The 72,089-nt window shown below is 41.5% G+C and overlaps 1 protein-coding gene across 7 annotated transcripts; it reads left to right on the top strand.

The window, feature by feature from the left end:
* Positions 1-24,173: 24,173 nt before the first annotated feature.
* YWHAZ (tyrosine 3-monooxygenase/tryptophan 5-monooxygenase activation protein zeta) lies at positions 24,174-59,268 on the top strand. Of its 7 annotated transcripts, XM_015455086.4 has the most exons (7): positions 24,174-24,287; positions 24,510-24,720; positions 28,654-28,958; positions 52,758-52,881; positions 53,608-53,771; positions 53,856-53,951; positions 57,099-59,268. In XM_015455086.4, the coding sequence occupies exons 3-7, from the start codon at positions 28,665-28,667 to the stop codon at positions 57,156-57,158; spliced, it is 738 nt and encodes a 245-aa protein (XP_015310572.1). In that variant the 5' UTR covers positions 24,174-24,287; positions 24,510-24,720; positions 28,654-28,664; the 3' UTR covers positions 57,159-59,268. The 7 variants fall into 7 exon arrangements, with proteins under 7 accessions (XP_015310572.1, XP_005563875.1, XP_015310571.1 ...); XM_005563818.5 differs by lacking the exon at positions 24,510-24,720; XM_015455085.4 differs by lacking the exons at positions 24,174-24,287; positions 24,510-24,720 and adding an exon at positions 25,497-25,614.
* The last annotated feature ends 12,821 nt before the right edge of the window (positions 59,269-72,089 follow it).

Here is a 72,089-nt window from a genome sequence, read left to right as displayed (position 1 = left end):
CTTTTTATTCTCTTGACAGTGCTTTTCACAGGGCAGAGATTTTTAATAACATCCAGCTTATCAATTTTTTTCTTCCTGGATCATGCCTTTGATGTCATATCTAAAAGGTAATTGCCAAACCCAAGGTCATCTAGATTTCCTCCTTTCTTATATTCTTATATTTTATTATATTATTTTATACTATTTTAGTTTACATTTAGGTGTGTGATTCACTTTGAACTAATTTTTGTAAAAGGTATAAAGTCTGTGTCTAGATTCTTTTTTTTTTTTTTTGCACACGGATGCCCCATTCCAATACTCTTATTGAAAGTACTCTCTTTTCTCAGCTGTATTGTGTTTGCTCCTTTGTTAAAAAGCAGTTGACTTGCTGGGTGCAGTGGCTCAAGCTTATAATCCCAGCACTTTGGGAGGCCACAGCAGGCAATCACTTGAGGTCAGGTTCAAGACAAGCCTGGTCAACATGGCAAAACCTGGTCTCTACTAAAAGTACAAAAATTAGCCTTGCATGGTAGTGCACACCCATAATCCCAGCTACTCAGGAGACTGAGGCAGGAAAATCGCTTGAACCCAGGAGACAGAGGTTGCAGTGAGCCAAGATTGTACCACTGCACTCCAGCCTGGGCGACAGAATGAGACTTCGTCTCAAAAAAAAAAAAAAAAAAAAAAAATCGGGTGACTGCTTTTATGTGGATCTATTTCTTAAAGGGAGACTTTTAACTGCATATTGTATTGTACCTTTTGAATTTTGAATTATGTGAAAATAATAGCTACTTAAAACATTTAAAAATTGGCCAGGTAAACTGGGCGCAGTGGTTCACACCTGTAATCCCAGCACTTTGGGAGGCTGAGGCGGGCGGATCACCTCAGGTCGGGAGTTCAAGATCAGTCTGACCAACATGGAGAAACTCTGTCTCTACTAAAAATACAAAATTAGCTGGGCGTAGTGGCGCATGCCCGTAATCCTAGTTACTCGGGAGGCTGAGGCAGGAGAATCACTTGAACCCCAGAGGCAGAGGTTGTGGTGAGCCGAGATCGCACCATTGCACTCCGTCCTGGGCAACAAGAGGGAAACTCCGTTTCGAAAAATAAATAAATAAATAAATATAAAAATTGGTCAGGTGCGGGGGCTCATGCCAGCACTTTGGAAGGCTGAGGTGGGAGGATTGCTTGGGTCTTGGAGTTTGAGACAAATCTGGACAATGTAGTGAGACCCCATCTCTACAAAAAATAAAAAGTTAGCTGGGCACGGTGACTTCCACTTGTAGTCCCAGTTGCTCGGGAGACTGAGGTGAGAGGATCACTTGAGCCTGGGAGCTTGAGGCTGCAGTGAGCCATGATCTTGACACTACACTCAGCCAGGGGAACAGATTGAGACCCTGAGAAAGAACGAATGAAAGAAAGAAAGAAAGAAAGAAAGAAAGAAAGAAAGAAAGAAAGAAAGAAAGAAAGAAAGAAAGAAAGAGAAAGAAAAGAAAGAGAAAGAAAAGAAAGAAAGAAAGAAAAGAAGGAAGGAAGGAAAGAAAGAAAGAAAGAAAGAAGAAAGAGAAAGAAAGAGAGAGAAAGAAAGAAGGAAAGGGAAGGAAAGGAAGAAAAGAAAGAAAAGAAGAAAGACATGGCCAGTTCCCTCCTTCCCCCAAATGGAGACATATAATGTCTGCTCCACCACTACTTTACATAAGTATCATACTCAAAGTCATGTTCACTACATCTTATTTACCCTTAGTGTAAAATTGAGTTCTGTTGTTATTTGTGCAAAGTAAAGTGACAGATTGTTTTCGATGATCATTCCTTATTTTGAGAGTCTTTTGGCTTCTAAGTTGTACTTCAGTGTTTCATTTTTTTTTCATGTATTTTCAGTCATATTTATGCAAAAAAGTAAAGCTATCATGATGTGTAATCTATAATTATAAATAACAATTATTTCAGGACATATGTCTACTTAACTTGATAGCTAGCTTTTGAGAAAATGAAGTATAAATTTAAGTATTGTAAATCACAGAGTTTAAATGCATCATGGACACATTCTGAGATGACCCTGTGGTGAATAGTTTTAATTTTTATTTTATTTATTTATTTATTTATTTATTTATTTTGAGACAGGGTCTCACTCCATCACCCAGGCTGGAGTGCAGTGGTACAATCATAGCTCACTGCAGCCTCAACCTCGCAGGCTCAGGTGATCTTCCCACCTCAGTGCCCCCAGTAGTTGGGACTATAGGCATGCACCACCACACCTGGATAATTTTTTGTATTTTTCATAGAGATGTTGTTTTATCATGTTGCCCAGGCTGGTCTTGAATTCCTGAGCTCAAACGATCCACCCACCTTGGCCCCCTTAAAGTGCTGGGATTACAGGCATGAGCCATTGAAACTGGCCAATAGTTTTATTTTTAAAAAATTAAAAATTAAAAATATTCCTCTGCAAAGCAAGTAATTATCCCTTATTCTATCCTGTCTTATCCTTACCCTATCCAAGCCACGTCTAAGTGTCACATCTGGTTTCTTGAGTGACATGATTAAAAATACGAAGTTATAATTAACAGTAAAGGGCAGGCTGAATCACAAAGGTCCTAAAGTGCACCTACCTTCTCACTACATTTGAACTGTGTTGGGCAGGATACATGCAACGGCTATGGGAGTGGAGAGGGGGAGGAAACTAGATGAACATATGAATGAATGAGTGAAAGAACAGATAGTAGGACTACTTTATGGCAAAGCAAAAGTAGAAATTCACTTCACGAACCATTCCATCTTTTTGAGTTCAAAGGGAGCAAAATGATGCAGAAACACATATAGACAATAATCACTTCAGGCTACTTTGGGTAGCCTGACAGTTTTTTGGAAGACCATGAAAGTGAAGCAGACAGATCAGCCTGGAATTCAAAAATGAGAGATGTGGTTGGGTGCAGTGGCTTACGCCCAGCAATTTGGGAGGCCGAGGCGGGCGAATCACCTGAGATCAGGAGTTTGAGACCAGCTTGGCCAACATGGTAAAACTCCATCTCTACTAAAAATACAAAGATTACTCAGGTGTGGTGGCGGGTGGCTGTAATCCCAGCTACTCAGGAGGCTGAGGCACCAGAATCGCTTGAACCCGGGAGGCAGAGGTTACAGTGAGCTGAGATCAGGCCATTGCACTCCAGCCTGGGAAACATGAGTGAGTCTCCATCTCAAAAAAAAAAAAAAAAAAAAAAAAAAAAAAAAGAGAGAGAGATGTGACAGCTCCTGCTGTGGGAAAAATAATCACAGAGGTGCAGAGGCAAGCTGGACATGTTCAAGGTTTATACAAGTTGGCCAAAACTGAGACTCAAGGGACAGTTCTTAGAGGTTCAGGGTCAATTCTCATCTTTTACCCACTTTTGTTATACGAAGAAACAATAATCATCAGCATTATCAGTTTCAAATTCAGAGGATACTCTCCTTAAGGAAGCAATATGCCCGATCACCTATGATTACTGGGGTTTGCCGCAAGGATATATCAGGCAGCAAAGGATATGTTGCCTCTTCAAGCAACAACAGGGCTTCTAGGTCTCAGTGCTGTCTAGACAGCTCAGTGCAGCAGGAGAGAATGAGAACAACAGCTCCGTGTTCTTGAGGACACAGCCTGGGCACATGCTTCAATCTCTCCTTGTTCACTTACCACTTGAGTCTCCCAAAAAGAGTATTGAGTTGGTTTGTCCCCATTCAAAATGGGACAGTTTCTCATCAAGCCACCTCCAGCCTCTTTGCTGCCTTTGCCTGCAGATCAATCCCCTGGCCAGCACTATCAATTGCAGGTAAGGAGTGTGGTTGGTCATTCAACACAGATGGCACAAGCCATGGCAACCTATGTAATAAATAAGCAGGCTGCTTTCAGTAAAAGGCAGCTGTAGGCATGGTGTGAAGAGGTTATAATCCAGCCAAACCACATTTGTTGAAGTTAATGCTATCCTAGTCATCAGGGTTATCTTTGACCTCTCCCTCTATACATCTGACCAATCACCAACACTTGTCAAGGCTTCTCTAAAATATCTCTCAGATTCTTTCCTTCCTGCCCTTTTAGGGAAGACACAGACATGCATGTTGCTCACAGCCATCTTCAAGAAATAACTCGCAGCCAGGCACAGTAGCACACACCTGTAATCCCAGCATTTAGGAGGCCAAGGTCAGAGGATTGCTTGAGGCTAGGAATTTGAGACCAGCTTGGGCAACATAGTGAGATCTCATCTCTACCAAAAAAGAAATGACTCTCTGCCCAGCTACACAGAGTGTGGTTTCCCAACAGCCTTCAGCTGTCAACTCCTTTAGAATCTGCATCAGCTTTTAGGCCAAGAGCTTGCTCGACTTGGGGGACCCCCAGCCAATGACTGAACAGGATGGTGCAAACGCCCAGCCATTTCTGCTTAGTGCCAGACTCCTGTAACAGGCAATCTCTGCACTGGGGCTCCTCATGGGAATGGCGGACTCTGTCAGGTCTGCAGCACTTTCTGATGGCTTCATTTGCCCAATTCTTCTCCTTCCCTTTCCCTTTAAAGGATTTACTCCCCAATAAACCTTTTGTTTTCCCAGCTCCTTCTCAGCACCTGCTGCTGGGAGAACCTAACCTGTAACTGGGGCTCCCTTGCCCTAACTCTGAGGGTATGTCAGCTTCCACTGTTCGAGAGAGCTGTGTAGTTTGAAAAAGTCTCCCAAGACCCTGCACCTATCCCACTGATGCTGGCATGTTCCCCAGTGCTTGAGGAACAGTGGAAAGTACCCTGACTTTTCACCTGGAGAGGAGAGGTCTGAAGGGAAACCCAAATTAGGTGTTCAGAACTTCCATAACCATTATGTGAATAAAATGAAAAACGTGTGCAAATTACCAGATTTGGGTTAAAATTTGTAATTTTTTTCTTTTCTTTCTTCTGTCCTTTCTTTCATTCATTAAAAAAAAAAAAAAACAATTAGAAGAATTCAACAGTAGAAATAGTTGCCGTCTGCATTGGGAACTCTTGTCACTGGGCTATTTGAAATGCCAAATGGGAGCACATGAATGGTAAAGTCCAGGTTCTATGATTCTATTGAGAATTCCAGGCCGGGCGCAGTGGCTCATGCCTGTAATCCCAGCACTTTGGGAGGCCGAGGCAGGCGGATCACAAGGTCAGGAGTTGGAGAACAGCCTGGCCAATATGGTGAAACCTCATCTCTACTAAAAATACAAAAATTAGCCGGGTGTGGTGGCAGGCACCTGTAATCCCAGTTACTCGGGAGGCTGAGGCAGGAGAATTACTTGAACCCAGGAGGCAGAGGTTGCAGTGAGCCTAGATAGTGCCACTGCACTCCAGACTCCAGCCTGGGTGACAGATGGAGACTCCATCTCAAAAAAAAAAAAAAAAAAAAAAAAAAAAGAGAATTCCATTCTTTACTTGCTGTGGGTAACACAAATAAGAAAACTGTCTTTCATTTTAATAGTTCACAATCTAGTTAGCAAGACCTTGTCTCAAACAGATCTGATTTAAAGTTGTATTATATAAATAAAACTATCTCAATACTTTACCAATGTCAAATGTCTATGTACTTTCTCAATGTGTGAATTATTTAAAACAAACTTAAAAACTAGAATTGAGCTGGCTGGGCACGATGGCTCATGCCTGTAGTCCGAGCACTTTGGCAGGCTGAGGCAGGCAGATCATGAGGTCAGGAGATCCAGACCATCCTGGCTAACATGGTGAAACCCCATCTCTACTAAAAATACAAAAAATTGGCCAGGCGTGGTTGTGGGCGCCTGTAGTCCCAGCTACTTGGGAGGCTAAGGCAGGAGAATGGTGTGAACCCGGGAGGCGGAGCTTGCAGTGAGCCGAGATCGCACCACTGCACTCTAGCCTGGCTGACAGAGTGAGACTCTGTCTCAAAAAAAAAAAAAAAAAGAATTTTTTTTCTTTGACCATGGCTAATACACCATCCTTGGGAATTTTTTGATATTTTTAAATTAAAATAAATAGAATGGGCCAGGCGCAGTGGCTCATGCCTGTAATCCAAGGACTTTGGGAGGCCGAAGCAGGAAGATCACCTGAGGTTGGGAGTTCAAGACCAGCCTGGCCAGCATGGTGAAACTAGTAAAAATACAAAAATTTGCCAGGTGTGGTGGCAGGCGCCTGTAATCCCAGCTACTCAGGAAGCTGAGGCAGGATAATCGCTTGAACCCAGGAGGCAGAGGTTGCAGTGAGCCGAGATTGTGCCACTGCACTCCAACCTAGGCAACAGAGTGAGACTCCGCCTCAAAAAAATAAATAAATAGAATGAAATGGAATGGAATTTGATGAAGTCAACTTCTAAATCTTAGGTCCTGTAGGAGAGAAAACCTGGATGTGCTAAACAGATCACATATTGTTCAAGTTTATACACATAACAATTCCAGTAATGTAGATGGATAACATCTGCAACGATACATGCAAACATAGACGAGGCTAGATTTAAAGTAACATGACTTTTAGATTAGGTAAAGCTTGGAATGCAAATAAAAACAAAAGTGGGAAGCAGGAAACCATAGTGGCTAAAATGCCAGGGTCAGAATCTGGCTTCAGTTCGAATTCAAACTCTGCCTCTTCCTGAAAAATCCTGAGCAAGTTATTTCATCCTTGTGTGTCTCTGTTGTCTGTAAAATAAGAATAAGGGAACCTACCTGCCTTGTGAGATTTCAAATATAAAGCACTTGGCACAAGTAAATGTCCAATTATAGCCTGGCACATAGTAAATGTCCAATTACAGAAAATGATCTATAACAAAATATAACTTTAAAGTTAAAATCTTATCACAATTTCTAATTTTTTTTTTTGAGAGGAGTCTCACTCTGTTACCCAGGCTGGAGTGCAGTGGCGCAGTCTCCACTCACTGCAACCTCCACCTCCTGGGTTCAAGCAATTCTCCTGCCTCAGCCTCCCGAATAGCTGGGATTACAGGTGCCCACCATCACGCCTGGCTAATTTTTGTATTTTTAGTAGAAATGGGGTTTCACCATGTTGGCCAGGCTGGTCTGGAACTCCTGACCTCAGGTGATCCATGTGGCCACCTCAGCCTCCCAAAGTGCTGGAATTATAGGCGTGAGCCACTGCGGCTGGCCTCACAATTTCTAATTTTTAACTGGTTAAGTTGTAGACTAGGGGCCGGGCGTGGTGGCTCAAGCCTGTAATCCCAGCACTTTGGGAGGCCGAGACGGGCGGATCACAAGGTCAGGAGATCGAGACCATCCTGGCTAACACGGTGAAACCCCGCCTCTACTAAAACATACAAAAAACTAGCCGGGCAAGGTGGCGGGCGCCTGTAGTCCCAGCTACTCGGGAGGCTGAGAAAGGAGAATGGCGTAAAACCGGGAGGCGGAGCTTGCAGTGAGCTGAGATCCAGCCACTGCACTCCAGCCTGGGCGACAGAGTGAGACTCCGTCTCAAAAAAAAAAAAAAAAAAAAGTTGTAGACTAGGAAGACCAAAACATGAGAATAATAGTTATTATTTATTGAGCCAAACATAGCAGCAAGCAGTTTGTTTACCTAGTCCTAATTTTCATATTACATCTAGTATCATAATCTCTATTTTATAGATGAAGAAACTGAGGATCAAGTCAGAGAGGTTGCAAGTGACTCTAAAACCCAATCCCTGTTCACTATGTTGTACTGCCTCTAAAGAGTTGTGATACAATCACATTCAGCTGTAAATAAAACTGATTTTCGCCCAGGCTGGAGTACAGTGGCACAATGTTGGCTCACTGCAAGCTACGCCTCCCAGGTTTATGCCATTCTTCTGCCTCAGCCTCCCCAGCAGCTGGGACTACAAGCACCCACCACAACGTCTGGCTAATATTTTGTATTTTTTTGTATTTTTAGTAGAGACGTGGTTTCACTCTGTTAGCCAGGATGGTCTCGATCTGCTGACCTCGTGATCTGCCCACCTCGGCCTCCCAAAAGTGCTGGGATTACAGGCGTGAAGTGCTGGGATTACAGGCATGAGCCACTGTGCCCAGTCAAGAACTTACTGCCATTTCTAGAGAAGGCATACCACAAGATACAGAGAGGGTTTTCAAAGGTAGAGAAATGAATTATTACCATTGCAAGGGGTCAGAAAAGTTATTAAGAAGAGTTATTCAATAAATGGTAATATGTGGCTTGAAAGAGTTGTCATTCACATCGGATTAGCAAAATGAATCACCAAAATATTGCGCTCACTTTAATTCACCAAATGATGAATAGTAAGCATTATGCTTTTTATTTTCATTTATTTATTTATTTTTGAGATGGGGTCTTGCCATGTTGCCAATGCTGGTCTTAAACTCCTGCGCTCAAGCAATCCATCCACCTCAGCTTCCCAAAGTGCTGGGATTACAGGTGTGAGCCACCATGTCCAGCCATGTTTTTTAGATACTTTGTCATATATCTTCTTTAAACAACTTAGTGCTATACATGGACATTCAAATAGACACACCAAATGAATTAGGAGATTTATTTTTCTCCTTCTTTTTTAAAAATGAGGAGCAAGTTTTATTTTCTTAAAGACCTAAGATTCCTTGAGGCTGGAAGAAAAACACTTCAGGGTTCCTTTGAGATAATCTTCCTCAAAATACTTACATGGTATTTTAAAAACACACAACTAATAAGAAAAATAACCCAATGAAAAATAAGGAAAAGATGAGAAGATACACAAATGTCAAGTAAGAACATGAAGAAATGCCCAATATATCATTAGTCATTAGGAAAATGCATTTTAAAATCAATATGAGATATTAGATCACACCCACTAGAGTGGCTAGAATTAGAGTCTGACAATAAAAAGTGTTGACAAAGATGTAGAACAACTGGAACTCTTAGTTACTGCTGGTGAGAATGCAAAATGGTTTTTGCATTCTGTAGGGTTCAGCCCTATGGGGCTTTGCAGGTGTTCTCCCCATGTGCAGAGATGAGAGATCATAAGAAATAAAGACACAAGACAAAGAGATAAAGATAAAACAGCTGGGCCTGGGGGACCACTACCACCAAGACACGGAGACCGGTAGTGGCCCGAAATGGCTGGGCGCACTGATATTTATTGTATACAAGACAAGGGGGCAGAGTAAGGAGGGTGAGTCATTCAAGTGATTGATAAGGCCAAGCAAGTCATGTGATCGTAGGACTGAAGCAGAGAGGGAAGGCAGCATATGTCAGTGTTTTCTTCTATGCACTTATCAGAAAAATCACAGACTTTAAGACTTTCACTATTTCTTCTACCATTATCTTCTAAGAATTTCAAAGAGGAACCAGGAGTACGGGAGGAACATGAAAGTGGACAAGGAGCGTGACCACTGAAGCACAACATCACAGGGAGGGGTTTAGGTCTCCGGATGACTGTGGGCAGGCCTGGATAATATCCAGCCTCCCACAAGAAGCTGGTGGAGCAGAGTGTTCTCTGACACCTTCAAGGAAAGGAGACTCCCTTTCGCGGTCTGCTAAGTAACGAGTGCCTTCCCAGGCACTGGTGTTACCACTTGACCAAGGAGCCCTCAAGCAGCTCTTACGCGGGTGTGACAGAGGGCTCACCTCTTGCCTTCTAGGTCACTTTTCACAATGTCCCTTCAGCACCTACCCTATACCCGCCGGTTATTCCTTGGTTTTATTAGTAATACAACATATATTAAAAACTAATGATTAATAATGTTTATACTAATGATTGATCATTGTTCATGATCATCTTTATATCTAACTTGTATTATAACTGTTCTTATTCTAACTATTTTCTTTATTATACTGAAACAGTTTGTGCCTTCGGCCTCTTGCCTCGGCACCTAGGTAATCCTTCGGCCACAGGGTTGTCACCAGCAAACCAGTTTGGCAATTTTTTATCAAGTTTCTTGTAAAGTTAAACATACAGTTACCATATAATCCCTCAATCTCACTCCTAGGTTTTACCCAAAAGAAATAAAAACATGTGTTGGCCAGGTGTGGTGGCTTATGCCTGTAATCCCAGCACTTTGGGAGGCTGAGATGGACAGATCACGAGGTCAGGAGATCGAGACCATCCTGGCTAACATGGTGAAACCCCGTCTCTACTAAAAATACAAAAAATTAGCCAAGCATGAGGGTGGGCACCTGTAGTCCCAGCTGCTCAGGAGGCTGAGGCAGGAGAATGGTGTGAGCCCAGGAGGTGGAGCTTGCAGTGAGCTGAGATTGTGCCACGGCACTCCAGCCTGTGTGACAGAGCAAGACTCCGTCTCAAAAAAGAAAAGAAAAGAAAAGAAAAGAAAAGAAAAGAAAAGAAAAGAAAAGAAAAGAAAAGAAAAGAAAAGAAAAGAAAAGAAAAGAAAGAAAGAAAGAAAGAGAAAGAAAGAGAGAGAGAGAGAAAGAAAGAAAGAAAGAAAGAAAGAAAGAAAGAAAGAAAGAAAGAAAGAAAGAAAGAAAGGAAAGGAAAGAAAGGAAAGAAAGGAAAGAAGGAAAGACATGTGTCCACACAATAGCTGGCATGAATGTTCACAGTAGTTTTATTCACAATAACCCAAAGCTAGAAACAACCAGATGTCCAAGAATGGATGAAGGTATAAACACATTGTGGTATAGTCATATGATGAAATACTACTCAGTAATAAAAAGGAATGAATTAAATAGACTCATACAAATATGCCCCACTGATTTTTTTTTAATTCAACCAGAGCGTTTTCAGAATTTTTTTGTCTTAATTTTTTAGTTTGTTTTATTTTTAGCGATGGGATCTTGCTATATTGCCCAGGCTAGAGTGCAGTGGCTATTCACGGGCAGAATAATAGCACACTACAACCTCAAACTCCTGGGCTTAAGCTATCCTTCCACCTCAGCCTCTTGAGTAGCTGGGACTTAGGTGAGTCCCACCTTGCTCACCATGCCCCACTTATTTCTGACACAGGTGCAAAGGCAATTCAATAAAGGAAGGATTGCTTTTTTAGCAAATGGTGCTGGAGCAACTGGACACCTATAAGCAAAAAAAAAAAAAAACAAAAAAGAAAGAAAACTGAACCTCGACCTAATTCTTATGCCTTACATTAACATTTACTCAAAATGAATTACGAACTTAAATGTAAAACTACAAAACTTAAAAGAAATATCAGGGAAAATCTTTAGGATGTAGGGGCAGACAAAGAGTTCTTAGACTTGATATCAAAAGGACAATTCACAAAAGGAAGGGCTGACAAGCTGGATATAATCAAAATTTAAAACTTTTGCTCCATTGAAGACCCTGTGAAGATGATAAAAAGACAAGCTAGAGACTGGAGGAAAATATTTGCAAAACATATCTGACAAAGGTTTAGTATCTATAATATATAAAGGATTCCCAAAACTCAACAGTAAAAAAATAAATAAATTTTAAAAATTCCAGTTAGAAAAATGGGCAAAAAGATGTAAACAGACATTTCACCAGACAGGATTAACAGATGGTGAATAAGCACTAAAAAGATATTTAACATCATTAACCAGCAGGAGATGCAAATTAAAACCACAATGAGCTATCACTTCACAGCTATCAGATTGGCTAAAATAAAAATAATAACAAAATCTAATGCTGGTGAGGATGCAGAGAAACTGGATCACTCATACGTTGCTGAGGATGTAAAATGATACAGCCACTCTGGAAAACCGTTTGGCAAATTCTTACAAAACTAAATATTGTAGGCCAGGCACAGTGGCTCACGCCTGTAATCCCAGCACTCTGGGTGGCCGAGGCGGGCAGATCACTTGAGGCCAGGAGTTCCAGATCAGTCTGGCCAACATAGTGAAACCTTGTCACTACTAAAAATACAAAAATTAGCCGGTCGTGGAGGCGCATGTCTGTAGTCCCAGCTCCTAGGGAGGCTGAGATGGTAGGATTGCTTGAGAGCCTGGGAGCTTGCAGTGAGCCGAGATTATGATCACTGTACTCCAGCCTGGGCAACAGAGCAAGACTCTGTCTCAAAAAAAAAAAAAAAACCTAAAAACTAAAACCTAAACATCCAATTACCATATGACCCATCAATTTCACTCTTGGACATTTATTCCAAAAAAATAAAACCTATATTCACACAAAAACCTATGTTCACACACCAAAAAAATGTTTATAGCAGCTTTATTTATTTATTTATTTATTTATTTAGAGATGGAGTCTCACTCTGTTGCCAGGCTGGAGTCCAGTGCTGCAATCTCAGCTCACTGCAACTTTCAGCTCCCAAGTTCAAGTGACTCTCCTGCCTCAGCCTCCCGAGTAGCTGAAATTACAGGAGCACGCCACCACACCTGGCTAATTTTTGTATTTTTAATAAAGATGGGGTTTCACCATGTTGGCCAGGCTGGTCTCAAACTCCTATAGCACCTTTGTTTGTAATAGCCCTAAACTGGAAACAACCCCACTGTCCTTCAACCAATGAATGGTTAAATAAACTGAGATATATTCATATCGTGAAATATTATTCAGAATACAAAGGAAACAACTACTGATACTTGCATAAACCTGGATGAATCTCCGGAGAATTATGCAGAGTGAAAAAGCCAACCCCCAAAAGGTTACATACTGTGATTCCATTCACATAACATTCTTAAAATGACAAAATCATAGGAATGGAGAACAGATTAGTGGTTACCATGGATTATAGAGAGGATGGGGTGGAAAGGAAGGGCTGTAGCTTTAAAAGGGCAATATGAGAAATTCCCATGGAAATATTCTGTATCTTAAGTGTTGTCAATGTCAATATACTAGCTGCAATTTTATACTATAGTTCTGTAAGACATTACCGTCAGGGGAAACTGGGAAGAGTGTACATGGGATCTCTCTGTATTATTGTGCTAAGTGAAAAAAGTCAGACGGTGAATACTACGTACTCTATGATTTAATGTGGTGGTTTTTTTTTTTTTTTTTGAGATGGAGACTCAACTCTGTCACTTAGGCTGGAGTGCAGTGGTGCAATCTCAGCTCACTGCAACCTCCACCTCACGGGTTCAACCGATTCTCCTGCCTCAGCCTCCCAAGTAGCTGGAGGAAAATATCAGGAATAAATTTTTTAAAAACTAAAGTACAAAGCAACTCTCAGAAACCTAATTCTTATTTTAACGAATTCAGAAAACAAGACATGGGAATTACTCTACATAGTAGGTATACTCAATAAATATGATAAAATTTGATGACGTATCACTTCAGCAGTTATCCTAGCCAGGCAAAAAGGTAGCATGCTGATATGGTATGGCTCTGTGTTCCCACCCAAATCTCATCTTGAATTGTAATCCCCACATGTAGAGGGAAGGAGGTGATTGGATCATCGGGGCAGTTTCCTTCATGCTGTTCTCGTGATAGTGAGGGAGTTCTCACGAGATCTGATGGTTTTATAAGTGTTTAGAAGTTCCTCCTTAGCACCACTTCTTTCTCTCCTGCTGCCTTGTGAAGAAGGTGCGTGCTTCCCCTTCCCCCATAATTGTAAGTTTCCTGAGGCCTCCCCAGCCATGTGGAACTGTGAGTCAATTAAAACTCTTTCCTTTATAAATTACCCAGTCTTGGGTATTTCTTTATAGCAGTGTGAAAATGGACTAACACAGTGGCCTACTGAAAAAAGATACATTATACCAGATCACTTAGGAGATGCCCTAGAGTCATAGAATCCACAAAAAGTATACAAATTAAGTAACAATTTTAGAGCTACTTAGGTCACTACTAAGATTAGGTTTGACTGCCAAGGACAGAAATCCCAAATAAGCTAGAGCTTAATTACATAAGGTTCTATTCATTAAAAATAACTATGCAGAGGTCAACCGTGTAGGGCTAATCTGGCATTTCCAAGTGGTGAGAGCCCCAGACTCCTTCAACTTTGCTGCTCCCCTCTCCTTCCTGTGCTGCTTTGGCCCCGGTTGGCTGTCCCGGCTCTTTACCATGTTCACATTCTGGCCAGCAGGAAGGGAAAGGGACAAAGCAGGGTGCTTTGCTTCCCTTTGAGGACACTTCTTTGAAGTTTCACATGAAACGTCTCCTTACATCTCTTTGGCCATCACTTAATTGCATGGCACACCTAGCTGTGCAGGAGGCTGAGAAATGTGGTCTTCATTTTAGGTAGCTACGTGCCCAGCTGAGTATTAGACATTCTATTAATAATAATAAGTATATTGGAAAAAAAAAAAAACTTGTAGACTCTTCCACAGGCCATATTTATATTTTCTTCTTCAAATTTTCTCAAACCTCTATCTTCTTGTAACCTCTGAATGAGAAATATGACTTTTCTATAAAAGTCTAAAATACTCAATGCTCACTAATTGATTCATCATTCATGTAATAAACATAAACACTTTATTTTTGCAAGAAACTGTACTAGGTGTCAAATTATTAAGACAAGGATGCTGTGGAGGGAGGAAAAAACCCTTCATTATTAGTAGAAATAAAAAAATACTCCATGCTACAGATACTTCATAGTGGAAAAAAAGAAGAAAAATAAAAATAAAAACCCTTATTATCTGTAATTTTAAACTTCTGTAAAAATGATCTGTGCAGCAAGAGATGAAATTTTGAGGTTAATACTAGGTTTTATTGTTTATACAAACTTTTGGTTATTTGGACATTTTTCAGAAAACCCTTGAGGCCGGGTGCGGTGGCTCATGCCTGTAATGCCAGCACTTTGGGAGGCTGAGGCTGGCGGATCACCTGAGGTCAGGAGTTTGAGACCAGCCTGACTAACATGGAGAAACCCCATCTCTACTAAAAATACAAAATTAGCCAGGCGTGGTGGTGCTTGCCTGTAATCCCAGCTACTCGGAAGGCTGAGGTAGGAGAATCGCTTGAACCTGGGAGGCAGAGGTTGCAGTGAGCCCAGATCATGCCACTGCACTCCAGCCTGGGCAACAAGAGTGAAACTCTGTCTCAAAAAAAAAAAAAAAAAAAGAAATACACTTGAAAGTGATATTTGCATTTTATTTTTTTTTTTTGAGACAGGGTCTCACTCTGTCACCCAGGCTGGAGTACAGTAGTGAGATCATAGCTGACTGCAGCCTTGATCTCCTGAGCTCAAGCAATCCTCCCAATTCAGCCTACCAAGTAGCTAGGACTACAGGCCTGCGCCACCATGCCTGGCTCATTTTTTTTTTTTTTAATTTTTAGTAGAGATGAGGTCTCCCTATGTTGTCCAGGCTGGTCTTGAACTCCTGAGCTCAAGCAGTCTTCCTAACACACCCTCCAAATTGTTGGGTTTACAGGTGTGAACCACCGGGCCTGGTCAATATTTGAATTTTAATAGCCTTTAAAATGTATGTATTGAGTCTGTGCCCTGAATCATGTAAATACTTCAAAAGAAAATCATGTCTCGTTTATTTTCAGTATAAAATAATTGGATTATGCAAGTCTCCTTTTACACCCTATCTTATTTCATTCCTAAGCAAATCTATCCAGGGTCTTTGGTAGAGAAATGAACATAAAGAAAATTTACTGGCACACGCATGCAGTCCCAGCTACCTGGTAGGTTGAGGTGGGAGGATCATCTGAGCTTAGGAGGTCTAGGTTACAGTGAACAGTGATTGCGCCACTGCACTCCAGCCCGGGCAACAAAGTGAGACACTGCCTCAAAAAAAGAAAAAAAAAAGGAAAAGAAAATGTACTGTTTTTCTTAATAAGAAACATTTTCTTGGCTGGTCTGAAGTTAGTGAGTTATCTCAATTGTTCACAGTCAGTGACAGGTCAAACTTCCTTGTTTTACTCTTTCTTCCTTCTCACTACTGCACCTGGTCTTAAAAAAAATTTTTTTAAGAGAAATAAATACTTCTTGGGCTTAAATACTTGGAAATTTCTGGTTTTAAATATTTAGAATGTGTTTATCAGTGAATTTCATTTATTCATGTTATTATCATATGTAGCATTATTAATAATCTCCAAAATGCTGTTTTCTTCTTAAAAAAATACATTTACTTATTCATTATTCTTCCATTTACCCAATCTTCACCAATTACCTATAAAGAGGTGGCTAATACAATTAGCCCTCCATATCCACCAGTTCTGCATCCATGGATTCAACCAACCAAGAATCAAAAATATTCAAAAACAAAATTGCATCTGTACTGAATATGGACAGACTTCTTTCTTGTCATTATTCCCTAAACAATACAGTATAACTACTATTTACATAGTATTTACATTGTATTCATTACTATCAGTAATATCGAGATGATTTCAAGTATATATGGGAACATATGCATAGATTATATACAAATACTACACCATTTTACATAGGGGGCTTGAGCATCCATGGATTTTGGTATCACAGAGGAGTCCTGAAATCAATCCCCATGGATACTGAGGGATGACTGTATACTTGTCCTCTCACTGCAAATGTCACTCTAAGGTAGCCCCGAAGTGTCTTTTTTTTGCTTTCATCTTTTCAAACTCAATACCTGTAACTTCTGGCATTTAAACAGCTATTCAATGAACATCTATTCAATGACCATGTGAATGAAAGCATGCATGTGGTTTTTCCAGAACCCAAATCCAATGATGGTGTTGTTTTTTAAAAGACATAATATTCCAAGGTGTCATCAAACATTTTACTGACATTCTTGCATCCCCTGGTCCTGACATTATTTATTGGTTCTTCTAGAAAGGCCCATGAGATGTTCCAGCAAAGAACAGTAGAATGTCATAACCAAGACCTCATCAGGAAATGTGATCTCTATTCTGTCTCTTTCCAGTAGGTATTATTAGGTGCTTTCCCTGGATTTGGTATTCCCTTTATTCTCAGGTCAAGTCCAACAGCCACTTCTCCCTGACCTCTGACTCTCAAATAACTGCAATAAAACAATCAAACCTTCTTTGTCAGCAGCTTGGGGTTAACTGTTCTTTCTAAAGCTTGATCTTCATACTGTCTCCAATCCCTGCTCTCTCGTATCTACAGATGCTGCCTACCTGATATATGTTAACTTATTTATGCTGTTTGCATGCATAAGCTATTGCTAGGTGCTACTGCTGTGACAGAAAAGTCACAAAAGAAAGGTGACCTCATCTTGTAGATTGCTTAGAACTTTTGACAAATAGTGCTTTGTTTAGAGAAAATTCAGCACGTGTCCTGTTCTTTTCCTGTTAGTTATCAATTAGGATGGTCCTACCATTTTTACTCAATCAGTTTTTTAATTGTCCTAGCCTGAAGCCTACCAAATGTATTAGCCTGACTGAAAAATCCATGTTTAACAAATAAGTGAGGCATTAACTGTGTGAAAAGTAATCATGTCAAAAACATGGATTTGATTTACCCAGAATAACCATCTCATTTCTTACAGAGTGAGTTTGGATTACGTTTCATATCAATCACTGGAATATTGAAATATTTCAGGGATTCCTGACAATTTCATGGCTAAGAAAGTGTGGTGAGTCCTCCTAAAAAAGTTTTAGGCCAGGCAATGTGGCTCATGCCTGTAATCCCAGCACTATGGGAGGCCTAGAGGGGAGGATAAATTAAGCCCAGTAGTTCCAGACCAGTCTGGGTAACATAGCAAGACCCCTTATGATTAAAAAAACAAACAAAAAAAACCAAAAACTAAAAATAGTTTTAAGTTAAAAGCAATTGTCCCAAATAAAGACCAAGGAAGCTAGAATACAGAAATTCTGCTCTTAGGTCCAGGAAAAGTTGTGTATCAGGCCCCAAGAAAACTGCCAGAAATTCACATTGCCTTTATTCCTTTTCCAGATGCCTGTTTTGCTGGGGGTTGGAGGGTGGGGAACAATTTTTTTCTGCCGATATATATGCATCTTTACTGCATTTTAAACCTTTAATGAATTCCAGGGTTCACTGTGCTTATTCTTGAGTATTTGGGACTCAAATACAGGCTAGAAAGGGACAAATTCTTCTGACCTTTTCATGAGGTGTGATGGCTGTTTGAATTGTAAACTGATCACTTTTGAATTGTAAATAAGCACACTTTTGAAACTGTGAGCTCCCCCTGCCTCTACCCACCTCAAGGAGGTGTCATGTGGTGGCAAGCCTCACTGGTTGAACAGACACGTAATACCCGTACCTTTTCTTATTTTTCTTAAAATGTATGAGTACCTCTACAGAAGTGATTTCTGAATTGAAACAGAATTTCTGGTAAGTATATACACGAGCACTGCCGGCACGGTGGCTCACGCCTGTAATCCCAGCACTTTGGGAGGCTGACGTGGGCGGATCACCTGAGGTCAGGAGTTCGAGACCAGCCTGGCCAACATGGTGAAACCCCATCTCTACTAAAAATACAAAAATTAGCTGTGTGTCATGGCACACACCTGTCATCCCAGCTACTTGGGAGGTGGAGGTAGGATAATTCGTTGAATCCAGGAGGCGGAGGTTGCAGTGAGCCCAGACTGCACCACTGCACTCCAGCCTGGGCGACAGAGCAAGACTGTGTCTCAAAAAAAACAAAAAAACCCAGAACCTTTATTTCTGTACCACTAATCTCAACAGTAACTTCCAAAAGCTATTCCTAATGCTTAACATCAAATTATTGACCTGTGCTTACAACATGTAAAAATATAATACAGTACAAAATACAATTGACTGAAGACTTAAGGGTTAAGATGTTAAAACGGTGTCAAGCTAAGGTTCTTGCTATAACCTTTCCCATCTTTCCATTAAAATATCATGAGTTTTTGAAAAATAAGAGTCAACCATTTGCAAGAGTCTGGGTGGAATTTCCATTGACTACAGCATAGAGGAGGCCAAACTCAGAAACTCTACTATGGATACTTTATCCTCTGAAAAAGAAAACAAAGTTGATAGGAAAGAATTTAAGCCTTCAAATTATTATTCAATCAGAATTTACAAATCCCAGAGAACGCACAACAGAAATACAAAGGCCTGGCAGGTGGCTGGTTAAAAACTGTGGTGGGCTGGGCACAGTGGCTCACACCTGTAATCCCAGCACTTTGAGAGGCTGAGGCGGGAGGATCACTTGAGCCCAGGAGTTTGAGACCAGCCTGGGCAACACAGCAAGACCTGCATCTCTACAAAACAATTTAAAAATTAGCCAGGCATTGTAGTGTGCGCCTGTAGTCCCAGCTACTCAGGAGACTAAGACAGGAGTATCACTTGAGCCCAGGAGATCAAGACCACAGTGAGCTATAATAGTGCCGCTGTACTCCAGCTTGGACGATAGAGTGAGACTCTGAAACACACTGACAGCTGACAGTGTTCAAATGTGTAGTTTTTCCATTTATAATCACAGCTGATGAAAGAACCATAGATAGCCTCTGATTCTTGACAACATAAATTCCCCTCACTGCAGACAACTGGACAATTGGGTCAGGGGAAGATCTTGTCATGGCATCCGCTAAACACGCGATGAATGTAAATGTCAGCTGGATTCCAGAATTTGGGCAAGAAAGTACGTACTTGTACCCTCCTACAACTTTAGAACAGTTTTCAAGAGAACAGTAAAGAGAAGCAATGGAAATTTTATCTGTTGGTTGGCCAACTTGGAGACTGGAAATTTCCCTCATTGACATATAACAGAAAAATAATCACCACCACAACGTAACAGCTACCAAAAATTCTGGAGTACAAGGAAATAGGACACCATCTGAAGAGTCTAAGGAAAAGCGGGTATCTGAAAATGATTATAGGAAAATAGGAAAACTTTAGAAAATGTCTGTTTGTGATCTTAATAGGTGTGAGAACATATGGTATCTATCAAAGAGTGACCTATATGGTAAGGATGTAAGGAAACTAAAAATTTAACTGCAAAATTTAACATGCAATGAAGAAAGCAAAATTGCCTCTGGTGATAACCACATCAGTAATCTGTAAGATGAGTGAGTTTTTGTAGGGAACCTTAAACTCTCCATGGATAGTTGGTGCTCATAGCTCAAATTTTTTTTTTTTTTTTGAGGCGGAGTCTTGCTCTGTTGCCCAGGCTGGAGTGCAGTGGCCGGATCTCGGCTCACTGCAAGCTCCGCCTCCTGGGCTCATGCCATTCTCCTGCCTCAGCCTCCTGAGTAGCTGGGACTACAGGCGCCCACCACCATGCCCGCCTAATTTTTTTGTATTTTTGGTAGCAACGGGGTTTCACCGTGTTAGCCTGAATGGTCTGGATCTCCTGACCTCGTGATCCACCCGCCTTGGCCTCCCAAAGTGCTGGGATTACAGGCGTGAGCCACCGTGCCCTGCCAGCTCAGATTTCTTAAAGCATAATTTGCTTACCTCCATTAGCCCTTACCTCACCGTGCTGCACTGTAACTGTATTTAGTGTGTCCCTGCCCCTAGACTGTGAGCTCCTTTAGGGAAGATCCATGACTTATCCAACTTTATCACCAGCGACTAGCATGATCTCCGACCAGTGAGTCCACATTAAGTGCTTCATGACATGTATGAAGTGAGACCTCACAGTCAGCATGGCTTTCTTTTTTTTCTAAAGAGACAAGGTCTCGGCCAGATGTGGTGGCTCACGCCTGTAATTCCAGCACTTTGGGAGGCCGAGGCGGGCGGATCACGAGGTCAGGAGATTGAGATCATCCTGGCTAACACGGTAAAACCCAGTCTCTACTAAAAATACAAAAAATTAGCCAGGTGTGGTGGGACACACCTGTAATCCTAGCTACTCCGGAGGCTGAGACAGGAGAATCGCCTGAACTCGGGAGGTGCAGGTAGCAGTGAGCTGAGAACGCGCCACTGCACTCCAGCCTGGGTGACAGAGCGAGACTCCATTCTGGAAAAAAAAAAAAAAGAGAGAGAGACAGGGTCTCACTGTGTTGCCCAGGCTGGAGTGCAGTGCGGCTATACATAGGCACGATCCCACTAAGAATTAGCACAGGAGTTTGGATCTGTCCCATTTCTGACCTGCAGAAGTTTACTCCTCCTTAGGCAACCTGGGGTTCTTCCACTCCCAGGGGGTCATTATGTTGATGCTAAATGTTGGCATAGCACACTTACAGCCCAGAACTCCTGGGCCCAAGTGATCCTCCAACAGCATGGCCTTCTTGTTTTTTAAAAGCAGGATGCAAAAAAAACCCAGTCTGTCACCAAAGTACCATAGAACATAAGGCTAGAGTCTGCAGTGTAGGAATCGAGTTAATAGGTATGGGTTTAAAATACTTTTTTTTTTTTTTTTAACAAAAACAAGGCTAATATAGTAGAAGATGGTATCAAATAAAGTAAAAAGTAAGTAGTGAGACTATTAAATTGATTTAGAATTAAGTGAGGAAATATTACTTCTCTAGGGTCATCCTAGAGGTCAACAGAATAGTTGAGAATACTTACATTTTTCTTTTTTTTTTTTTTCTTTTTGAGACAGGGTGTCAGTCTGTCACCCAGGCTCAAGTGATCGATCCTCCCGCCTCAGCCCCCCAAGTAGCTGGATTTACAGGCACACACACCCGGCTAATTTTGCATATTTTTTGTATTGACAGGGTTTCACCACGTTGCCCAGGCTGGTCTCCTACCCCTGGGCTCAAGCGATCCATCCGCCTCAGCCTCCCAAAGACCTGGGATTACAAGCGTGAGCCACTGCACTTGCCCTGTATTTCTTTCAACTGCCTTTTATCGAAAGATCAGTTTCCCTTTTCTTACTCTCATTTTTCCTCCCCTTTTCTTTCATTAAAAAAAAAAAACCTTCCCATATTCTAGATTTGCCAATTACTTTCACAGACATTACAGTGCTATTTTAACAGATAAACTCTCAATTGCGGTGGCCTAAAAATAGAAGTTATCCCTCAGTAAACTCCAAAATGATTGGGGAAGGCTTTCATAGGCTTCCAGGGACCCAGGCTGTCTTCATTTTATGACCTCACCCGCCTCTAAGGCCTGGGAATCCTCTCCATTCAGCCAGAAAAACAGGGATGGAATGAACATTCAAACAGGGAGACTTTTATGGGCCAAGCCTGCAATGGAGCACATGCCTGCGGTCATACCCCATTAGCTAGCACTCAGTAACATGGCCACATGTAATTGCAAAGGGGAATGGGCAATGGAGTCTAACTGTGGCTGCAGGAGGAGAAAAATGGGTTTGGTGAATAGCTAGCTTGTCTCTGCCACTAACTGCAGATTATTTCAACAATAGATATGCATGATCTGGTGTACTACATGTAGGTAGCCCTTTCCTTACTTTCTCATGAAATCACTGCAGCAACCTAATGGGATTGGAAATTAGTATGTCCAATTCAGAAACCTAAGGTCACACAGTTCCGAATGACAAACCAAGATTTAGTCCCTGTTCTGCTGCAAAACCTTCTGCATTATGCTGCATTTCTCCAAATGAAACACGGTGAAGTGAAATTATAGTCTGATAGCATTGTGATTACACTTAAAATATCATATAACTGCTACATCATCAATAGTGTCCATCCGTGGAGATGTTTTCCCAATTGGAGTGATGGACTTGTGCTAATTTACTTGAACTCTTGTCCCATTTTAGTATTTTATTTTTGAGATAGGGTCTCACTTTGCTGCCCAGGCTGTAGTGCAGTGGCACAATCACAGCTAACTGCAGCCTCTACCTTCCAGGCTCAAATGATCCTCCCACCTCAGCCTCCCCAGTAGCTGGGACCGCAGGCCCATGCCACCATGCCCAGCTACTTTTTGTAGAGAAGGGGTTTTGCCATGTTGCCCAGACTGGTCTTGAATCCCTGGACTCAAGCCATCTGCCTCCCTCAGCCTCCCAAAGTGCTGAGATAACAAGAGTGAACCACTGTGCCTGGCCTTTTTCTCATTTTAATGTATAGCATTATATATTGATGTATAGCTCTGACGAGATCATTGCAGTCCCCTATAGAGGAATGAATCAATATTTACTCTCATCACTCATGTCTCATTAGCACTGAGAAACACAAATAGGCATTTCTACTTCTAAAAGATACTTTAAAAATGTGGTTTCTTTCTGTTACTGAAGTTCCCTAAAAATCAAAAAGAATAGTTTCATTTTATCTTTACAATCCTTTGAACACTAGAGATATCAATCAGATATATCCATTTACAAATGAATAATAGCTAGGTAACTCTGTGTAAGAAATATACGTATGTGTATATTCGTTTAATCCTCAGCATCACCTAATGAGTTAAGTGTTTTTGTTGCCAGTATTTTATTGCCGTGGCTATCAAAGCACATAGAGGTTAACCAACTTGAGTGAGGTAAGAGTTGCGCATTGAAGAAAATAAAACAGGTCAGGGTATTAGTGAAAGTCTCCAGCAACGTTCCCAGGGTTCATAGGTTCTATTTATTCTGCTCTGTATGCCATAGGTTATTCCTTATTTCTTGAAAGATCTTTTCCTCAGGACTTTCATAACATCCCCTGTTCCTTTCTTGCAGCTTCATTGTATCTTTATTGTGCAGACACGTTGACTTGAGTACGTAAAACCTAACAGTGCCTATTGTTGCGCTAAAAAATGCCTTTCTATTAAAGCATGAGGCAAAAACCTAACTTAGCTCTTTCTTTCCTAAACTCACAATTTATAGAGAAACCCCTTAACCTCCTCTGAAACAAAAGGCATACACGCTACATAGACATATATTTGAGACATTAAAGAAACATGAATTTCCATTTTAAAAAACGTTTAACTTAGTATCCTCTGTCAAATTTCTGGTGCCTACCACAAAACTGGAAAAAACTGTTAAAAAAAATAGCTTTTGAAATATTAGTCATTTTAAGTGAGTCACGCCCTAAAAAGAATTTACTTGAGAGTCAAAGCTAGTTGACCCTAACATCTCAGAAATAAAACTCCAATTTGTTCATCTATTTAACCTACCATGAATTTGTGATTTGGCAGCTTGTGAAAAACAACAACAAAAAACCCACTGAAATGGAACTGGTCACTGGAAACTCTCTTTCTGGTCTGTACTATCTAAATGCCAGCTGTCATGTCAAGCAAAAAGTAATTTGTAGAGCAGCTTTGTGGTCCACTGTATTATGCAAGAAAGACAATGTACTGGAAGAGCGAGGACTCAGTCATTTCGTGTCTACTACTGAGAAACTAAATTCTGTAGAGAACATGGGGCTAAATGAAGCTCAATAAAGATACGTTGGAAGAATCAATGAGGAGTTTACACAAGGGTAAAATAAAGAGTTCCAAGCGCTCTCATTGCTAACCGTACAGTCTCTATGACTGTTGCAAGTGGTTTTGCAGGTCATCCAGGCACTAACCTTTTCTTAGCCCGAACACATTTAAAGAGTGAAGGGGCAGCGCACTGTGAATGTTTCTCTCTGAACTTCCTTAAGTCAACTGGGCGGAGGCCCTACCCGTTCAGGCACCTGCAATTTCCGCCCTTCTCCTTCCCCTTCTTCCGGGCTACTGTCCTCGCTCATCACCCGGCCCGTGGTCCACTCCCACCGCCAGCTGGAACCCTGGGGACTACGACGTCCCTCAAACCTTGCTTCTAGGAGACAAAAAGGTAATGATAGTCATGTGTTAAGTCACTGCAGTATGAGGTCTTCACGTGAAAGCTTTATTTGGGTAGGAAAACCTAGCCTACGAGAAACGGGTCCGTGCGGTCACGCCTGACTGCCTGTCTCCGGGTCAAGGCTGCCAGGACCAGCTCCAGCCCTCCGCCAGAGAAGGTTGTCCTTTCCCCTCGGAACTCTGGCTTCCCTAAAGCGGACGCGCCTCCTTCCAGGCCTCACCTCCCGCCGGCTCCGCCCGGCCCGGCCCGGCCCATCTCGTCCCCACCTCGGCGCCCACCCATTGTCCCCTCGGGCAGTCACCGAGCGCAGATCCCGAGCTCTCGATTGGAACGCCTCCCCATCACTCAGCCACACTCGGGCTGGACGCCTCACTCCCGTTTCCGAGCCATAAAAGGTCTAGGGCCGCTTCCCCCAAGCCAGCAGGTAAAGCCGCGGCGGCGGGAGGGAGACCGGGAGGGGCCGCGCGCCCCTCCGGGCAAGGGGAGCGGCGGGGGGGCGGGGGGAGCGCACCACACACAACCCTCCCTTGCCGTGCGACCGCGCCCGGCCCCCACCCCGCAAGTCCTGATCACAATGCCGGAGCCGCCGAGCCACCCTCGTCATCCTGCCCGGGGACGGCCCCGGGGCAGTTACTACCGCGAAGCACGGAGGGCGGGGCGGGGCGGGCCGGGCCTCGGGGAGAGGTGGGGGGATGTGAAAGGTCCCGGATGTTGCTGAACGGGAGCCCCTTCCAGAGGGAGTGACTGGGGCAAGCGCAGACGGCCTGAGCGAAAGCTAAGGTGGGGGTAGGGAGAGAGCGCCTTCCCACAGGCTGAGAGGAAGAGTGGACCGGCGGAGGCCACAGGGGAGAGGGAGAGAGAGGGCGTCGGGGACCCAAGGGGAAGGCGAGGAGTGGGGGGGTTTGCGGGAAAAGAAAAAAAAAGCTTCCTGCCTAGGTGCACTCGGGACAAGCGTAGAGGAGCTGGGAGCCGAGCGGGGTGGGAGAAGTGGCGGCTGCGGGCGAGGACGCACGCGCCTCCGCTCGCCCTCCAGCGCGGGCGGGCAAGACGCGCGCCGGGGAGCGGCGGTTGCGCGGGGCCCAGATCGCTGTGGGCACCAATCAACGGTTGCCATAGCAGCGTTTGACGTCATCGTGCGTGTGGTGCCCCTGCTGCCGGGGCTGGTGATTGGAGGAAACCCCGTGTCTGCGGAGCGGCTGTAGCCTGTGAGCAGCGAGATCCAGGGACAGAGTCTCAGCCTCGCCGCTGCTGCTGCCGCCGCCGCCCAGAGACTGCTGAGCCCCTGTCTGTCCGCCGCCACCACCCACTCCGGACACAGGTGAGGAACCTGGCCGCCGCCGCGCCCCGCTCCTTCCTGTCCCAGGCCAGCCTTCCGAACGCGTGGGAGCCGTCCTCGCTCCGTCCTCTCATCCCCACTAGCCCCGCGGTGGCGGCGCCGGGCTGAGGCGGAGTCTCCTCAGCGGACACGGGCGGCGGCTCCTCTTCCGCTGAGTTCGGGCGGGCGGCTAGCGGCCGCCTCCGACTCCTTGCTTCCGCATCGACGCCCCGGCGCCGATCGGTGCTCGCTCCCCCGTCCTGCTCCCGGGGGTGGGGAGGGCGCCCACACGCGAGATCCCTGGGGATCCCCCTGTCGCCGGCTCCCAAAGGTGGACGAGGCATGGCCGGGGCGCCGCCGGCCGCGATCCGTCCCCACCCTTGTCTCTGCGGGCTCCCACCCCCTCCCTCGTCGCCCTTCTCGCTTCCGCCCGAGATAATGACTCGGCGGCGGCGGCGGGCATCGCAGTGGCGCAGGTGAGGCCGCCCCCTCTTCTCTCCCTCGGCCGCCCCCTCCTTCCCCTCCCCCGCCCCCCTCCCCCTCGCGCAGCCTCTGCGCTGGGCGCTGCGGCGGCGGGACCCGGCCCTCCCCCACCCCGGGAGGCGGCGGCGCGGCGGGGAGGGGCCGGGGGCCTCGGGGATCCAGGAGCGAGGGAAAGGCCTGGCCGAGAGCGGGCCGGAGCCCAGGCCTGGCACGGCGGCGCCCGCCAGGTAGACCGGGGCGAGGCCGCGCGCCGGCGCGAGGGGGAGCACACTGCGGGGTGAGGTTTTGGGGTGGGGCTCTCCTGCGACCTAGAGCTGAATTTCGTGGGCTCCGCGGTGGGAGGAAGGACTTGAAATTTCCTGGTGGGGGTGGGGGATGGGTCTGACTTTTTTTGCTCCTTTCGAACGGGCGGAGGAGGTGCGGACGGGGGCTGCGAGTCCAGGTGGGGGTAGAGAGCGGGGTGGGGAGCCCGCCGTCGGCTTCCGTGCGTGATGGACTAGAACTGGAGGTTCCCTGCGCTCGGTTTGGGGACGCATATCCTGCTTTGGGGGCGGGTGACCCTGAGCATAGCCGCTGGTGGCCCGCTCTGCTGGGTGTGGCTCTCGTCCCCTCCCCCACCTGCAGCTGTCGGTCCCTTAGAGACGCTGTACACGGGCATCGGCGCTGATCGGTGGCGGGGAAGGCGCTGGGTGGGAGAGCGGGGTGTGTCCGTGGCGGGGCTGGTAGTGGTTCCGCTTCTGCGGGCGGCTGTGGCGTCTCTGCCCCGGGGTCGGGCGGCTTCGCTCCCCCCCACCCGCCGCGCCACGGCTTGGGCGGGGGCGCGGGCTGCTCCTCCCTCTGGCTTCGGTCGGAGGAGGGGGGAATTAACACTCTGCAGTAGGTTGGGCTCCCTGACACAGATCCGCCATGACAAAGGAGAGTCGGGGACTTGAGCGGAGGCTCCGACTTGGGCGGAGCCTGGAGGGGGGTGGTTGCGGATAAGTGGACCGGAGGATTTTCACTTTAAAGTCCGGGTCTGCCGGTTTTCGTTTCGCCGTAGTCGACGTCTCAAGTCAGGTAAGGGTTAAATGGGTGCGGTGAGTCCTGCCCGCAGTGTAGAGGCGAGGCCTTGGAGCACTCATTACTGTGTGAGAAACCTTATCCACTTCCTCTTGTACCGAAGTGATTGGGTAGAGAATCCTTTGTACTGGTTTAAATCATTTTTCATTAGAAGCAGAATTAACCAGAGACTGTTTCTGAGATCCTAAGGGAAAAATTAGTAATTTAGACACCTGAGGAAAATAATGCCGTCATAAAGGTTAAATAGTTTACGTATTGAGCCAGTACCTTGTATCCAAAGTGGCTAAGTAATTTGTTTAAAATGTGGGGACCTGTTCTCATTTAGTTAAAAAAATACTGTGAGATTTCCCTGGGAAGGCAAAAGATGATTAATATTCGAGAGTCAGCTTCCAAGGTGAACTCTTCCGTTCACCTAATTTAAAAGTGCACTTCATTCAGGGTGTATATTTTTCTCTAAAGTCGTTTTTTTTTTTGGTGTGGTATCGCTGTGTGGATTAGTATCTTTGTGCTGTTTGCCAACTTGCCAAAGGATATCTTTCCAGAAAAATGTAGCTGAGGTAAATAGAAAAGGTCTAGGAAACTAAAACGCGAGGGAAAGAGAATTAGGTGGATAGTCATGGTGAAGAACAGCTTGAGTGATAACATCCAATTACAGTATGACAGCTAGACGCAAAATGCAGCACTTCTACATTTCAACTGGAGCAATGACATTGGAAACACTTGTAAATCAAGTACTTCCAACGTGATATATTCTAGTACTCACAGTAAGAGTTGAAGTGCCATGACTTGTGGATATTTTTAAAGCATGTGGACATATAACAAGATAAGGAGTTGAGGCATTAGGGTCAGATATTGATCCTTTGTGGTGGATTTATACTCAAAATATCTGAAAACAAACAGTTTGGTCATTCCTCCCCCCAAATTGTTATGCTATTATTGGCTGGCAAATGTTGCAGAGATCTAGTAGGTTTGGGGTGGGGGTAACACTAAAACTAAAATTTAATCACTCCTGACGAAAGTATTATGAAAGTAAAAAGACATGAGTTAAACTGACAAGAATTATGATTCTGGAAATATGATAGAAATCCAGATGTTCTCTGTAAACAATGCTTTTACTATGGAAGAAAAGCTGCTTAATTTCAGATCACTTAGTGGTATTGGAAATGAGTTGAGATTTTGGTCAAGTAAGATTGGGGTAAGTTTTTGAGGCAGCTTTTGAAAGTAATTTTGACATGTGAAATCTGTATCTAATGGACAAATTTTAGTTTTGCTACACTGATGTGTTAATGGCTGAAAGTTTACCTCTGATGCTGAGTATGCTGAATTTTTTTTCCTTTTCTGACTATCCTTTTGTGAAGCTGCATTTTAATTCTTCATGTGAACAGTCTTCCACAGGCAGTTAGATTTCAGGTTTAAAAAACTCATTTACCACAGGTATAATTTTGAGTCTGTTTATTTTGATGGGAAAAATTTTAAATACTCCTTTTTTCCCCCCTGCAGAACATCCAGTCATGGATAAAAATGAGCTGGTTCAGAAGGCCAAACTGGCCGAGCAGGCTGAGCGATATGATGACATGGCAGCCTGCATGAAGTCTGTAACTGAGCAAGGAGCTGAATTATCCAATGAGGAGAGGAATCTTCTCTCAGTTGCTTATAAAAATGTTGTAGGAGCCCGTAGGTCATCTTGGAGGGTCGTCTCAAGTATTGAACAAAAGACGGAAGGTGCTGAGAAAAAACAGCAGATGGCTCGAGAATACAGAGAGAAAATTGAGACGGAGCTAAGAGATATCTGCAATGATGTACTGGTGAGAATCAATTGAATCTGGCTTCATTATACTGTAAGGTTCCTATGAGTATCAGTTACATTACTCTCAACGTTTTCTTCGGTTTATCTTTTCCTTCTAAACATTGTGTGTTCAGATTTAAAAGTCTTCATGGTGTCATAACTAAAAAGATGTTAAGACAATTATAGATATGTGTATGTAAAGTAATTGTAATAATGATGATGAAACAGTTCAGTTTTAAAAATAACACACTTTAGTATTATTGAAAAGATAAACTAATAGTATTACTGCTTTACTTATGGTTAGAACATTTGTGGTAGCTCTATAGCTGGTTATCTTAAATGTACATCTATGGATAAAGGAATTTTACATATTTTATGTAAGAGAGATGTAATAGGATACTGATTGTAGAAATAGTACTCTTCTCAGGATTAGCCGCTATAATGTTAATGTAATGAGTCAGCCATGCAGAAAACTCTGGCGTCACGACTATGAAACCTCTTTCCTGCATTGAATTCTTGAAAATAAATTTTGAACACTCGCAACCATGATGAAAGGTTATGAATAACTCAAGCTTGATTTTTCCAGTTTGAATCGAGTATTTTAAGTATTCAGTACCTACTGTGTTGAAGCACTGCGCTTAAAATGATTAAACTACATTTTGGTTAATTTTAATCTGTCATACAAAGTAGGGCTTTTTGATCAAGAATAGTTTAAATTTGAGGATAAACTAGTAGAAAATCCAAGCTGGCAGTTTTTCGAATAATATTTAAAGTGATTTTGCTAAATGGTTACACTTAATCAGTATGGCAGGACTCTGATATACAAAGAGGGGCAGCAGCATCGCGATTTTTCTGGACAGGTTACTGAATGTGGGACTCAGTATGGAAATCCAGGTGTGTTACTTACTATATGAACCTTATTTATATGGAAGAAGTACTGTAATGAGCAATAGGATAATGTCTGATGTGGTTGTGGGTTTGGGGTTTTTGTTACAGTTGTGATGATGCTATCATTTCTTTACACTTGTATTTACTAATGGAATAGCATCAGTTCCTAAACTGTATTTTTCTCAAATGATACTTGACACTGTCTTTTAAAATAATAGTGATTTTTTAAAACATGCTTATTTGGGTTCACAATCACAAACTCAATGAGACATCTGTCTTGGGGCTTTTTTTTTGTTGTTCTTATTGAAACCTTTACAATGATAGCTGTTATTTGTATCTAAGTTGAAAAAAGGAATATCTTGCTTTTATTGAGGCCAAGTGACAAATACCTATCTTGTGATTTTGCTAAGGTAGTAAGAATATTTAAATTTTGAAAATGTGATTTTTTTCCTATAATAAAAAATGTATTGGGTTTTTTTTTTTTTTTTTCCTTGCTCTCCTTACTAATATCTGTGTAAGTGTAACTCAGTTTTGTTCAGTCTGGTGTTACACTTGATCAAAAAGTTTTTATTTGGGCTTCAAAGGATATGTTACAAGTTAACATTTCCCTTAAGACAAAAGTCAACTTTAGGAATAAAAAGGAATGTGACATTTACCTTTTAATAACACGCTTATTTGCAATACCAGGTAGGTATGTGCATGTTTTCCATATACAAAGTATAAAAGTTCCTGTCATTGTGAGTCTTCTCCTGGGAAAAGACTTGTAGCAGGTTTGTTTTTTTGTGTTTCTTTTGAGACTGAGTTTTGCTCTTGTTGCCCAGGCTTGAGTGCAATGGCATGATCTTAGCTCACTGCAACCTCAGCCTCCCGTGTTCAAGCAATTCTTCTGCCTTGACCTCCCTAGTAGTTGGAATTACAGGGCGTGCGCCACCACGCCCAGCTAATTTTTGTATTTTTAGTAGAGATAGGGTTTCACCTTGTTGGCCAGGCTGGTAACCAGGTCAGGTCTAACTCCCAACCTCAGGTGATCCACTCACCTCAGCCTCCCAAAGTGCTGGGATTACAGGGGTGAGCCACCATGTCTGGCCCAACTTGTAGCAGTTTTGACTATGCTTCCCTTTGGTTTCCTTATCAAGAAAAATTTTTTGCATAGAACCAGTAGATGAGGATGACAAGATAATCTCTTAATATTAATAGCTTCTTGTTGTTATGATTATTAAGGAGTTTGATTCTGGTCCCTACTCACATCGTTACCCTCTAGAATAGCACTGGCTTCTTAAAAAGTCTATGGTATTTATACTTTGAAAGTTTGGATGAATGAGAGTTTTCTTTACTATACAAGTGGGTTCGAAGAGAATTCTAAACAAGCTTTGGCTTCCAGCCTTAGTCTTTTTAAGAGTAAGACTTAGTGATCTTTGCATACTCAGAACGTGTAGTAGATGCTCAAATATTTGTTAAACAAGCAGAAAGGCTTCTTTTGAGAAAGGATAGAATTAGGTCAGCAGCACTGCAAAATTTCCCTGGCTTTTTCTTTTTCTGCTTGGGAAAATTTGATATTTACAGATAATAGGCTTCTTTTTCCTACCATCTATTTCAAATAGGTCACATCGACTCTGGAAACATTGCATAAAATTCCTTTTCCCCTTTTTAGTGAAATGGAAGAATAAAGTGTAGCAGAACTGGTATTTCTACTAGAGAAAGTTTTTGAATCATTGTTACTTAATGATTATTAAAAATATTTTAAATTATATATTTGAGATCTTACATGATAAAAAAATCAATTATAATTTTTTATTACTCCAGCCTTTTCTGGGCTTTGAGATATATATATGTATATACACATATACATATATATATACACACACTTTAATTTGAGAAAAATAAGCAGGTAATCCCTTTGCAGAATTAATGGTATTGGCTGGTGGCATTAGTGATAACCAGATTTTTTATATTGAGCACCTATTTTATAATAGCTATGAAAATATACTCTTCCTACAAAAAGCAGCTAATCTCCAACGTTCTGAGTTTTTCTGAAGAACTTTTTAGTAACCCATTTTGGTTACATGTATTTATCAATTGTTTAACCATTTAATAAGCAAAGAGCTTGGACCATGTTGCTTATTACAAGAGTTAATAGAGCATTACCGTGGAAAGTGGTCACTGGCACGTTCTTCACAAGGTGGACTTTTCATTATGTAAAAGAACTTCGAGTTCTTCTCTTCCATGTGTTAATTTGAAACTGCAATATGTGAACTAATGCAATCTGCCTTTCCTGCCAGATGCTTAGACAGAAACTCTCTTGGTAGTTGGGGAGGGACTCAACACTAGCACCTCTTTAAACCTGAAAGATGGCAGCCAAAAATTGGGTAGTTTTTATCTTGCACTTGATGAAATGAATACCAAGGAAACACAGTCTAGGAAGACTATTTCAAACTCAAAGAAGTATGTCGAGGTGAATAATGGAGCTCAAGATACTGAATCAAACTAGTTTTACCATTTAATAGATGCATGGCCTGAGGAAATCACTCAGTCCCTCTGAGAAAACTAAGCTCAATTAAATAGGAATAATTCTCATCCCCCAGGGTTGTGGGGAATGAGAGGTAAAGCACCTTGACTACCTTTTGTGTCCTGTTTATCTTAGCTTTTCAGTTCTATTTAAAAGTGTGAGCCTGCCTGTAATAGTGCAGGGGTCTCTTAACTCATAGTCCATGAATGGAATTTAGAAGATGGACGAAGCCTTTAAGATTGTGCATTTTTCTGGGGCAGAAGGTCCATGCCAACCATCAGATTTTCAAAGATTTCATTTTAAAATTTAAAATCCACTGCTATAGGCAAAGAATGACTTTATAGGAAGTCTACGACAGGAAGCAGTATAAAATTGTGTGTCTAACATTCATAACAGTTGGCAACTGCAGTTCAGTAATCTTAATAGTGATTCAGTTAATTCGACTGAGTTCTATTTTATTGCTGCTCTACATTTTTATTTGCTCAGAGCAATTTTAAGTTGTGGTTATGGGGCACCGATTTTTATCTCCAGCCCACAGAACTACCATTAAACAGAAATAAGATAAGAAAGCAAGTAGTTTTTGAGTCCCTTGTAGTCTGAATATATTATTACATGCCTTGGGCTTTAAAAACTGCTGTGTAGTTTTTAAGATGCAAATCACTAGGCAGCTCATTGGAAAATAAGGCCTTCTCCAAAGAACTCTGTAGTGTTATATCTATTGTTACTATTTTATTTTATTAAGATATACTGTATATTTACATGTCTTCGTGGTTTTGGTATGTTTCGAAGTATAAATTCAAGTTCTGTGGTCCCAGGAAGGAAGAAATAGGACAGTGTTTTTTTTTTTTTTTTGAGACAGAGTCTCACTTTGTCGCCCAGTCTGGAGTGTAGTGGCGTGATCTCGGCTCACGGCAAGCTCCGCCTCCTGGGCTCACACCATTCTCCTGCCTCAGCCTCCCGAGTAGCTGGGACTACAGGTGCCTGCCACCACACCTGCTAAGTGTATTGTATTTTTAGTAGAGGCGGGGTTTCACCATGTTAGCCAGGATGGTCTCGATCTCCTGACCCTGTGATCCGCCCACCTCGGGCTCCCAAAGTGCTGGGATTACAGTCGTGAGCGACTGCACCTGGCCTGTACAGTGTCTTTGGTAATAAAGTTCATTTTTTAAAAAATGCGAAGTGCCACACCCAGTGACATATTTGTACAAATACAAAAAGTCTGAGGTATATGAAGTGGAAATGATGAAAATAAAGGGAATGGAAAGGTAGAGAGGCCTTTGTTGTTTGATGGGAAGGGAAACTAGCTCTGCCTTTATAATACTGAATTAAATGTCATTGGACTTATGGATTAATTTCACAAATTTTTGATTCCAAAATAAGTTACTCTTGGCATATTTATATTGAAGTGTGTGTGAGAGAGAATTTTTAAGTCAAAATGACGGATGTTCTGGTATCAAGTAAGTTTTAAAACTTAGCATACAGTTTATTGAAATTCTAATAAGTTTCTTAGAATTTTTTGTAGAATTCTGGTTCCCTATTGTGATTTCATCCTAGTTCCCATAGCTTTTGCTTTACTCTGACAGTTTTACACAGAGAATAAACACTGCTCAAGGTTTTAGGGGCCTTAGAACTGCTGTCAGTTTCTATATACTCAAAGCCAGTGTTCCTCTTCCTTTTGAAACTGCCTGTCCTTTATAACTACCCAATTTTAGCATGTTTTCTAGACTTAATCACATGACATGCTGGACTCAACTTTGACTTAATTTTCAGATTACAAGCTGTTGATGTTTCCCATATCATTGGTTCCCTATCTTTTACATTCATGCTGAATTGTATAGTTCCCAGGGTTATACTTGGAAAAGTGTACATTGCCAAATAGGAAAATGATACTGTAAGGATAAACTTGATGTGCTCTTAATGGACAAAAGCTAAATTATAAACAACTTTTTACTGCTGCTTGTGGTCATTCACTTGGACTTGTTACTCTTACTTTTCCTTTTCAGTTCTCTATTGCATATATTTCTTATTTTCATCTTTCTGAAACGCTGATTTCATTCCATCTATTTGCTTGATCCTTGCCAGAATTCCCTGCAAGAGGCTTTTAGCTTTAGTTTGGTCTTCTCACTGTCCCTGTTACAAACCATTGCTAATTACCATCTTTATGGCCTGAGGGTTTCTGCCATAAAAGAATATCTTTCAGCATCAGAAGATTGGCTCTATTCTCCTTGAAAACATTTGTGTATTTGTAAAGTACATATCGAAGTATATATGCTTTGATATATTTAGATGGCACAAATTTAAATTTTGGTGTGGGAAGAATGGTGTGCTTGGCCACCATATTAGCAGTTCTCTCTTTTTTATTATGTGTATTTCTATGTAACCGATCATTCACTTGTTCTCTAGTCAGTAATTCACTGTAATTATGAAAAGCTTATATCTGTGAAATTTACTGTGCAATAGCAGTTGTTATTGATCTAGTTTTGTTTTCTGGTAAGGTATAATGTGATAGAAGTAGTAGTGTAGTGCAGGATAGAGTTTTACATATTGGCAGATTTCACTAGTTGTTTTTCTATTGCCAGTCTTTTCTAATAACGTGGATCTTCAGGCACCAAAGCCATGTGGATGAATATAGCTGACTTAGTATCAGTAAGATCATTTTGTGTGACACCTGCCCTTTTGTTTACATTGGATAGGTTATTAAAACGTTTCAGCATGTAAACTCTTATGGATTTCTTTTGACAGGATTTGTTGTGAAAGTTCCTTTCTTCCCCAAATAAAAATGCTTACAGTGGTAACAACAGATAAAAGAATGTAAAGATAGTTTCAGCCAAGTATTAATCTATAAAGTTAAGCAGACCAACATAAGATTTGCTTAATGGGTTGGCCTGTATGCATGTGTTGAATTTTAAAATCTAAGAAAGATTACTGCATTAAATTTGCAGGGACTGCCCAATTTTTGTTGTATTAGTATTTTATTTGAATTGTTTAATGAGTTGGGAAGGTTTTTTTTGTTTTTTGTTTTTTGTCATTGTTGTTTTCTGAGACAAGAGTCTCACCCTGTCGCCCAGGCTGGAGTGCAGTGGCATGATCTCGCCTCACTGCAGCCTCCACCTTCCGGGTTCAAGCGATTCTCCCTCAGCCTCCCAGGTACTTGGGACTACAGGCATCCACCATGATGCCCGGCTAATTTTTGTATTTTTAGTAGAGATGGGGTTTCACCATGTTGGCCAGGCTGCTCTTGAACTCCTGACCTCAGGTGATCCACCCACCTCAACTTCCCGAAGTGCTGGGATTACAGGCGTGAGCCACCGTACCCGGCCTAGAAATGTTTTTTAGTGGCAGTTAATTTCTAACTTGCAAACAATTTTAGGGATCTAGAGTTTTTTAGAAATTAGCGTTATATCAAGGAACCCAGTGGTATGCAGAATGTTTCTCATCTAAGTGATTAATTACAAATGCTTTTCTGAGAAAGACCTATTTGTTGATCCAAGGCTTAACGAACACTCAGCTTATAATTTTTTTGCTCCTTAAAACGTAATAAACATTGTCCAGAGTTTAGAATGACATATTTGGACCACATTCAACCAAGAGAAACTTAATGAAAATATTATGCAAAATACCTACTTAAAATGTGATTCTGTGGAATTGGCAGTTGAGGGTAGTGTTATATAGGCAAGCTGTAGTTCTTGCCTAGAACAGGCAAGTTCTCAATTCATCAATTTGATGAGTCCTTTAGCATTGTGTTTGGAAGATGTTTGGAAATAAGACAACTCAAGCAGCCCGCTTTTTGTAAGAGTAACGACTTTTCCTTCACAGTTGCCCTTTGATTGTTGCCATCTAATGGAGGACTATCATCAGGCTCTTTTTTTTTAATTGGAGCAGAGATAAAACTTTAAACATATCCCTGTGTAACATTTCGAAAAATAAAGGATACTAAAGCGTATACTGCCTTACTTAAAGAGAGGTGATAAAAGTTAGCATGGGCCATGCAGACTTTTTGAATTTTTGATTCGTATGATTTGGGGTAAGTTTTACTGCATTTCTCTTACTGTTTCTACGTCTTCAAAATGGGAATAATACTATCTATCTCTAGGATGTTTTGGGGAAATTGTTGAATTAACACACCCCTGTGGTGGTGTTAAATAGCAAATACACTGCTTTACCTTTTGTACCTCTGATATCACTTTATTGTGGTTTGATTTATAAATTTTGGATTAAATTTAAGAGAACTTTAGAAAGCTGAAATTTTTTATTTAGGGATGACAACTTGCTATTTTATAAGCGCTGTGCTATTACAAAAATCAATGTAAAAGCCCTGCTATTCAGTCTGGAGAGGGAAATAGACGTGCACAAATAATACAAATCAAAGAGGGAAAAGTACTGCAAATTCATTGAACATGGAAAAGCTGGTCTTTAGCCGTTTTTAAAAAGGGGCTGATAAAATATAGTCCCCCTATGTAGTTTATCCATAATACATAGTGTGCACATACAAGCTAAAAAGCCCTATGAAAAATGAGGCGTTTTAACTACCACAACCACCACCAACAAAAAGCATTGTGAGGGAAATAATGGTAAATTGGGCCTTGGTTTGTGAGAAACTTCAGCCCAGGCCTAGATCCTGGGGGAGGGGAGAAGAGGAAAGCCTTCAGTGAGAGTGTCAATAATTTTTAAGTTTATACCTAAGTTCTTTTTGATACTTGTTAGTGTTTCACTTTTTTTTTTTTTTTTTTTTGAGACGGAGTCTCACTCTGTTGCTGAGGCTGGAGTGCAGTGGCGTGATCTTGGCTCACTGCAAGCTCCACCTCATCTTGGCTCACTGCAAGCTCCGCCTCCCAGGTTCATGCCATTCTCCTGCCTCAGCTTCCCAAGTAGCTGGAACTACAGGCGCCCGCCACCACACCTGGCTGATTTTTTTGTATTTTTACTAGAGACAGGATTTCACTGTGTTAGCCAGGATGATCTTGATCTCCTCACCTCGTGATGCGCCTACCTTGGCCTCCCAAAGTGCTGGGATTGCAGTCATGAGCCACTGCACCCAGCCTAGTATTTCACTTTGAATCTTTAGGAGCAACATTTCAAAATTTGTTTTCAGATGTTCAGATGTTCTTTTTTTTTTTCTTTTTGAGATGGAGTTTTCACTCTTGTTGCCCAGGCTAGAGTACAATGGCGTGATCTTGGCTCACCACAGCCTCCGCCTCCTGGGTCAAGCGATTCTCCTGCCTCAGCCTCCCAAGTAGCTGGGATTATAGGCATGCACCACCACACCCAGCTAATTTTTATATTTTTAGTAGAGACAGGGTTTCTGCATGTTGGTAAGGCAGGTCTTGAACTCCTGACCTCAGATGATCCACCCACCTCAGCCTTCCAAAGCGGGATTACAGGTGTGAGCCACCACACCCAACCTCAGATGTTCTTAAAACGCTGATTCCTTCTAGGATTATTTTGCTAGCATTCATGATTTGGAGGGAGACCGTTCTCTGAACCTGATTTAATTTAGCAGGGTTTTTTTGTTTGTTTGTTTGTTTTTTTGAGACGGAGTCTTGCTCAGTTGCCCAGACTGGAGTGCAGTGGCACAATCTCGGCTCACTGCAAGCTCCACCTCCCGGGTTCATGCTATTCTCCTGCCTCAGCCTCCCAAGAAGCTGGGACTACAGGCGCCCGCCACCACATCTGGCTAATTTTTTGTATTTTTAGTAGAGACGGGGTTTCACCGTGTTAGCCAGGATGGTCTCGATCTCCTGACCTCGTGATCAGGAGTGATCCCTCGTGCTGGGATTACAGGCGTGAGCCACCGCGCCCGGCTAGTTAAGCAGTTTTTATTCCTGCTTCTTGCTAGCCCTTTCACCCAGTTGATTAAAAAAAAAAAAAAAAAGTTTTAGAACAGTCCGGGCTTTCTATCAGCATTGTTTAGTGCAGGTATCTTTTGTTTTGGGGTAAATATCAGGGAGCAGCTACTCTCTTACAGGAATTACATTGAATAATGAAGTTTTAGGCTGGCTTTAACAGTTCTTAAACATCAGGGATAATATACTTTTGGTTTGCCAGATTTCTTGTTGATTAAAAATGCAGATTTGCCATCTATTAATGGAAAATGCGTTAAGTGCTTGGGCACAAGCCTGCTTATAGATGACCTTATTCATAGAACATAAGTTCACAGTCTAAAATCTTACTCTGTTAGGCCACATTGCATAGAAAGGTAAGAATTTCAAGTCAAAATGTCTACAAAGACTTATTTTATTAACATCTCCTAATCATTAGCATTTTTGGTGGAGCACTTTTCTAATTGGTTGGTTGAAAGCAAGTGAGGAAATTGCAAATCAAAGAATGGAAGCCACTCTAGCCACAAGGGGGAGTAAGAGATTAATTTCCAAATCTCTGGGCCTGTAATGTGTGACAGATTACTGGCTTCTTGCATGATTTCTTTTCAAAATTTTAAGAGATCTAGCAATTATACAAGGCCCAGTGGCTCTACAGAATAAAAATTATAGGAAAATTATCTCTGCACAAGAGAATTGTACAAGATTAGAAATTTGAACTACACTATGCTGAAGAGTTGGAATTAAATTTCCTATTAATGAGGATGTTATTAAAATGACATTTGTGGGGTATTTTTGTGAGTTTTTAAATTGAGTAATACAAACTGGGAGTTTTATATTTATAGATTTGTAGAATGTGTTTAAATATGCAAAAAATTCATAGACTTATTGAATTTAGGGTTTGAAGGGACATCTGATCTAGCCTTTTCATTTTAACAGATCAAGACACTGCAGCTCAGGGGTTCATGAGGTCATACAGTAAGCATTAATATTTGTAGTCCCTTAATATAGTATCACCTTATTGTAGATTGAAACATAACATTTAATCTGCCATCAAGATACTTGGTTTGTAGGGGAGGATGAGGAGTTGTCAGAATAACAAAATTAATGACTTTAATTTCATTGAAAACAGTGGAGTGTTCTTGTTTGAGATGGAGTTTGACTCTTGTTGCGCAGGCTGGAGTGCAATGGCACAATCTTGGCTCACTGCAACCTCTGCCTCCCGGGTTTAAACGATTCTCCTGCCTCAGCTTCCTGGGATTAGAGGCATGCGCCACCACACCCAGCTAATTTTGTATTTTTAGTAGAGATGGGGTTTCTCCATGTTGGTCGGGCTGGTCTCGAACTCTGGACATCAGATCATCTGCCCTCAGATCATCCGCCCGCCTTGGCCTCCCAAAGTGCTGGAATTACCGGTGTGAGTCACTGCACCCGGCCGATTTTTGTTTTAGACTATATTTAGGGTGCTGTACTTACTGAGAATCACTTTTGAGGGCTCTTGTGCCTCAGTTACTTGCTACCTCAACCTTTTAACTTTTGATGTGTGTATGCTTTGTATGAAAGCAGGCATGTCTATGTCCTAATGTTTCTCTCTTCGTTTGTTGTTTTGGAAGACAGCCATGACAGTACAATCTGAAACAGAGGAATGGGTTATGGAGGCTTGATGGATCTTTCTCCCACTCACATATTTGGTGAGATCATGTCAAAGTTAGCCCAGCTGTGTTCGCAAATTTCAGTTCATAAATGTCTCATTAGAGGTTGATTGTTTTGCTTTGATATTCTGGGGGTATTTGCTATTTGCTAATGACACTTAATGTCTAATTACCTTTGTGCAAATTAAATTTAATATTAGGACCAGTAGGTCAAATACTCTTTTAAGACTAGATGAGAACTTTCTCCTCCACCCCACATATTTTTCTTTACAAATGTATCATTGTTTTTGTACTACTACTCTCCTAAATACAAAAGTAGTATCAGCCACATAAGGAAATTTGAAAAAAAAAACGAGCGTAAAAAGGGTATGAAAAAGGATATCTTTCAGAAATAAAGACAATTAAAAGGGACTTCTTTAAAATGTATTAACTTTTCATTTTGAAATAATTTCTGATTTAGAAAGAGGTTGGAAAAATATGAAGAGTTTTTCATATATTTTTCCAGATTGTCCAGATGTTATTAATTACACTATAATTATTAAAATCAGGAAATTGATAAAAATAAATGATAAACTATTATGTAACCTATAGATTTTAATTAAATTTAGCAAATTGTTTTATTGTAATTTGCTATTTTTGCTCCAGAATTCCATCCAGAATCACACTTTGCATTTTGATTACATGTCTCCTTACTCTCCTTTAACGTGGATCAGTCTTTTTTTAGTCTTTGCCGCTAATGATTTTGGCACTTGATTTTCAAGAGTACTGGCTGGTTATTTTGTAGAATGTCTCTCAGTTTCAGTTTGGTGATTCTTTTTTTTGTTTTTTTGTTTGTTTGTTTGTTTTTTTGAGATGGAGTCTCACTCTGTCCCCCAGGCTGGACTGTAGTGGCGCGCTATCCCAGCTCACTTTGCAACCTCTGCCTCCCAGATTCAAGCGATTCACCTGCCTCAGCCTCCCCAGTAGGTGGAATTACAGGCACCCGCCACCATGCCCAGCTAATTTTTGTATTTTTAGTAGAGACAGGGTTTCACCATGTTGGCCAGGCCAGACTGATCTCAAACTCCTGACCTCAAGTGATCTGGCCGCCTTAACCTCCCAAGGAGTGAGCCACTGTGCCCAGCCTGTCTTGTGATTTTTCATGATTAAATTTAGGTTGCGAGTTTTTGGTGAGAATCCCTTGAAGTGATAGGGTGTCCTCCTCAGTGCATTATATTAGGAGGCGCATGGTGGTGTCCTATTAATTAACCAATTGTATTTAGATAGTGCATTATGCTGTTAGGACTTCTGAAAACACACCCCATGGTGCAAAATACCCATTGAATTTTTTTTAAAGATGTATGCCTTATGATTATTATTACTTTGTCAAAGGTTACAAACTATTTTGCCCAAGTACTTTTTAAATAAGCTGTGTCTATTTATACTGAATAGGTTGCTTCTTCAAAGGGGAAAATATGATCCCAGCTCCATAACTTGTAATTTTCTTTGGAATTTATTTTCATTAGTTGGCTTCTTGTGTTCTAGTTGGCAAGCCCAAATCGCAGCACATAGCACGGTGGTTTGAGTGTATAGTGGCAGGGTGGCTGTTCTTCAGGGCTGAGGTAAATGTACAAATACTTCATGATTGAGTTCTTGTTCATAATTTTGGTGGTTGGTCTAAGGACCCTTAGTGTATAAATTCTCTGATTCTCTTTTAAGAAAAAAAAGTGATCTTGAATTTAAAGAAATGTAAGGGATAGTGGTGGGGTGGGAAATTCATTATATTAGAGGAGATTTCCTGGCTTTGGAGGGGAGATTTTGAGATTAATGCTGTAGTGAAATAAGAAGATTAAGGTGAGGAGGAGGCTGGTCACAGTTTTGTATTTGAAATGCTTGTCATGCCTTTTAGTTAGCAGAATTAGTACCATAATCTAGGACCCTTGACCTTTTAACAAGTTTACTCTGCCTTGCAGCCTCACACTCTCTTCCAGCTCTCTGCAGGATTTTTCTTAGGTTTTTCTTTGTTCATTACATAGACACCTGGAGCTTATCCATTAGGAGGTGCTTAGCCTGACCCTATGCTGCTGTTTCTGAAAATATGTGTATAGTTCAGCACTCACTTGTTATTTTTAAATGAGCCATTTCTTAGGTTTTCAGAAAAGTAGAACATTATTTTATGTCTTACAGCAGAATATTCATTATCAAATGTAGTGTCAACCTCAATAATTTCTATCAGGTTTCGTCTTAACTGTTTAGGAATTTGGTAAGGTAATACACTCTTGATGATGATGAAGACTTTCTGAAAAATAGTTTTTAGGATGCTCCAAGATAGTTTTAAAAATTTGTTTTATTTAAATGATGAAGCTATTAAAGTTATGCATATATTATTCAGTCAAGGAATTTAATATTTTTGAGTGCTTAAAATGTGTAGAACATGCCTTTAATAGAGCCTCTAAGTAGGTTAAGAGTATGTGTGTGTGTGAAAAGTTAAAGGTGCAAAACCATAATTGTTTGTTTTATTTGAGATGGAGTCTCACTCATTGGAGTGCAGTGGTGTGATCTCGGCTCACTGCAGCCTCCACCTCCTCGGTTTGTTCAAGCAATTCTCTTGCCTCAGTCTCTGGAGTAGCTGGGATTACAGTCGTGTGCCACTACACCCAACTTACTTTTGTATGTTTTTTTTTTTTTTTCAGTAGAGACGGGGTGTCACCCAGGCTGGTAATCTTTATTTTAAATTGTACTTGCTCCACATAAGAATTTAGGGGTTAAGAGCATAGCATGTAGAGGGAAAAAATAAAACTGCTGTAATCATCCTGCCTTCTTGGAGTTAATCTCTGTTAGTCCTTTGTGTATCCTGGGAATTTATGCACAAAGCAAACAATTCTGTCCTTGAAGAATAAGGATCATAGATCATATACTTAGTTTTGTAAATTGTACCCCCTACACACTTTGATGTATATCTTATGATTCATATTGACAGGTACCTCCTTACTCTTTATTTATTTATTTTTTTGGAGACAGAGTCTTGCCCTATTGCCCATGCTGGAGTGCAAATGGCACAACCTCCTCCTCCTGGGTTCAAGAGATTCTCCTATCTCAGCCTCCCGAGTAGCTGGGATTACAGGTGCCTGCCACCACACCCAGCTTAATTTTTTGTATTTTTAGTAGAGATGGGGTTTCGCCATGTTAGCCAGGCTGGTCTCAAACTCCTGACCTCAGGTGATCCACCCACCTCGGCCTCCCAAAGTATTGGGATTACAGGCGTGAGCCACCGTAGCCAGCCCGTACCTCCTCACTTTTAATGTCTGTGTAGTATTCTGTTATTTGGGTATGTAGCAACTTACTTAGCCAGACCCCCTTTTTTTTTTTTTAAAGGAAAAAAAAAAAAAGAGTCTCCCTCTGTCACTCAGGCTGGAGTACAGTGGTTCACTCATTGCAGTCGTGACATCCTGTGCTCAAGTGATCCTCCCACCTCAGCCTTTGGAGTAGCTGGGAGTGCAAGTGCACACTACACTAGGCTAAGTTTTTTTTTTTTTGAGACAGAGTCTTGCTTTGTTGGCCAGACTGGAGTGCTTTGGCATAATCTCGGCTCATTGCAACCTCCGCCTCCCGGGTTCAAGTAATTCTCCTGCCTCAAGCCTCCCAAGTAAGTAGCTGGGATTACAGGCATGCACCACCATGCCCAGCTAACTTTTTGTGATTTTAGTAGAGACGGTGTTTCACCATGATGGCCAAGCTGGTTTTGAACTCCTGACCTGAAGTGCTCATCCACCTCGGCCTCTCAAAGTGCTGGGATTACAGGCGTTACCTGTAGGCGTCTGGCCACACTAGGCTAAGTTTTAAAATTACTTTTAGTAGAGACGGGGTCTTGCTATATTGCTAGGCTGGTCACTAACTCCTGGCCTCCAGCAATCCTCCCAGCTCAGCCTTCCAAAGTGATTGTGGTTAAAGATACAAGCCACCACACCTGGCCGTTAGTCCTTTCTTGACAGAAATTAGGATATTTCCCTTTTTGCTCTTCAGTTAAAAAGCTCTACACTACACACTATCTGTATAGACAACGTAGATGAAGCTGAATAGCTTTGAAGAATCAGCTTTAGGGAGAACATAGCATTAGAGCTAGGTATGGAATGGTATTTAGCACAGATTCTTCTCTTTATTTTTCCAGCTTTATTGAGGTACGATTGGCAAAAAACAAATGTTTCAGTAAAGTGTACAACATAGCAGAGGTTACTTTAAGTCAACAGTTGTTAAAGTGATATGCCAACCACTGGGAGTCCTCTGGGGAGGTGTCAAGTCACAACTATTTTCTTCTTTTTTTTTTTTTTGAGACAGAGTCTCGCTCTGTTACCCAGGCTGGAGTGCAGTGGCACAGTCTCGGCTCACTGCAACATCCGCCTCCCAGGTTCAAGCGATTCTTCTGCCTCAGCCTCCTGAGTAGCTGGGATTATAGGCGCACACCACTATGCCCAGCTAATTTTTGTGTTTTTAGTAGAGACGGGCTTTCACCATCTTGGCCAGGCTGGTCTTGAGCTCCTGACCTCGTGATCCACCCTCCTTGGCCTCCCAAAGTGCTGGGGTTACAGGCGTGAGCCACCGCGCCCAGCCAGGTCACAACTATTTTCATAGCAAGTACTGTTATTACTGATTCTTATCACTTTGTTTGTACCATTTAGCACTGGTGCAAACACAAGGGTAGCTCAAACTTACTGGTTCCTTATCACTAATCAAGGCAGTGGTACTATACTGTACTAGTGATTATTGTATTTCTTTACCATTATGCACTCACTGTTTCTTTTAAAAACAAAAAGAACTGGTTTTTCTTAATGTCCTTGAATCTGAAACATTATTTTATTAATAGCTCTTAAATAGACATCTTTCAGTGAGGCAGAATGGGAAGTCCAATGGTTGTCTCTAAGAAAAACACTTATAGTTATTTGAATTGTGAGATAAACTAGCTGCTTTTCTTTTTTTTTCATGGAACACTTTTTTCTTGAAAGAACTGCAGGCAGATAAGCTGTGGGTATTCAGACTTAGGTATTCGACAAACAAATGAATTGAGCCTCTCACTTTAAGGGAAAATGATGTTTTTGACAAAGATAAAATTGAAGCTTTGGAGCAAAAACGAAAACTTTGGAAAATAATTACCACACCACCATGATCTTAGTTTTCTACTTTCCTATGACTATAAAGGGGTCTTGAGACAAACTTTTAAGCCATAAATTTGAAGTATTGTTACCGTTTAGGGTTTTTTCCTAGAAAATGTACCTATTTATAGAGATTTGTACCATATATATACCATGGTTGGGAGAAATAAGGTAATTTTAAATATTAGGAAATTATTTCACATAAGAGGGAGTCCCAGCTAAGGTGGCTTCTGGGTGGGTGAGTGGGTAGGTTAAGATGAGTTACTGCAGTATAAACAGTACTTGAAGTCTAATTTGGTTCATACTAGACTCTTAACTTCCAAAAAGATGGCAGCATTTCTTTGTTGCTTACTATTTGCCAGACTCTGCTAAATGCTTATTACATGCTAATTCATTTAATCCTTACAACAACCTTGTGCATTATGTCTACTACTAATATTCACCTTTACAAATGAGAATCTGAGACCCAGGAAGATTTCAGAGTTTTGTCAAGGTGATGAAGTTTGAATTTAGGCATTAAGCAGACTGTCTCCATAGGTTGTGTTCCTAACAAGTCTGTTGTTTAAAAGGAGAAACCAAGTACTAAAGGAAATGTTTTCTTTTTCTCTTTTGTTCTTTGATATGTCTTAATCCTGTGTTTTTAAATGAAAACTTTTTGCATCTTACTTCACCATTTTTCCTAGTTATACAAATTTTAGATTACCAAAGCTAAAATGATGTACTTAAGAGTACAAGAGCACTAAAGCAGATTTTTGAATGTCAGAATCTCCATACTTTATTTTCACGTAACTGAGCAACCAGTGAGTAGAGTGCCTACTCTTGGTTGGGAGGTGTGAATGGTGCCTTCCTGTCTGTACGTTCATTTAGACCACATAATAGCCTTCTGATGTGGATTTTCATATCGGTGAGAAAATAAAGATTAGCTGTTGTGTAAATTCTCAAAATTAATGGGTTAGGGTGGAATTTCAAGTCTGCCTGGTTTTAGAGTTTATACGATTTGCATTACATCAAGCTGTTCTTCTAACAGTTGTTGAATGCCAAAAAGGTTAAAGTCTTGCCACCAGCTCAGGCAGCAGTTTTGGTGGTTTAGGGGTAATCATACTGAAAGACCAGTGAGAAAGGCATATCACTAGAGATGGATTCTCAGTTCATTAACTTTTCACTAGGAATATTTGACCACAGGCAGGAGTGAGTGTTTTTAAAATTCGTATTAGTAGGGGCAGGTTGAGTCTATCCTAAGAAGGGATCAGAACTAGACCACCTGTCAATTTATGTGGTCTAGTTCAATTTATGTGGTCAATTTATGTGGTTCCTTTATTTTAATAGACTTAAAGACAAAACATCAGTGTGAATGTAGACTTTGGTTGGATTAAGGCATCTGTTGGAAACTGGCTTGGGAGGAAAAATGTTATTTGAACCCCATTTCTTGGAAGTGTTTTCACAATCTAAGAGGTTAATTGTACTATGGTACAACAGATAGAAAAATCTCTTTCATTTCTAAAATCTCAAATTTACCTGTTGGTTAGGTTAAGGATTAGTGTCCTCTCTTCAGAGCCCATGTCACATATTTAACTCTGGATTAGGAGCCATTTACCAGAGTATTATATACCAGCTTCTTGTGGCATTTTGCTGCTGAGTAAATGATTTCTTATCCCACTTAATATTATTAGGGTGACTGCTGTATAAATGCATTAACTCTAATTCAGCAAATTAATGTTAGGTATTTTTTTAAAATGTTGGCCGTGATATCTTTAAAAGACAGTGGCTGTCATGAAAAAACATTTAAAAGTTAATGGGAGCCGGGCAAGCTATGTTGGGGCCACTGCATTCCAGCCTGTGTGACAGAGCAAGACCTCATCTCTAAATAAAAATTTTTAAAAAGTTAATGGGAGGGAAAAAAGTAAAACTATACACATTTTGAAGTAAACTGAGGAAATACTGTGGATTTCTAAATGAGATTATATTTCAGGAAGATTCAACAGATTAACATTTAGCCTTGATTTAGTGCTTGAGTGTAGAATGTTTGACCTGAAGACTCTTTAGATTTGGTTTAAAAACTTAATGTACTGTGATAATTGAAAAATTTTATAAGTTGAATACCTTCAGTCAACTTAGCCCTTGTTTTACAAAAGTTGACCGGGCACGGTGGCTCACACCTGTAATCCCAGCACTTTGGGAGGCTGAGGCAGGTGGATCATGAGGTCAGGAGTTCAAGACTAGCCTGGCTAACGTGGGTGAAACCCTGTCTCTACTAAAAATACAAAAATTAGCTAGGTGTGGTGGCGTGTGCCTGTAGTCCCAGCTACTCGGGAGACTGAGACAGAAGAATCACTTGAACCTGGAAAATGGAGGTTGCAGTGAGCCAAGATCACACCACTGAACTCCAGCCAGGGTGACAGAGCGAGACTTCGTTCTAAATACAGTTGAAATTGTGACACTTAGTATACTTCCTTATATTATGGTGTGCCCACTCCCTCCCCTTTTTACTTCAGACCTTATTTCAGTCATGATTGCTTTCATTGTACTATTGTAGGTGAACGAAATTTAGGAGGTTTATTTCTGTGTTGAGCAGGATATTCTCTGAAGTTACTACATATTTTGAAAGTAGCTATTAGCCCTTTCCTCCCATCCATTCTCTAGCCATGTTTTTTTCTGCTTTGTTGTAACTGCTGCTTTCTGATATGTGCTGCTTCCTTTTTCTTTCATTCTTTTATCCTACATTTGGTTTTATCTTCCGGCTTCCAAATCTGGAAAACTTGGATTTGTTATTCTTTGGTCAGTTTGACAAAGCAACATACTTAATTGCCTCTTTTATATTACCATTAACCTAATTCTGTGAACTCTGTCTTCCCTTAGAATTGAAAAAGACTACGTGTACAAAAATCCAGTTAGTAGAAATAAGTTCTAGTATTTGATAGTACAACAGGGAAATTATAGTTAACATTTATTTCTTCTACCAAAGTAGTTAGAAAAATTGCAGTGCTCCTAACACAAATAAAAGATCAATGTTTGAGGCCGGGTGCAGTGGCTTTACACCTGTATTCCCAGCACTTTGGGAGGCTGAGGCGGGTGGATCACCTGACGTCAGAAGTTCGAGACCAGCCTGGCCAACATGGCAAAACCCCATCGGTACTAAAAATACAAAAGTTAGCCGGGTGTGGTGGCACACGCCTGTAATCCCAGCTACTCAGGAGGCCGAGGCAGGAGAAACGCTTGAACTTGGGAGGCGGAGGTTGCAGGGAGTTGACATGCCACTGCACCTCAGCCTAGGCACCAGAGCGAGACTCTGTCTCAAAAAAAAAAAAAAAAAAAAAAAAAAAAATCAGTGTTTGAGGTGATGGATATCCCAGTTCCTCTGATTTTATCATTATATATTGTATGCATGTATCAATATCACATGTACCCCCAAAATATGTACAACTATTATGTCAATTAAAATTTTTTTAAAAGAAACAGATGACATTTATGAATCCCCTCTACAAAATACTCAAGTTATCCTCTTTAGTTTCTTATTATACCTTTATGTGAAAAGAGGGCATTCACTGAGCAGGTGACCTGTTCCAGTACTGGATCACTCATAAGTTTTCTCATACTGAACAGAAATCTTCCCTCTTGCTAAATTTAATTGGTCTTGTCTCTTGGAGCCATTCATGTCCTGTTCTTTCCATTATCCTGACAGTTTCTAGTATACTCGCCATAATTTTGATTCCTGGTTGTGGAATCACATCCTTTCTGGTAGGCATATCATCCCATTGAGGCTGAGAATATGTTCCTTTTTTTTTTTCCTTTGGAGTTTCACTCTTGTTGCCCAGACTGGAGTGCAGTGGTGTGATCTTGGCTCACTACAGCCTCCACCTCCTGGGTTCAAGTGATTGTCCTGCCTCAGCCTCCTGAGTACTTGGGATTACAGGCATGTACCACCACGCCTGGCTAATTTTTTGTATTTTTGGTAGAGACGGGGTTTTACTGTGTTGGCCAGGCTAGTCTTGAACTCCTGACCTCAGGTGATCCACCCGTCTCGGCCTGCCGAAGTGCTGGGATTATAGGCGTGAGCCACCGCTCCTGGCAGAAAATGTTCTTTTATAGTTAGCTTTTTTTGAGCTACAGTATTAGCCCCTTTAAATTTAATCTTTAATCCAGTCTTGCTTGGTTTTTAAATCTTAATTAGCTTATATCATTGGACGATTTATTAGAAGTACGCCATTTATGCGTTTCTCAACTCCTTTTTTTTGAGATGGAGTCTCACTCTGTCCCCCAGACTGGAGTGCAGTGGCACGATCTCGGCTCACTGCAAGCTCCTCTTCCCGGGTTCACGCTATTCTCCTGCCTCAGCCTGCCAAGAAGCTGGGACTACAGGTGCCCGCCACCATGCCCGGCTAATTTTTTATATTTTTAGTAGAGATGGGGTTTCACCGTGTTAGCCAGGATGGCCTGGATCTCCTGACCTCGTGATCCACCCACCTTGGTCTCCCAAAGTGTTGGGATTATAGATAGGTGTGAGCCACCATGCCCAGCCACCTTTCTCAGCTCTTATGGTCAGCATCTCACCAGAAACACTTGCCACTTGTTTGGTTCTTTTGGTCTATCATTGGGCCAATAAGCAGCCTGACTGCTGTTTACCCAACTCTCCTGTTACTTGTGGGTTCTAACAAATAGCTTTAAAGTTGTTTTATGGTTAATTCGGTGTTCAACTTTGGGGAAAGGAGTGCTTAACTGCCATTTTAATTCCCAGGGAACTACTTAAAGTAGTTCAGCATATTACCCCAGTGTAAAATAAAACATGTAGGGATTCCAAAGTTACTACCTACAAAAGACAGATTACTCATTTTAGTAGCGTTTATCAACACCTTTCCTTAAAAACTTAAGTTTTTAGTATAGCTTTAAAATTTAACATCTTCAGTGATTGGTTCACTCTTAAGTAACTGCACGTGTTTATGGCCTTCATCTCTACATACATAGAAGGGGTTAAAGTTACTGAAAAGTGAAGGACGTGATTAGGCAGTATTGCTTTTTTTGAGACAGTCTCACTGTCACCCTGTCCTAGAGTACAGTGGTACAATTCAGTTATAAATCACTGCAGCCTCAAACTCCTGGACTCAGACAATCCTCCCGTCTCAGCTCCCCAGTAGCTGGGACTATAGGAGTGTGCCACCACACCTGGTTAACTTTTAAATTTTTGTGTAGAGGCAGGATCTTACGTTCACTGGGGTGGTCTCAAACTCCTGGTCTCAAGAAGTGATCCTCCCACCTCAGCCTCCCAAAGTGTTGGGATTACAGGAGTGAGCCACTGTGCCCTGCAATAATTGTTTTAAAGTGTATTGTACTGGAAGGAATGATAGCCTTGCTTCTACAGCTAGATTATGAAGTACCAGAATATTGTGCTTCCAGCTTCTAGCATAGTGTCTGGTGTTACTGTGATAATAGATAATGAGTGCTTACTCCTGAGTGCTTACCTGTATTTTTTCTCAACAATCTTAGAGGTCTCTGCCTTACAGTTGAGATAACTGAATCATTGAGATTAAGTAGTTCACAGTGTTGAGTGCTGTAATTCAAATCCAGACTCACCCCAGAGCCACTATGTTTATACCATCTCCCATAGTTGAATGAATAATACAATTTGTATAACAATGAAACTTTTGAAAACCCTGGTCATTTGTTTCTTAAAATATTGTTTTTAAGTGGAAAGACTCACCTGACTATTTTAAATGCAAGTCTTTTCCAGTGTTTGAGGCAGATCTCCAGAGAGCAACCATAGGTGGTAAAAAGCATTGTATACAAAGGACAAAACACTTTTGCAGCTAAGAGAACTTTGAATATGAAAGTATGAATGTGGTGTAATACAGAGGTTGCTGTCCTAACCAAAATGTTCTTCTGATTTCAGGCCAATAGTTTTATTTTTATTTTTTATTTATTTTGAGATGGAATCTTGCTCTGTCATCCAGGCTGCAGTGCAGTGGTGCAACCTCAGCTCACTGCAACCTCTACCTCTCAGGCTCAAGCAGTTCTCCTGGCTCAGCCTCCCAAGTAGCCGGGATTACAGGTGCCCTGGCTAATTTTTGTATTTTTAGTAGAGACAGGGTTTCACCATACTGATGAGGCTCACCTCAAGTGATCCTGCCACCCTAGCCTCCCAAAGTGCTGAGATTACTGGCATAAGCCACTGCGCCCGGCTTCAGGCCAGTATTTTTAAGTATCAGTTAATAATTGTAGGAAACATCATTTCAGGTTGACTTTTCTCACCTTTAACCTTTCTTACAGCACAGTGCAATCTGGCCCTACTGCCACTTCATCTGGGTTATCTAGCTTGAGTTGTAAAAAAAAAAAAAAAAAAAAAAAAATGGGGGAAGAAGTTGGGTTAAAACTGTTCACCTACCCACCATTGGAACATAATGGGTAAACACAAAGTTAGAGTAACTATTTAAAAGCATTTTTCAAATTTATATTTTGCATATAAATAGGTGCTATGTATACTCATACTTTGTTTTGTAAGTATGGATTTATTTGGAATTTAGCTCAACTAAAATTGACTTCACCTTGATTCCCAGAGTATACTTGAACTTTAAAGGAAGCAGGGTAGTGAGAATGGGTGGTGGGGTTTTTTTGTTTGTTTTAATGTTTACCTAATTCTACTACTAGAATTATTTTTCTCCCCCTTAACTGAAAATTTAAAAATTACCCATTTATTGAGTCTTCCCATCCCCAACACAATGATCTAATTCAATTACAGAGTGTAATGTTTAAAATCCTGATCAAATGACTTAGACTGTAGTAATAGTTTTAGACAGAATTTTATAGGATGATGATTTAATTTTATCTGTTGTCTGGGATGATCTGTAATCATGTATCTTACTAGCCGAAAATGACGTCAATGAGATTATTAAAGGTCTGCTCTTTTAAGATCTGTAAGTCTCCTACCACTGTCTTTTTAAATTTTTTTAAATTTTTATTTATTTATTTTTTGAGATGGAGTCTCACTCTGTCGCCTAGGCTGGAGTGCAGTGGTGTGATCTCGGCTCATTGCAAGCTCCGCCTCCCAGGTTCATGCCATTCTCCTGCCTCAGTCTCCCGAGTAGCTGGGACTACAGGCTCCTGCCACCGCGCCTGGCCAATTTTTTGTATTTTTTAGTAGAGACGGGGTTTCACCGCATTAGCCAGGATGGTCTCGATCTCCTGACCATGTGATCTGCCTGCCTTGGGCTCCCAAAGTGCTGGGATTACAGGCATGAGCCACCGTGCCTGGCCCATACCACTGTCTTAATTTAGGAAAAATGAAACTTTCGTTTTGAACAGTTTTTTTAATCTGTTGTGAGGTTTGCTTGAATTGTGTTCTTATAAATGAAGTTTATTTTGTTCCTCTCTCTCTGGCATGGACTCCTTAAGTGTCTTACATTATTGGTTTCTGCTTTAGTCATTTCTTCAGAGTCCCAAAAGGTTCATCCCGTATGTTCTATTTTCATGTCATGAACACATGAAACTTCAGATGGAAAGCTTGCCAGCTCATTAGAAAATGTTCCTAAATATGAACGGTCATGCTTCACGAAATTCATTGAAATCAGTATGTAAATAGATGACATTGTCAGGGACTGATACTCAATTGTATTGTCCTCAAATAATAAACTGAACACTAACTTCAAACTTCAAGTATTGCTGCCCAAAGCATTCTGCTTTAAACCACAAATTCATCTGCCAGCTGCATTCACAATTGTATTGACAGTGACTGGGTGTTAAAGTTGTATAACTTAAGGCTATAGTTTGTCCTTTAAAAAATGCAAGTTCTTTCAGTTTTGTAAATGTTTTATTCTCACTATGTCTGTTTCTTTTCTTCTTAAGTCTCTTTTGGAAAAGTTCTTGATCCCCAATGCTTCACAAGCAGAGAGCAAAGTCTTCTATTTGAAAATGAAAGGAGATTACTATCGTTACTTGGCTGAGGTTGCCGCTGGTGATGACAAGAAAGGTATGCTGTTTTTAAACCTGTTGGTTGAACTTTAGTGAGGAAGAGTCTCTGAAGTGTAAATAATTCCTTGCTTTTAATTGCTTAGAGTGCTGAATAAGGAGTAGCAGTGCTTTTTTGGTGTTCTGAGAATATATATCTACTGCCTAATACTGGTATTCTAATATATATGCTTTCTGAAAAGCCAATTTTGTGCACAGGGATGTTTTTTCAAGATTTTAAGAAAAGTGACCAGCCTGAGCAACATCTCTCTCTACAAAAAATGTTTTGAAAATTAGCTGGGCATGGTGGTGCAAGTGCAAGCCTTTGGTCCCAGCTAATCTAGAGGCCGAAGTGGGAGGATCACTTGGGTCTGGGAGATCAAGGCTGCAGTGAGCCCTGATTGTGCCACTGCACTCCACCCTGGGTGACAGACCCAGACCCTGTCTCAAGAAAAAAGAAATAGTGGTTACAGTGTAACTGAGGAGTAGTGCAAACTAGTTAATTTTTTAAAAATATAACAGTAATGGAGATTATAAAGTTGTTTTATCTTGACATTGACCAATGACTAGTGTATACCAGGAGAAAACTCCTTTTAAAAAAAAATTAAAGGGCCTTGTTCAATTAACCAGTATTAAGCTGTTACAGATTAGTATTTCAAAGGATACCTGAGATATTAAAGGTTTGGTTTGAGGGGTGAAGATACAATGCACACTTTATCTCAGTACGTTTTGGTGTGTCTTTATCCAGGGATTGTGGATCAGTCACAACAAGCATACCAAGAAGCTTTTGAAATCAGCAAAAAGGAAATGCAACCAACACATCCTATCAGACTGGGTCTGGCCCTTAACTTCTCTGTGTTCTATTATGAGATTCTGAACTCCCCAGAGAAAGCCTGCTCTCTTGCAAAGACAGTATGTATTTTACCTGTTACATAGAAATTTAGCAGTCTTTATTACTTGAGCACTGAAATCTAATGTACTATTTTTAAATCATAGGCTTTTGATGAAGCCATTGCTGAACTTGATACATTAAGTGAAGAGTCATACAAAGACAGCACGCTAATAATGCAATTACTGAGAGACAACTTGACAGTAAGTATATAACAGCATCATTAGTGATGAATGTGGTTGAAGAGGTTATGTTTTACTCTGAGGAATTTTTATTAAATCTTTTAAAAATTTTTTCTCAACACAATTCATAGGCTCTCATAAGTAGCTACTGTTAAAATCATATGAAGGAAAACTACAGAAACTGAAATATTAGACTAAGAACTAAAAAATATACACATTGATGTTACCTGTGTTACTAAAATTTGAATGTTAGTATCAAAAGTGTACTGAGGCTCTACATGTTTTAGTTCCTTTAAGAATGATTTTCTTGCCCATCAAGTTGCCTCTGTATTTGTAAAGATAATGGTAGGGAATTAATAACTTGAGTTATAAAATCTCAGGTGTCTGCAGAATCTAAGTGGAAGTCTATTTTGCCTAGCTGCTGCTTTTAAATGACTTAATATGAAAGGTCGTGATTGTCCTTGGGATACTGCAGATGTATAAAAAGAAACAGTGTCACTATCACACTAGAAACATCAACAGTAATTCCCTAATAATGTTTGAATATCTAAATAATACTTGAATTCCAATTGTCTCTCTTTTTTTAAGTTATTTGAATTGGGATTCAAATTCAGTCCACAGTGCAGTTGATTTGTATGTCTTGTTTCTTAGGTCTTCTCATTCAGATCAATATTAGATTTGAAATTTTGAGGCTTAGGTGAAAAAATTATCAAGCATTTGCTGTGTTGTGTCAGGTAAAGAGGTAGGAATTGCAGATGATAATCTAGTATTACGGTTTTTTTGTTAGACTTTTAGGGCCATTTCTCTTGGGGATTATATAACCTCATTTTATACATTTCTCTTCCAACTTTATTCTAGTCCACTGCCATTTTCTATGAACTAGTTATATATTCTAGTGCTGAAAATATTGTTTTTTGAATAGCATTGTATACTTGTTTATTAAACCTAAAATTACTTTATTAGCGCAATTTGGAGCTACCTATAAACTTTTCTGATACTTGAGTCAAGATAATAAGCTATAGTAAAGAATGAAAGAATCTTTATATCAAATGTTAAGAAGCACTTTGTTAACTAACTTTGGTATTAAGGATTTTTCTTTTCTAGTTTGAAGTGATGACATTTTTCAAGTGATGACCTGAGACCTAGATACTGTGTTTTGTTCTCATCACTTTTGGAAAGGCCCTGATCTACTGTCTGCTTCCAACTGAATTTTGCTATCAGTATAGCATGAAGAGCATATATTGCAATAAGAAAACCAGGGTTGGCCGGGTGTGGTGGCTCACGCCTGTAATCCCAGCACTTTGGGAGGCCGAGACAGGTGGATCACGAGGTCCGGGGTTCAAGAACAGCCTGGCCAAGATGATGAAACCCCATCTCTACTAAAAATACAAAAATTAGCTAGGCATGGTGGCGGGTGCCTATAATCCTAGCTACTCGGGAGGCTGAGGAAGAGGATTGCTTGAACGCAGGAGGCGGAGGTGCAGTGAGCTGAGATCATGCCACTACACTCCAGCCTGGGCAAAAGAGCGAGACTCCCTCAAAAAGAAAACCAGGGTTTTGATTCTAATTCTGTCATTACTTATATGTCTTCTCTGAGCCTTATTAGTGTTAGCTGTCACCATTATAGGTTGATAAGACCATTTATCTGTCAAGAAAAGAAATTATCCCAAAACTTAGCATTTCAGTCTGAATTTGGTTGACCAAGACTGTCAACACATTACTCTAGAAAAAGAGAAATATTTTGTGTCAAATTTTCATGTTTATACAGAAAATTCAAAAATCCTTGAAAGTTGGAACAGGAAGAGACACATTAGAAACAATTTCATCTTGCATTTACAAAACCCCTTGATTTCCAAGAGGTCATTTGGCTATCTGTGTGACCTTGGAAGTAGTAGTCTCTTTTCCAGGCCAGAGATATATTTGCTTAGTAGATAAATGAAGCTAATGGATGATTTGGGGAATATAAAAATAATAATTAGGTGGATTTTTCCCCTTCCCCTCAGTATTCATGTGTAAGTCATATAAAATTTAAGATTGTCTTGAATCCTTTTGTAATTACCTCTGAAAATCCCTAGAGAGTGGTTAAGACTTAAACGTTTTTAACATTGGAGCAGTTGGCATAAATAGAGTTCATAACCCTACCACCTATGGGACAACTTTCATTTTTACCTCTTAAAAGATTTGGTTCTGGTTTTTGTCCAGCATTTGTTTTGAATCATACGATAGGTTAGTGCAAAAGTAATTGAGGGTTTTGCCATTTAACGTAATGGCAATTACTTTTGCACCAACCTAATAAATATACAAAGGTTTGTTTTTCTAAGCTTGAAGTGTTAGAAAAGCTAGATTTGTAGTTTAGCTCAGAGTTGAGGCTGGTCCTTGAATTTCATGGACTATAGGATTCTGTTTGGAGTGTGAGTCATTCTAAGATCTACCAGGGGAGAGTAGTCCACCCTAGCTCCTTCAGCATGGGCCAAATTAGATGCTTCTGGTATAGTTGGACTTAACCTTGGATGTCCATCTTTCATATTGGGGCTCTTTAGGTTCTGACACCTATTGATGCTTAGTTTTTAAAAAATAATTTAGGGGCCGGGCACGGTGGCTCACGCCTGTAATCCCACCACTTTGGGAGGCTGAGGTGGGTGGATCATGAGGTCAGATCAAGGCCATCCTGGCCAACATGGTGAAACCCTCTCTCCCCTAAAAATACAAAAATTAGCTGGGCATGGTGGCACACGCCTGTAGTCCCAGCTACTCAGGAGGCTGAGGCAGGAGAATCACTTGAACCTGGGAGGTGGAGGGTTCATTTCCAGCCTGGTGACAGAGCAAGACTCCATCTCAAAAAAAAAAAAAAAAAAAAAAAAAAAATTTCTTCTACTTTCTCTTCACCTTCTATGGATACCCAAAACTCTTCCTGTATCTGAAGATTATTTGAAGGCAACTCGGTGGTATACTTACCCTGGTTATACAGTGGTTACAGAGAAAGTAAATTTGTGTATTGAGATGTTTTTGTATCTTGAAGCTAAGTGATGCTGCTATTTTTTTAAGAATGCTTTCCAACTAAAACGTTTGGGTATCTTGGCAACATATATACATATATGAAAACTTTGCCCCCCTCCCCCCCCCCAATCCCACTGAAACTTGCTGAAAAATCTTTCCTTCTTTTACCAGTTGTGGACATCGGATACCCAAGGAGACGAAGCTGAAGCAGGAGAAGGAGGGGAAAATTAACCGGCCTTCCAACTTTTGTCTGCCTCATTCTAAAATTTACACAGTAGACCATTTGTCATCCATGCTGTCCCACAAATAGTTTTTTGTTTACGATTTATGACAGGTTTATGTTACTTCTATTTGAATTTCTATATTTCCCATGTGGTTTTTATGTTTAATATTAGGGGAGTAGAGCCAGTTAACATTTAGGGAGTTATCTGTTTTCATCTTGAGGTGGCCAATATGGGGATGTGGAATTTTTATACAAGTTATAAATGTTTGGCATAGTACTTTTGGTACATTGTGGCTTCACAAGGGCCAGTGTAAAACCGCTTCCATGTCTAAGTGAAGAAAACTGCCTACATATTGGTTTGTCCTGGTGGGGAATAAAAGGGATCATTGGTTCCAGTCACAGGTGTAGTAATTGTGGGTACTTTAAGGTCTGGAGCACTTAGAAGGCTGTAGTAGAAACATACCCCATGGACACCACAGGTTAAACCATGTGTATCTGTGGAACACTCAATCTTAATGTGCACACCTTTGACTACAGCTGCAGAAGTGTTCCTTTAGACAAAGTTGTGACCCATTTTACTCTGGATAAGGGCAGAAACGGTTCACATTCCATTATTTGTAAAGTTACCTGCTGTTAGCTTTCATTATTTTTGCTACACTCATTTTATTTGTATTTAAATGTTTTAGGCAACCTAAGAACAAATGTAAAAGTAAAGATGCAGTAAAAATGAATTGCTTGGTATTCATTACTTCATGTGTATCAAGCACAGCAGTAAAACAAAAACCCATGTATTTAACTTTTTTTTAGGTTTTTTGCTTTCGTGATTTTTTTTTTTTTTTTTTTTGATACTTGCCTAACATGCATGTGCTGTAAAAATAGTTAACAGGGAAATAACTTGAGATGATGGCTAGCTTTGTTTAATGTCTTATGAAATTTTCATGAACAATCCAAGCATAATTGTTAAGAACACGTGTATTAAATTCATGTAAGTGGAATAAAAGTTTTATGAATGGACTTTTCAACTACTTTCTCTACAGCTTTTCATGTAAATTAGTCTTTTGGTTCTGAAACTTCTCTAAAGGAAATTGTACATTTTTTGAAATTTATTCCTTATTCCCTCTTGGCAGCTAATGGGCTTTTACCAAGTTTAAACACGAAATTTATCATAACAAAAATACTAATATAACTGCTGTTTCCATGTCCCATGATCCCCTCTCTTCCTCTCCACCCTGAAAAAAATGAGTTCCTATTTTTTCTGACAGAAGGGGAGATTGATTGGAATTCCATTTAAAATTTTGGTATATGGCATTTTCTAACTTAGGAAGCCACGATGTTCTTGGCCCATCATGACACTGGGTAGCATTAACTATAAGTTTTGTGCTTCCAAATCACTTTTTGGTTTTTAAGAATTTCTTGATACTCTTACAGCCTGCCTTCGATTTTGATCCTTTATTCTATTTGTCAGGTGCACAAGATTACCTTCCTTTTTTAGCCTTCTGTCTTGTCACCAACCATTCCTACTTGGTGGCCATGTACTTGGGAAAAGGCCGCATGATCTTTCTGGCTCCACTCAGTGTCTAAGGCACCCTGCTTCCTTTGCTTGCACCCCACAGACTATTTCCCTCATCCTATTTACTGCAGCAAATCTCTCCTTAGTTGATGAGATTGTGTTTATCTCCCTTTAAAACCCTACCTATCCTGAATGGTCTGTCATTGTCTGCCTTTAAAATCCTTCCTCTTTTCTTCCTCTCTTCTCTAAATAATGATGGGGCTAAGTTATACCCAAAGCTCACTTTAACAAAATATTTCCTCAGTACTTTGCAGAAAACACCAAACAAAAATGCCATTTTAAAAGAGGTGTATTTTTTCTTTTAGAATGTAAGCTCCTCAAGAGCAGGGACAATGTTTTCTGTATGTTCTATTGTGCCTAGTACACTGTAAATGCTCAATAAATATTGATGATGGGAGGCAGTGAGTCTTGATGATAAGGGTGAGAAACTGAAATCCTAAACACTGTTTTGTTGCTTGTTTTATTATGACCTCAGATTAAATTGGGAAATATTGGCCCTTTTGAATAATTGTCCCAAAAATTACATTCAAATAAAAGTGCAATGGAGACCTTGGGGTCTTTATTTCCAGGAGAAAAGATACCTTGTGCATCTAGGGCAACAATCCTTTTCCCTCACAGCTCTTTATTTTACCTCACTCACTGATTTCTCCTGACCCCCAAGCCAAGGAGGTAAAATAATCATACATATATTTTAAGTCATATTTTATAGCTAAGGGATGTCAAGCTAGACTGAAGAGTTTTTTTGTTTGTTTGTTTTTTTGAGACAGTCTAGCTCTGTCACCCAGGCTTGAGTGAAGTGGTGCAATCTCGGCTCAGTGCAACCTCCGCCTCCTGGGTTCAAGTGATTCTCCTGCCTCAGCCTCCTGAGTAGCTGGGCATACAGGTGCCCACCACCGTACCCGGCTAATTTTTGTGTTTTTAGTAGAGATGGGGTTTCACCATGTTGTCCCAGCTGGTCTTGATTTCCCAACTTCAGGCAATCCGCCTGCCTCAACTTCCCAAAGTGCTGGGATTACAGGAATAAGATACCGTGCCCAGCAGAGATGCGCTATTATTCAAGTAAATAAAACCTGAAACTTGGCACATTTGCCTATTTAATGTGCATCAGTCATCTGAACTAGGTTGATTTTGGAATAATGAAAACACTTCATTAGTATTAACTAATGTTTTCTACATAGTAGCTCCCAATAGATTAAGGAAAATTTCCAACCCAAGATTTTTTGTCTTGGAATTTGAATAATGTGTTTGTAACTATCGCCTTGATTGTCCCAAATCCAGGCTTTATGTCTGCTTTTGTCAATTTAACATCCTAGTGCCAGGAAACTGGAAAATCCAAGGATTTTTTTGTGTAAAGTATTGAAATTTGTTTAAAACAAGAGTCTCAACTCTTGCTTAGACTGGGGTGCAGTGGCGCAATCTTGGCTCACTGCAACCTTCGCCTTCCAGGCTCAAGTGATTCTCCTGCCTCAGCCTCACAGGTAGCTGGGACTACAGGCGTGTGCCACCACGCCTGGCTAATTATTTGTATTTCTAGTAGAGAGGATTTCACCGTGTTGACCATGATGGTGACCGTATGATCCACCCACCTCGGCCCACCTCGGCCTCCCAAAGTGGTGGGATTACAGGCATGAGCCACAGCGCCCAGCCTGGTATGTTTTTTTTAAATTGGCCACTTGAGAGTTGTCCTTCAGAAAGTGGAGCAGCAATGTGATTATTAAAAACGATGGGCTTTCCTGCAGCTCTGGCTTACGGTCTTTGTTTTTCCAGTTAACAGCTGTTACTTCATGCTGTTAAAGTCATAGAGGATGGGGGGAGTAAGAGAATATGTCCAGTGGCTTAATTTTAGGGCTCAATTTGTTCTGTTTTTCCTGCAAAATAGTCACCAGTCTTGTCATACTTCAATGCATATTTTAAAGTAAGTCAAAGCCAATTTGGAAGCTGCTATCTTAGATTATTTGTAGTCAGACTTCAAATGGAGAGTGAAACTTTGACTTTGAAAACTATCTGGTGCTCTATGCTCAGTGACGGTCTTACACATTCCTCTAGGGGAAAGGTCAAGAAATAAATTGGGCTTTATTGTATTCTGTCATGTACCATACAGGAAATACTATGGTAGAACTGAAATATGTACAGTATTAATGTGGTGGCTGAGACTGGCACTTGGAAAATAGACTTGGATTCTTTGCTAAGTGTGAAACTAATTACTTTTATATGACTTGTAGCAGTCACAATCTCCTCGATTGATTATAGCTCCTTTTCAAAGTGGAGAGACCTGAATATAGATTTTAACAGGATGTCCAACCTTGCCAGACAAGCAAGCATACATGTCTCTGGGATGCAGAAGCAGTTACAAGTTAATATATTTAAGCATACTATTAACCAATCCTAGGTGATAACAGAGATGTGAATATTTGATCATATTTGAATTCATTCCTTGAAAGCCCAAGCCTAACTGGTCTTAATTGATTAATTCTTAGTATTCTGAATTTTAGAATTTAAAACCCTGTGAATCTTCAGTTGGTGCTTACATTTTCTAACATTGGATGTTTGCTTTGGCCAGTTCCTGTTCTGTGTGTTTTCTTACAAAGGCTTAGAGATTCATGTTTGAGTCAAGACTTGCAGAATGGGACCCACATGGATATATAGCATGATCAAGATGCGGGGAATTAAGAACTTAACATGTTCCTTGTAGGTTTGGGGGCTATGTGGGAGTATAAAAAGAAATAGGCTATGTCTAAACTCCCGAGGGGAACTTGTTTTATTGCCTATTCTCAGCACTTAGTTTCAAAAATTCTGAATCTTTAGATTGGTTGGAGCCCAGGAATATGCATTTTCTTAGCCAAGACTCCCATGGTTATTAATGATGTACAGTTGTCCATACAGCTGATGTCTGTAGGGGGAGGAGGAATACAGATGGGAAAAATGCAAGACTACATTTTAAGCCAAAAAAAGGCTTTTTGTTTGTTTTGTTTTCTAAGAGGGATCTCACTACGTTACCCAGTCTAGTCTCAAACCCTTGGCCTCATGCAGTCCTGCCTCAGTCTCCCAAGTAGCTGGGATTACAGGTGTGCGCCACACCTGGCCAAAACAAAAAGGCTACTTGTAAAACAAAAAGTTTGAATCTGCTTAGCAGATCATGTTTCCCAAAATAAGAGATTAAAAATAGAGGTTATTTATCAGAACAAATTTTTTTCACATTAATTACCCTGACTTAGTTTAGGAACAGATGCCATTTATAACTTTTACTCTGTTGAGGGAAAGGTTGCCCACACACCTATAAAATGTGATTTTGTCAATTTTTTTAGTGAATGCTACTTGTATTTTTCTTACCTTAGGCCATATATTGAAGTCAACCTGAGGTGAATGAGCAAACTTTAGAGTGAGTAACTCGCTGACCATTAAATGTAAGGAAAGCTCTCTGAAAATGGACGCAGCACTAACTAGAAAGAAAAACATATAAACTCTGAGTCTTAAAGCTACAAATCTGACTGTGAAAACTGACACAGGTTGAAAAGACGGCTGAGACAAGACAAACATAACAAGATTGTTACCATGAGTAGAGTGAGCAAAACTTCGTCTGTATTTACAGCCACTCCCCATTGTTTGCATTATTGCCTGAGCACCTCCTGTCAGATCAGTGGCAACGTTAGATTCTCATAGGAGCACAAATGCTATTGTGAACTGTGCATGCAAAGGATTTAGGTTGCACATTCCTTAACAGAATCTAATGCCTGATATGTCCCTGTCTCCCACCACCTCCAGATGGGACTATCTAGTTTGCAGGAAAACAAGCTCAGGGCTCCCATTTAAGTGGGATAATTATTAAGTTGTATAGTTATTTCATTATGTATTACAATGTAATAATAATAGAAATAAAGCACACAATAAATGTGCTTGAATCATCCTGAAACCAACCCCCATCCTGTCCATGGAAAAATATGTCTTCCACCAAACTGGTCTCTGGTGTCAAAAATGTTGGTGACTGCTTTAGAGGAAATGAGTCACATTTAAGTCCATATTGATTCAGTCCATATTGGTGAGGCCCTCCAATTACACCCAATATATGGCCAACTCTTACGCTTTGTAGTATTTTTTCTCATCTTCCTTTGGGATTCTTCAAGGGCTCTGTATTTAACTGAATTGGTTTTTTGTAGGAAAAGTCTACTGACAACAGAATTGGAAGTACAGAATTTACTTACGGTCTATAAACAGTATATATCAAATATAAATATGGTTGTTGGCTTTTTTTTTCTTTCTCAGGATTTGCAAGAGAGGAGTCCAGAAAGTCCTTTTTGGAGACTTTAGTCCCTTGTTAGAGGGTCTTTATATAAAGGGTCAAAGTTGAAGAGCCCAGATAATTGGAAATGAGAGATTTTCTTTTGAGAAAGCTTTCACGGGCCAGGCATTTCTCCCCATCATGTGCCCCCCTAGTGGAGGAGGGGAGAGAGGGTGCTCTACTGGGAGCACTTCACAAACTTCTGGAATGTAACCCATGTGGCACAGAGGGTGATGCCAGGCTCTGGGGAAGTGTCAAGTCAGGAGATACTAGCTAGCTGGCTGTGCTGATGGCAGAATAGGGAGAAGTGACTGCTGTCAGAAATGGCCTATTCCCTCAAGGTTTGTGGAGGCCAAGAATGTGGATGTGTTCCCGGCAGGTGAGGATCAAGACAGTCTATAGCTATCTTAAAAGGAACTGAGCTTCTGAAGTAGTCTATGTGGGATGGACTGACTGAAACCAGAGTCAACCAGGAGCTGGTGGAGACGGCTCTCAAAAGAGAATCAGCGACAGGTCTCCAAATAATCCATAAAGGACTAATTTGAAAGGTGGCTTAAATGTCTGTCAGGGTCTAAGGAGACCAATGCCCAGTTTTTCTCAGTTCCAGACAAGTGAGACCTTTTCTGCCCCCACCTCACTGCAACCCCAGTGGAGCCAGCGCAGCCAGGGGGTAAAGGAGGAGTGGGCTAGGTAAAGATGTAGAGATGAATCTGACCACAGATCCTTTATACCCTGGACCACAAAAGGGAGAACTTGAATGGGAAATGCAGTTAGGGGTTTGGACTACTGTTTTGTGACTAATACATAGGACTAGATACTTTCATCCCCACATGTAAGACAGTCAGCTCACAGAGAAAAATGACAAGGTGGGTCTGCAAATGGAATGGAAGCATTGGCACACCAAAACTTGATCTACAGAGCCATCTGAAACTATAAACAAATATGCTGATGAATATTAAGATTAAGAAGATGAAAGAATGGAAACCAAAGTTTAAAAAATCAGACAGTATGGCAGTTAATCTAATTTAAAACTAAAACCCAGCTCAGACTAAGAACACATGTTCTCACCCCCTGCTTGATTTGTTTTCTTTCAAGGGCCTTTAAAGCAAAACACTAACCCTGAAGAGTTTTACTTTTCCCAGGAAATAAAATACTTTCTAACACAAAACAGCAGCTTTAGTTTTTACTGAGAATAAAGTCTTATTTACTCTTATTTTTTAAAAATCCAGTATCTCGATTGTATCATTTACACATTCAAATATGTTCAGTGTTGTATAATTTTTGGTGATTTGGGGTTAAAGATCTTTTTGTTGGTTGCTTTTTTTTTTTTTTGAGACGGAATTTCGCTCTTGTTGCCCAGGCTGGGGTGCAATGGCGTGACCTCGGCTCATTGCAACCTCTGCCTCAGCCTCCCTAGTAGCTGGGATTACAGGCGCCTGCCACCACACCTGGCTAATTTTTGTATTTTTAGTAGGGATGGGGCTTCACCACGTTGGCCAGGCTGGTCTCAAACTGCTGACCTCAGGTCATCCACCTGCCTTGGCCTCCCAAAGTGCTGGGATTACAGGCGTGAGCCACCATGCCTGGCCACATATTCTTAACTATAGGAGTGAACATTAGATATTCTGCTATTTTTTTTTTATTTTTAAAAAGTTTTAAATTTACAGAAAAGTGACAGAAAGAATACACAAAGTTTTAGGTACCCTTTTATTTTACACAGACTTCCCAAATGTCAACATTTTTCCTTTATTTTTTCTCTAAAAAAATTAATTGAAAATTGCAGATATGGCCGGGCGCAGTGGCTCATGCCTGTAATCCCAGCCAAGGTGGGCGGATCACCTGAGGTCAGGAGTTCAAGACCAGCCTGACCAACATGGAGAAACCCTATCTCTACTTAAAATACAAAATTAGCAGGGCATGGTGGCACATGCCTGTAATCCTAGCTACTTGGGAAGCTGAAACAAGAGAATCGCTTGAACCCGGTAGGCAGAGATTGCGGTGAGCCAAGATCATGCCATTGCACTCCAGCCTGGGCAGCAAGAGTGAAACTCTGTCTGAAAAAAAAAAAAAAAGAAGTTGCAGATATGATGCTGCTTTACTTCCATAGACTCGGTTTTCTTTTTTTCTTAAGGACATACAAAATAATTAGTCTCATATAAAATTATATAATCAAAATAAGAAAATTTAGTTTCATATAAAATATAATTATCAAAATCAGAAATTTACATTGCTATGTTACTGTAATCTACAGAACTTATTCAAATCTATCAATTGTACCATTAATGTCCTTTGTAGCAAAAGAAACAATTTTTTGTCTAGGTCTTGGATCCAATCCAGAATCTCCAATCACATTTAGTTGTTAGGTCTCTAGTCTTTAGTCTCCTTTAATCAGGAACAATTTCTTGGTTTTGTCTTCATGGCCTTGACAATTTTGGAGAGTAGAAGCCAGTAAGTTTTTATAGTGTCCCTCTTTTTATTTCCTCTAATGTTTTCTTGTTAGTTTCATTAAAGATCATTTGAGATCAGTTGAGTCCTTAGGCATCCTAACGAAAGCCACATGATAACTCTTTATCCCTTTACTGATGCCATTAAAGAAAAATAACTTTTCAGATTAAGAAGTTAGAGGACCCATTATTTAATCAACATTTTCATTGTTGATAATTGCTAGCAGGAGATCATTTCTACCAGCAGCAATTACCTGACTGACCTCCAGCAGGAACTCTTACTGACGAAAAACTGTCCTCAGCTAGACCCTGCATATACAAGAGGATATCAGCAAGAAGTATACCCCCCTCTACCCAGGGCAAGCATTCTGGGGAGACACTCCAGCCAAGTGCTATACCCAACAGAGACACAATTTAAGCTTTGGAAGGGCAGAAACTGTCCTCTTTATCATTCTGTTCTCAGCACTCAGCATAGAACCTGGCACAAGGCAGATACTTAGCAAACATTTGTGAATAAACCTTGAATCCCCTTCTGGCACCTGTGTTTCCTAGCAAAAAGTCTACCTTTCTTCCTTTGTAAAAACCAAAGATAATGGATGACAGAATAGGTACTCAAAAAACTGTTGGGTTGGAGAGAATGGATCTGACTTGGGAAATTTGCTTTTAAGACCTTATTTCCAGAATAAAGTTTTGTTTTGTATTTAACAGCTGATTGTTCTTTAAAGAAGCAATGTCTGACACAGGGTATCAATAATAGTACCAATTGAGCTGGGCACAGTGGCTCATGCTTGTAATACCAGCACTTTGGGAGGCTGAGGCAGGAGGATTGCTTGAGACCAGGAGTTGGAGACCAGTTTGGGCAACATAGAGAGACCCTGTCTCTACAAAAAAAACAAAAATTAGCCAGGCATGGTGGCACTCGCTTATAGTCACAGTTACTCAGAGGGCCGAGGTGGGAGGATAGCTTGAGCCCAGGAGGTTGATGCTGCAGTGAGCCATGATTGCTCCACTACACACCAGCCTAGGCGACAGAGCGAGACCTTGTCTCAAAAAATAAAAGTAAAAACAAAAGCATCACTTGGAGTTATTGGTTAATTTGAAAGGGACTTTAGGAAGAAATGTACCTGGCTTCTAGAGTCCTAGTGCACAGCCAGCTTTCTTCTGGATGCCTGTCCTGAGGACTGCTGGGCTGGCGCTTGTTCATAGGCATCACATGGATCTGGCCTTTTCTGACCTCCACAGGGGCTTGTTTTACTCTTTCCAGCCCATGATCAGAGTTTTACATCTATCTTTACAGGCATATTCATGGTCCCAGGATTTTGTTGTAACTTAAGTCTTTGAGAATGAAGAGAGCTCATCCTTGGGATATTTTAGTATGATCTGGTTGGCCTGAGACCACAGCTACATTGACCTGGTAACATAGAGTGACATGGACTACGCTTCTAGGGCCTTGGTGGGGTTTGTGTGTCTACACATGTGTGTGTGAGAGAGGGAGGTGGAGCCAGAGTTGGAGACAGAGTTTAGACCCAGTGCAAGCCTGCCAGTTCTGATTTGGAAAGAGCAGCTCCTGAAAAAAACACCATCCACCTGTTCCCAGACTGATAATGAGGCTCAAGAAATAAAGATGCTAGAACAGTAATTCCTAAACTAGAATCACCTGGAGAGCTTTAAGAACTCCTGATTCCCCAGCAGCACTCAGACCTCTGATGTGTCAATAGTTGAGGTGGGACCACCAAGGTAGCATTCCTTTAAGCTCCTCTGATGATTCCAATGCAGTCGAGTTTGAGAACCAGAGTACAAAACAGGTCGCAGATAAGGAGCTGTAGGACTACACTGTCCAATACAGCAGCTGCTCGCCGCCACACGGGGCTATGGAGCTCTTGAAATGTGGCCAGACTGAATTAAGATGTGCCATAAATAAAAGGCGTACAAGGCACACTGAACTATGAAGACCTAGTTAAAAAAAAAAAAAAAGAATGTAAAAATATCACTGATGATTTTTAGCATCAGTTTGAAATAATGCTTTCAATATATTGGGTTAAATACAATATATTAAAATAATTTTATCTCTTTTTGCCATTTTAAAATGTAGCATTAGAAAATGTTAAATTACATATGTGGACTACATTGTATTTCTACAGTGTTGTTTCAGAAAATCAAATTATTATAAGCAAATACATTACTCCTATTTAAAGAGATCCTCTGCTTCCGTTAGGAATAGTCAGCTACATGTAAGAAAAACCCAGCTGCAGTGGCTTAACCAAATAGGAATGAATTTTTCTCCAAAGAGTCAGGGTTTTCAAATTGCGTAAATGGTGGCTCCTCAGGTCTCCAGGGACCCAGTCTCCTGTCTGTGCATCCTCCAGTTGCTTCATTGCGGGACAGTGTTGGTTCTATCTCTAGGTATCTGGAATTTCTGGACCCATTACCAAGGATTCTCACAGGATAGGTCCAGATGGAACCCAGGAAACTACATTTCAGATGGGTAATCTAGGTGCTTCTGATGTGTGTTGTTTGAGAAAAAGTGCCCTAAGTGTAGATTCTATTAACATAAGGCAGCAAAACACAGTGGTTAAGAGCCTTGACTCCAGAGCAGCCCATCTGACTCTGCCACTGGCTGTGTAATCTTGGACAAGTTTCTTAACCACTCTGGGCTTTGCTTCCTCATTTTTTAAAGTGGGGGTGATAATAGCATTGACTTTATAGAGTTATACCAAGTACTAAATGAATACCTTGTAAAGTGCTTGGTCCATAGGAAATATGATAGAAATATTTGTTAACAAATGAAAAAACATAAAGTGACTTCAGAGTATAAAGCTCACACATAAAACACAAAGCAAAACCCAGACCAAGGTCTGTCTGATTCAACAAGGAAAAATACGAGTCACTTTTAAAGTCAGACAGTTGATCGCTTACATAGCACAAAGAGGAGTAAGCTGAGAGCCAGCTCCACAGTTTCCTGGTCCCACACACAGAAGGGAGAACGCAAAAGTAACAGGGGCGGATGCCATGAAAGTTGTGGGTGCCCCGTTACTGAGGAGCCACTTACAGACTGCAGCAAGGTGGTTTCTTGTTCTGAGGGGTACTGGGCAGAAAATCCCACGCTTCATCAGAACCTGGAGGCCATGAAAAACTGACGGCCGTGGCCGCCCACCTGAAGCGGCTACTGTGAAAACACCAGCTGCAGCCAGGGAGGCGCGGCTGGGGCTCCAGTCTCCACGGAGCTGGCCGGAGCCGGGAAGAGGCCGGAGCCCCGCCCCGTTCTGAGTCGGCGGGGCGGAAGCCCTACCCTCCTGCGCAGCTGCAGCTGCAGCTGCCCAGTCACCGCTCCCAACCCCGGCATCCCTGTGTTCTTGGGGCCCCGGGAAGTCCCCCTTCCTCCGCAGGCTCAGAAGCGCCTGCTCCAGATGCCTGGCTTCTCCCGTCTCCCAGTGTCTGCTCTGGGACAGCGCAAAGTTTTGGCCAAGTCCGGGGCGCTTTGCAACCAGGCCGGGTGTGCGTAGACTTGGGGCAGCGCTGCCATGCCAGCCCCATGCCAGCCCCCTGCCGCCTCTGCCCCCTCCAAACTTTGGGTGCCAACGAGCACGGGGAGGAAGACTGAAAGGGGCCTGCAGGCCCCCTTTGGCACGGATAGGCAGGGCGCTGCGGTAGATAAACCTGTCGATGGCAGCAGGAGACAGACAGGTTCCTGGGTGGAAAGGGGTGGTCCCGGTGAAGCTCCACTTTCTTTCTTTCTTTTTTTTTTTTTTTGAGGAGTCTTGCTCTGTTGACCAGGCTGGAGTGCAGTGGCGCATCTCAGCTCACTGCAAGCTCCGCCTCCCGGGTTCCCGCCATTCTCCTGCCTCAGCCTCTCGAGTTGCTGGGACTACAGGCGCCTGCCACCAGCCCGGCTAATTTTTTTTTTTTTTTTTTTTTTTTTTTTTTTTTTTTTTTTTTTTTTTTTTGGTATTTTTAGTAGAGACGGGGTTTCACCATGTTAGCCAGGATGGTCTCGATCTCCTGACCTCGTGATCCGCCCGCCTCGGCCTCCCAAAGTGGGGATTACAGGCATGAGCCACCGCGCCCGTCCAAAGCCACACTTTGAAGACAGGGACGGCCTGAGGCCTGGGGCCCGTCCGTTCCCAGTGGAGTCCACAGCGGGAGTGAGAACCTACTGTGTTTTTTCCAGCCCCGCCCATGGCCACCCATGGGCCAATCAACACGCACTTCCTCCCTTCAACACCCATAAAAGTCCCAGACTCCGCTAAACACACAGACAGATGTCAGGATGACCTGCCTGTGGATAAGAGCTTCTCACTCCAGGTCTCCTCTTCCCTGAGAGCTGGACACTCCTCAGGACCACCTGCCTGCAGCAAGGAGCTACCCACTTCAGGTCTCCTGAGAGCTATTCTGTCACTCAATGAAGCTCCTCTCTGCCTTGCTCACCCTCCAGTTGTCCATGTACCTCCTTCTTCCTGGACTTAGGACAAGAACTGGGACCCACTGAATGGTGGGACTGAAAGAGCTGTGTAACACAAACAGGGCTGAAACGTGCCCCCCACTCCACTCACCATGTTGCAGGCGACTAGGAGAGAAGAACTGCTACCCTTTGGGGAGCCCAGATCTAGGAGCTCCCCAAGCCAGGGCTGTGACACCCTCTTTGGGGCTCTGCAGTTCCTATTGTCTCCAAGCTTCTGGGTGCCACCACGTTGCCCAGTGCCTGCAGTAGAAGCACTTGTGATACGCCTGATCCAGCTACAGCCTCACATGGAGCAGATACCTGGGCCAGCACCTGGAGCTGTCCTCTCTGGCACAGCCCATACACCTGGCAGCCCCTACACCTGGCTGTGCGCATTGGCCAGACCCTGTGCTTTCTCACACCTCCCTTGCTGCTCAGCACCTGGCTTGCCCTTGGCAGGTGTGGGATCCGGGCTGGTAGCGTAAGCCAAGCACAGTCTGCTGGGCTGAGTGGGCAGAACAATCCCAGGGGGCCCAAACAAAACTCGGGCAAAGACGCCACTGGCCACAGAGGTTTCCAGCTGAAAAAGTGACACCCCAAGAATCCTGTGACGAAACTGTCTCCTGACAGCCTTCCAGAGGACATAGAGAGGTGAGTGGGGGATGGCCTCATAGCAGCTTCATAGAGGTCTCCCTGTCTCTGCATTCTGGGAGGATCCTGAGGTCTTCTGCCAAGACACGGAGAAGCTGTGACACAAGCCTTTGTCCATATGGGTAACATGCAGTGGTGCTAAGGCACCATGGCAGAGCCATTCCCTACACAGAGCCATGTAGCCTTGGCCAGGAAGGGATTTGGTTAAATAAGGAATAAATCATACCCTGAAAACATAATGGCTATTTGGATAGAATCATGATGTACCTCGTAGGGAGGATGTGTTTTTGTTTTTCCTGGAAGTTTATATTGCATTAGTCACTAGAAGAGTGACATCTGGTTCTAAGCAAACTGGAAGGTCGTACTGGATACAAAATGAGAAATGAGTCTTGTCAGGCCTAGCGTGCAGGTCTGAGAGTAGAGACCTTAGCAAGGATCACAGAGCCTGAAAAGCCACTGCGGTGGTGAGGAGAAAGCATTTGGGCATTGCTGTGGGGTGTCGCTTGGTACAGCTAACTCAGAGGACAATTTGGCAATATCCCTTCAATTTCAAAGGCACACACCCCTGTACCCAAGCAATCTACTTCTAGGAAAGTATCCTGCAGAAATACTCATATACCAAAGTTATTCAATGCAGCTTTGTTTAAATAGCACACGACTGGAAACCACCTATATCTCTATCAGTCTACTGAATACCACACAGCCATAAAAAGAAAGAGGAAGCTTTGTTCTCACATGAAAAAACCTACAAAATATATTGTTAAGTAAAAGAAGCCAGGTGAGGGACAGTGAGTATATCAATTGTGAAATAAAGCTCCAAAAAGCAAAACAAATAGATTTGCTTATATATACATAAAATATCTCTGAAAAAATATACAAGAAACTGATATATTTTGTTACCTCTCAGAAGAACTGGGTACTTGGGGGGAAAAGGTGGGAGGAACAGTCTTTTGAAAATGTTGTAGTTTTGGCCGGGTGCGGTGGCTCACGCCTGTAATCCCAGCACTTTGGGAGGCCGAGGCGAGTGGATCACTAGGTCAGGAGATCGAGACCATCCTGGCTAACACAGTGAAACCCCGTCTCTTCTAAAAATACAAAAACAAAATTAGCCAGGCGTGGTAGCAGGCACCTGTAGTCCCAGCTACTTGGGAGGCTGAGGCGGGAGAATGATGTGAACTCAGGAGGTGGAGCTTGCAGTGAGCTGAGATTGTGCCACTGCACTCCTGCCTGGGTGACAGAGCAAGATTCCATCTCAAAAAAAAAAAAAAAAAAAGAAAATTTTGTATTTTTGACCCATGTTTATAAATTATAAAAACAAGTGGCTAAAATAGTCTTTGAAAATAATGTATTACGTGATCGCATGCACTCGTTATGGGCCGTTGGAGAGGGTCAGGCCTTGGTCTCATCTCCCACTGATCACTTGTGTGTTTGCACAAGTGGTAACTTTCTTGCCTCTGAGTTTGGTTTCCTCATCTGTTGAAAGGATTCTTTTTTTTTTTTTTTTTGAGACAGACTCTTTTACTCTGTCTCCTAGGGTAGAATATAATGGCGTGATCACAG

The sequence above is a fragment of the Macaca fascicularis genome, chromosome 8, assembly GCF_037993035.2.
Source record: "Macaca fascicularis isolate 582-1 chromosome 8, T2T-MFA8v1.1".
Taxonomy (NCBI): domain Eukaryota; kingdom Metazoa; phylum Chordata; class Mammalia; order Primates; family Cercopithecidae; genus Macaca; species Macaca fascicularis.
The sequence above is the reverse complement of the archived record's forward strand: the minus strand, read 5'-3'. Positions and strand labels throughout refer to the sequence as shown.

Coding starts and splice junctions, on each gene's coding strand:
- YWHAZ (XM_005563818.5), top strand. CDS start 28,665: ATGGATAAAAATGAGCTGGTTCAGAAGGCCAAACTGGCCGAGCAGGCT. Junction 28,959..52,757: donor ATATCTGCAATGATGTACTG/GTGAGAATCAAT, acceptor TTTCTTCTTAAG/TCTCTTTTGGAAAAGTTCTT. Junction 53,772..53,855: donor CCTGCTCTCTTGCAAAGACA/GTATGTATTTTA, acceptor TTTAAATCATAG/GCTTTTGATGAAGCCATTGC.